This window comes from Puma concolor, chromosome A2 (genome assembly GCF_028749965.1).
Source record: "Puma concolor isolate L17-30 chromosome A2, mPumCon1.1.hap2, whole genome shotgun sequence".
NCBI classification, from domain to species: Eukaryota; Metazoa; Chordata; class Mammalia; order Carnivora; family Felidae; genus Puma; species Puma concolor.
Genome location: NC_141668.1, coordinates 170,299,151 through 170,371,239, shown reverse-complemented (window position 1 = coordinate 170,371,239; position 72,089 = coordinate 170,299,151). Strand labels below are relative to the sequence as shown.

The 72,089-nt window shown below is 43.3% G+C and overlaps 2 pseudogenes across 1 annotated transcript; one reads left to right on the top strand and one right to left on the bottom strand.

The window, feature by feature from the left end:
* Window positions 1-24,905: 24,905 nt before the first annotated feature.
* ZNF57 (zinc finger protein 57) lies at window positions 24,906-68,256 on the bottom strand (annotated as a pseudogene). The gene is made up of 6 exons (XR_015242564.1): window positions 68,248-68,256; window positions 28,591-28,753; window positions 27,298-27,353; window positions 26,158-26,657; window positions 25,602-25,993; window positions 24,906-25,446 (listed from the first exon to the last, which is right to left on the bottom strand). The product of XR_015242564.1 is annotated as a zinc finger protein 57 (transcript).
* A 3,017-nt stretch (window positions 68,257-71,273) lies between these two features.
* LOC112852807 (uS5 assembly chaperone PDCD2 pseudogene) overlaps window positions 71,274-72,089 on the top strand; it is an 844-nt pseudogene continuing 28 nt past the window's right edge.

Here is a 72,089-nt window from a genome sequence, read left to right as displayed (position 1 = left end):
AAATGGTAAAGGGAATGTTCAGGAATGTGGTAGTTTAAATGGAAAATCAAGATATCTGTACAGTGTTTGCAGAGAGGAATGCTTATGTCTAGTCATTCCAACCACTGTCAGAATGGGCCTTCCTCTCTGCTGTCCTCAGTTCACCAATCGATGTGACCACTGGTCACGTGGATACCACACACTAATAAGGCTCAGATATAGCTGCGCTGAACTAGAACAGCATGGAAGCTGTGGATCAGAACCACGCTTCTGTTTCATCACCGGTGGAAAAGAGTTCAAGCTGGACATATTCCATGGAACTCTCTTTTTCTTAGCAGACCCATGACATACATTGTCAAACTGGCTTATAAGTTGTTAGCCCTTCTGCATACCCAGTGGCAGTTTTCCTTCTGAAGCTGGAGTTCTATTCTTTGTAGTGCCTTCAGATTCTGAGAAGTTTTGCTGGGATGCCCATTGATGTCTGTAGGCTGTGACTCTGCACGTGTTCTGTGTGCCTTTAGCGGCTAGCCAGTTCATGTGACCAACCCAGGTGCACAGAAAGGCCCAGGATAATCGTGTATTATGACCACATCCTAGGACAGTCAGTGCATGTAAAGAGGGGGTGACACTGGGGAGCACCACGGGGGCGAGCAAGCAGAGCAAGAGGGTGGGCGGCCATGAGCACGAGGCCATGTGGGCAAGTGTCTGCAGTGCCTGGATCGGCATGGAACATCACTGTGTGCTCTGAGCCGACGGTGTGGGACATGAGGGAGGCTCATTATTTATTACCTGACAGTATAGAATCTGGGAAAGAAGGCTCAGTTTCAGTGACCATCCTGAGTGCTTCCTTTCTTCTGTGTCCTCTGGAAAATCACCTGCATTTGTAGGCCTCAGGCAACCCAGACAAGGAGATAAAAAATATCTATCTTACAGATTTTGCTCAGGGGAAACTGGATTTATATATGTTGGTGGAGTTCCTTTATGGAAGGAACACACTGCCGGATATGAGTAAGCAGCAGGTCAAGTGTTCACACAGTCAGCGACAATGGCAGTCATAGCCTCAGACACGGAAGCCGGCCCGGCACTCAGTACTGGGCTGTGACATTCTCTCACTGAGCAGAAACCATTCACCCACCTGTCCTCGGACGAGGCACTTCCTTGTCTGTGATGTGTCGAGGCACATGAAGACCATGTTATGGTCATGTCTGTAAAAGGCTTGAAAATAGAGTCCAGTCCATAAAACTCACCAAATATTCCCTGCTTTTTGCTGATGTGCTGGCTGCCTCTTTATTCATAGTTTGAGCTGCACTGCATTCTTTTTTCTAGATAAGAACTGTGTGGGCACCTGGGTGGTTCAGTCAGTTCAGCATCTGGGTCTTGATTTTGGCTGAGGACGTGATTTCATGGTTCATGAGATCGAGCCCCACGGTGGGCTCTCTGCTGATAGCGTGGAGCCTGCTTGGGATTCTCTCTCTTCCTCTCTGTCCCTCCCCTGCTCTCTCTTTTTCTCTCTCAAAATATTGTTTTTTAATTTATTAATTATTTTTGAGAGAGGGCAAGCAAGGGAGTGGCAGAGAGAGAGAGGGTGACAGAGAATTGGAAGCAGGCTCCATGCTGACAACAGAGAGCCAGCCCCATGTGGGGCTCAAACTCAAGACCCATGAGATCATAACCTGAGCCAAAGTGGGATGCTTAACCAACTGAGCCACCCAGGTGCACCAATAAATAAACATTTTCAAAAAATAAAAACATAAGAACTGTGACAAATTTTCAATGATAAATTTACATGTACCTCCTGATGGTATCTGGATTAGACAGCACCCAGTCCAGAGTAAAGGAGAATATCCCACACACTGACATCATCCATCACATGTCTGAATGTGACATGTCAGAACACGTCCTCATGCGGCTCATGTCACAGTGCGTCCCTCACACTGACACCTCTACCCTCCTTCATGAGTTGTGGTCATTTGATGCGCTAATCCAGGATGATCCTCTCTGACTACAGGTGTGGTCCTGGTGGTCTTTGGCTCAGGGCATCGACAAAGTCATTATCTTAGTCTTATTAATGTACTACAATCATGTTAATCACAAAAGTCTTAATAGATAAGAATTTTAAAAATTGATTCATAAGGAAAAAATCCATGAGGTCATATGTAGCTGGTACTATGACTAAGCATGTATGAGAATATGGACAAGAATTGTCTTAAATGAAAAACTGCAAGGCTGATTTGACAACCCATAAATGTAAACAGATAAAATATCATTTTTATATATAAGTCTCACCAGTGAAAAGTAAACAGGGTGTCATTTTGTTGCTATACAAGTTCTATTTAATTAAAATATCAGGGATATATATTTAGGAGGTTGGTGGGAATAGGAAAGTGGAAGACTAAAATAACAATTTCAGGTAACACTGGAAGTTGATAAATTCATGACAAGGTATATGCAGTACAAACACACACACACTCTGGGTTCAGTATTGTACACCCTAAATTTCATGTCCACATGGAACCTCAGAATACAACCTTCTCTAGAAATAAGTAGTTCAGGGGCACCTGGGTGGCTCAGTTGGTTCGGCGTCCGACTTTGGCTCACGGTTCATGGGTTCAAGCCCCACATCGGGCTCTGTGCTGACCGCTCAGAGCCTGGGGCCTGCTTCAGATTCTGTGTTCCAACCCCCCTCTCTGCCCCACCCCTGCTTGTGCTCTGTCTTTCAAAAATGAATAAAAACATGAAAAGATTTTTTTTTTTTTTTAAGAAAAATAAGGTGTTTGCACATGTAAGGAAGATGAGGCCACACTGGATCAGGGTAGGTCTTGACCCAATGATGGGTATCCTTATAAAACTGGGAGATTGGGACACAGAGGCCTGCGCTGAAGACAGGGCTTGACCATGTGAGACATCAGCAGGGATTGGCATGATGTGTCTACCCCCTCAAGGAATGCAAAGGGTTGTGGGCAACCCCCAGAAGCTGGGAGGGAGGCCTGGGACAGTTTGTCCTTCAGAGCTTCCAGAAGGAACCAACCTTGCAAGACATCTTGATCTCAGGCTTCCAGCCACCTCAGTTGTGACACCACAAATGTCTGTCTCATGCTGTGTTATGGCAGCCCCAGGAGACGAATGCATTCTGAAGGAGGGAGGGGACCTCGGATATCTGAAGGACACCAGAGGCCACTGTGTCCCCAGCAGAGTGAGGGGGGAGGAGGAACAGCAGATGTGAGAGGAGAGGATGGGGTGGGTTGCATGTGCTGGTCAGTCAAGAAGACGGACTTTGGTGGTGGGTGAGTTGATCAGGCACCCGCAGAGGATCCTTCGGTTACCATGACAACAGACAGTAGGATGGTGATTTCTCTTTTTTTTTTAATATATGAAATTTATTGTCAAATTGATTTCCATACAACACCCAGTGCTCATCCCAAAAGATGCCCTCTTCAATGCCCATCACCTACCCTTCCCTCCCTCCCACCCCCCCTCATCAACCCTCAGTTTGTTCTCAGTTTTGAAGAGTCTCTTATGCTTTGGCTCTCTCCCACTCTAACCTCTTTTTTTTTTTCCTTTCCCTCCCCCATGGGCTTCTGTTAAGTTTCTCAGGATCCACATAAGAGTGAAAACATATGGTATCTGTCTTTCTCTGTATGGCTTATTTCACTTAGCATCACACTCTCCAGTTCCATCCACGTTGCTACAAAGGGCCATATTTCGTTCTTTCTCATTGCCACGTAGTACTCCATTGTGTATATAAACCATAATTTCTTTATCCATTCATCAGTTGGTGGACATTTAGGCTTTTTCCACAATTTGGCTATTGTTGAGAGTGCTGCTATAAACATTGGGGTACAAGTGCCCCTATGCATCAGTACTCCTGTATCCCTTGGGTAAATTCCTAGTAGTGCTACTGCTGGGTCATAGGGTAGGTCTATTTTTAATTTTCTGAGGAACCTCCACAATGTTTTCCAGAGTGGCTGCACCAGTTTGCATTCCCACCAACAGTGCAAGAGGGTTCCCGTTTCTCCACATCCTCTCCAGCATCTATAGTCTCCTGATTTGTTCATTTTGGCCACTCTGACTGGCATGAGGTGATATCTGAGTGTGGTTTTGATTTGTATTTCCCTGATGAGGAGTGACGTTGAGCATCTTTTCATATGCCTGTTGGCCATCTGGATGTCTTTAGAGAAGTGTCTATTCAGGTTTTCTGCCCATTTCTTCACTGGATTATTTGTTCTTTGGGTGTGGAGTTTGGTGAGCTCTTTATAGATTTTGGATACTAGCCCTTTTTCTGATATGTCATTTGCAAATATCTTTTCCCATTCCGTTGGTTGCCTTTTAGTTTTGTTGATTGTTTCCTTTGCTGTGCAGAAGCTTTTTATCTTCACGAGGTCCCAATAGTTCATTTTTGCTTTTAATTCCCTTGCCTTTGGGGATGTGTCAAGTAAGAAATTGCTGCGACTGAGGTCAGAGAGGTCTTTTCCTGCTTTCTCCTCTAGTGTTTTGATGGTTTCCTGTCTCACATTCAGGTCCCTTAGGATGGTGATTTCTCAAGATGAGTTGATCAGGCACCCGCAGAGTATCCTTCTGTTACCATGACAACAGACAGTAGGATGGTGATTTCAGCCAAGGTGGTGGATCACACTGGGTTGGTAGAATGGCTATGATGTGGAGGTTGAAGCCCAGAAAGTATTTGAAGTTAGAGCCATCAGAATTTCCTGGCTTGTAGGTGGGCTGAGAAAGAGGTTCAAGGAAATCTTCCCACGTGTCAATACTTAACAAATAGTTGAATCATTTTAATAGAATTCCATCAGCATTATACCAAGTTTTTCTTGGAACTTCACAAATCCCACTTCAAAATTTTATACATAGGAACAATTGTTCAGAGACCTGAATTTTTATAAAATGAGGTACAGGGACTTACCCCAAATTGAGCAATCATCAAGAACTTGTATGTTGGAAGCATAATGATGAAGGTATGGATGTACAGATGTAGATTTGCATGAGAATCAAAGATCATCACTTAAACCGGAAACTCCTTCATGGCCTATCGCGTTAAACAATGTCTAGGGATGTGTGTTATCACGACCCCCAGCTGGGCACAGCCACAGGTGTGATGTGTTGCAATACTCAGGTGTGCATTGTGTTCTGCAAGGAAAGTCACAGCAGATCCTGTTTGTAATCAGTCCCTGTGAATGTGGAATGTAAAAGGCTCCATTTCCTTCTTCAGATGGTGCACTGAGAACACATCAAATAAAACAACACCTGAATTTTACTCTTAAAAGTGTGAGCACTACGGTATGTGACTTATATCTCAATTTTCAAAACAAATTTAAAGGCCACAATAGCCAGGAAATCATGCTTCCTGGGCACTGTTGAAATAATGTCGCAATGGATTTGCCCACTCTGCCTATTTAATGTAAGCGGACTCACACCATGTGGCCTGGTGTGGCTGGTGTCTTCCACGTGCTATATAACATTTTCACGATTGGTTCACGTGCATGATGTGTCCGTGCCTCATTCCCTTCTGGGGCTGAGTCACCGTCCGTCCTGTGTATATGCTGCACCCTGTTCATCCATCCACGCACTGGGGGACACTCGGGACGTTTCCCTCTTGTGGGTCCTGAATAGTTTGGCACCTGGCATTCGTGTGCACACATCCGAGAATCTGTTTCGGTTTGGGTAGGACTCAATACATGGGTCACATTATAATTCCGTGGTTAACTTCTTGAGAAACAATCAAGATTTTATCCACATCAGGTGCCCTACTTTACATTCCCCTAGCCATGCACACCTGTGACTGTGTCCTGCTGGGATCGCGGGATCCCACGTCTCGAGGGGGCTGAGGACACAGGGCATGTTTGGTTGACCTGAGGCCAGAGAAGTGGGGCAGGGATGGAGAGTGGGGCCTCGCGGTGTCAAAGGGTCAGGTCAAAACCCAGGAAGACCTTCTCTTCTGTTTAGTGACATCACCGGTCATTGAGCTGTTCTTAAATACAGGGGATCCGTGCACCGCCACCCCGTGTCCACCGCGGACTCAAGGGTCACCGGGCCCTTCTGTTCTGTCTCTTCCTGATCTGGCGCCGGACAAGGGAGGCTCCGCGGAGAAAGTGAGTCAGATTCTCGGGACAGAAGGAGGGTGCAGACGGGTCAACGGGCCAAGAGTGTATTCTGCTGGGAGCCCACCTGGGGGCTCACAGATCCCGCACAGGTGTATCGCGAGCGGGAGCCTCAGGGGGCAGGAGGCGGGGCCTGGGGGAGCTGTCCAATCTGAGGCCACAGGGGCCGCGTCAGGATTACCCTCCAATCAGACCGTGAAGGGCCGCAAGCCGTCCTATCACGGCGCGGGGGCCGCAATTATATCCCGGGAACCATCCAATCAGGCTCGGGGGCGGGCGCGATCCCCCCTCGTGGACGTGAACCCGCGTTCCCCGCGGGCTCGGGCTCCTCTGCGCGGGGCTGGCACCCGCCTGGGGCCGCAGTGCGAGTGGAGGACGCGTGGAGAGCCCGGAGCGGAGCCGCCAGAGGGTGAGTCCGGCGGGATTGAGACGGGGTGGGGAGCGCTCGTTCCAACTGGCCGGAACGGTCTGGAAGTGGCCGCGGGCCCACGTCTCCCGGACCGCGGTGACCGGACGCGAGATTCAGCCCTCGTCCGCGGAGTGGGGTTCTGGCGTCCTGTCCCCTCCCCGCGGGTTGGTTCTGGGGTCCCCTCCCGATTTTCTGCGGCGGGCCGCGAGGTGGAGTCCCTGCGTCCTGTCCCCTTCTCACGTGCTGGTTTCCGTGTTACCAGCTGAGTCCCTGGCTGGTGGAAGAAGGCCGGGACCACCACCCGTGGGGCGGTAAATCCTGGGAACTCATGATGGACCTAAGAGAGAAATTCAAATCCCAGCTTGTCTGAGGACACTTTAATTACAAAAAACTCCAACAGGGACAGTGTCCGGTCTCAGAGATCCTCCAGGGTCTCCAGTGAAACAGAACCGGGGCGTGGCTGTTCTTTAAGAGGGGGATGGGCAGGAAAGCCCAGTGTCAGGATCCGGCCACTGCGGTGGAGGAAGGCCTCGTTGGCTCATGTCCCCAGGGCCTTGTTCCTCAGCTGAGTGGATGCTCAGAGTGTGGGCCACCCGCAGTTCAGGGGCCTGTGGGGAGGACAGTGGCCTGGGTAAAGTTTGGGTAGGAAACGGGCGGTGGTGGACAGTTGGCTAAACCAGTGTCAAATGAAGATTGCCAACTGAGTAAGGAGAGTCCTGTATTGAGAATGATTGCAAAGTGGGGGGAGGGGACTGTTGCACTAGAGGCAGGGGCCTTGCAGGGGGACGGGGAGGGGGGGTGGCTTTTGCATTGGGGACAATGGCTGTGCAGGGGGGCAGGGGCCTGCAGGGGATCGGGGGGCAGTTGCATTTGGGGCAGGGGCTACGTCGACAGGGAGGACACTGAGTGTAAGACCTGCGAGTGTCTCAAGAGTCGTGTAAAAGGAGAGGAGGAAAGAAACCAGTCATGAGCAGGTGTGGTGCTGGCGTTGGGGTTCCCTGAGGCCAGCCTGTCCCCCTGTCCCCCAGGAGGGGCTGTGTGTGGCTCAGCCTGAGAGCAAGCCCACATTCAGGGGTCTGGAGGAAGGAGAAAAGCCAAAGCACTTTGCTTCCCAGCACTTTGCTGGGACCAGCCAGCATTTTGTGCCCCTTGGTCACGGGGACAAGCCGCTGAGCTGATCGTGGATGAGGCACAAAGTGTGGGTGTGGGGGGGTCTGCGTGTGGCCCTGTCATGGGTGAACAGGGGGACTTCCTGTCAGTCTTCTCTCTCTCTCTCTCTCTCTTTTTTTTTTTTTATTTTTTTTCAACGTTTATTTATTTTTGGGACAGAGAGAGACAGAGCATGAACGGGGGAGGGGCAGAGAGAGAGGGAGACACAGAATCAGAAACAGGCTCCAGGCTCCGAGTCATCAGCCCAGAGCCCGACGCGGGGCTCGAACTCACGGACCGCGAGATCGTGACCTGGCTGAAGTCGGACGCTTAACCAACTGCGCCACCCAGGCGCCCCTCTCTCTCTCTTTTTATATTTATTTTATTTATTTTATTTATTTTATTTATTTTGAGGCAGAGGGTGTGAGCAGGGGGAGGGGCAGAGAGACAGGGACAGAGAATCCCAAGCAGGCTCTGAACCTTCAGCTCAGAGCCCCATGTGGGGCTCGAACCCACGAACCATGACATCACCACCTTAACCAAAATCAAGACTCACTTGATTTAACACTTAACCAACTGAACCACCCAGGAGCACAGGGCTCAGGTAGGTGTCTCCAGGTCACCTGTCACCTGTGAGCAGGACCTGTCACCCTGTCCAGCTCAGCACGGATGGCTCTGTCCTCCGCCAGCCTCGCGTTGAGCAGGTGTAAAATGCCCGAGTTCTTTCTGCCTCCTTTCTTCCCCTTCAGGGCAGAGGGTGGTAAGTGTGTCAGGTCGTTCCTGTCCCTGCTGACCCGGGTTACTGGGGGCTTTATCCAGAGAGCGTCCCCTGGGGAAAAGTGTCTCAGGACAGAACTGTCCTTCTCCATGAGGGTTAGGGGCTCCACGCCTTCATGCTGCTGTGGCGACTCCAGTGTTCACAAGCACTTAAGACCTTTGGGCCGTATTTGCAGGTGTATGATTTTTCTCTTGTAGTGTGTGAGTGTGCTGTCCCTGGGGACTACTGTTGTTTTCCTTTCTTTGCAGCTCTACCTCTGTTCTCCTCACCAAGCAGTGCACGGCTTGATTTTGCCCCTGTTGAACTTGCAATAAGGGAGTAATCCTAGTATAGTCTTTGATGTCACGGGAGCGTGCGGTTTCACAGCCCTGCTCTGTCTCACTTGGGCAGGTTTCCTGGAGAAGGGAGGTTCCTGGAGAAACTTAGTTACCTGAAGGAAGGAGGATGCCAGTGCATCCCCTGGCCAGGAGCCATCCTGCTGGGAGCTGACCTCTGGGTAGACAGGTCAAACACGTGTGTACCGCCAGCCTATCAAGGAGCAGGAGGTGGGACCTAGCAGATCTGCCCAATTCTGGGACACAGGGGTGGTGCCAGGATCACCTTCCAATCAGAACGTGAAGGGGCTGCAGGCCGTCCTATCACGGGGTGGGAGCGGGTTTCTCAGAGCAGTGTCCAATCAGGTGTCAGGACCTGAAGCAATGCCCAATCAGGTCACAGGGGTGAATAACCCGGTGCAATCATTGTGCTCAGAAACCATCCGATCAGGCTCGGGGGCAGGCGGGATCCTGTGCTTTCCAAGGTGGCTCTTCCAGTGCAGCTGGGTCATAACCACATGCATCCCTCTGCTCTAGGTGTGGTGTCCACATTCTTACCTGCCACAGTCCCAGAACCACCAGGAAGATGCTCTGAGAGCCTGGAGTGGGACTGAGAAAGGCTGAGTCATGGGCCCAGGTCTCCCAGATGCCAGGGGTGTGGCCCCGAGTTATAGGTGTCTTCCCGAGTGGGGTTCCGGTGTCCCATACTGGTTTTGGGGTCACCGTCGGTCCTCACCTGACTCTCCGTCCTTGTCCGCGTGGTGGGGTGCAGAGGTGGTGGTCCCAGGACCCCCAACCCCAGTTGTTGGCAATGTAGGGGGGCAGAGGGCGGAGGGGCCCACCGCTGCTTTGGGGTTCGGGTCTGGGACGACCCCCCATGGATCTGTCTTGTAACGACAGTTGTGTCCTGCACGGGCTGATAGTACTGCCTTCACACAGGCCTGAGGTTTGGGTAAACAGCCTTGTCTGCTGTTCTCTGGCGAAGAGTAAGTTTCTGTCCTTGAGGAAGTACCTCCAAGTGCTGTCCCATGTTGTTCTGGGGCTCATTGTGGGAGTGCCACCAGAGCAGGGTCTCAGGAAGGTCCTGAAAGAGCCGACACACACAGTTCCGCACCCTAAGGGGAAGTGGGTGCGGGAGTGATTAAAAAATCATAAAATCCTTAGGACTCTGAAAATTCAGTGAAGGAAGATGTGGTCAATTCTCATTAATTTAAGACTTGCTAGCATGAGGATACAGTTAAAGGTTAACTGCTTTGTGAAGGTGTGAACAGTTTCCGCTTCCATAAAACCACCTAGGTGCCCTAGAGCTGCCTCTCCCACCGTAGTCGTGACCGCAGAGTGGAAGCCATGAGGCTGCACCTGGTTGTCCACACTCTTAGGCATATATTTGCCCTATAATATGTTGGGTCAGCATGACGTTGAAATAATTAAACGTTTCATAGGTTTAAATGGCAAGAAAGACATCTTGTAGAGACCTCAACTTGAGCTGGAATCAGGTCTCTTCTGCTTGAAAGACAGGCCTGTGGAGCCTGTCTACCTGGACGGATTCCTTCTGCTTTCATCTGTCTGACCCAGTCTCTAGCTTCCTCTTCATTTTGAGGGATGTTTTCGCTGAGTATAGACATTTAGTTTGACAGATAATTTTGCCTTTAGCCTTTAAAATTATTTTTTTTTGTTTATTTTTGAGAGACAGAGACAGAGTGAGAGTGGGGGTGGGGTGGGGTCAGAGAGAGCAAGACACAGAATTTGCAACAGCTCCAGGCTCTGAGCTGGCAGCACAGAGCCAGACATGGGGCTCCAACCCACGGATGGTGAGATCATGACCTGAGCCGAAGTTGGTGGCTCAACCAACTGAGCCACCCAGGTGCACCTGCTCTTAACATTTTAAATATGCCACTGCACTGTATTTGTGCTGCCATTAGTTCAAGTGAGAAATCAGTGTCAACCTTGTTAACCTTCAAAATGAAACTCTTAGTTATTTTACCAGCAAATAAATAAGTAAATAAATTTGGTAAATTGGTTTATTTACAGACAGTAGATAATTACAGTCTGGAACAAGCGATGGCAGAACCACACAAGTCCAGAGAACAAAGGAGACAAACAGTTTTCTAGTGGAATGTGAAGGTTGGGAGGGTTGCTGTGAACCAAGGGTGCATTGTGGGAAACTAGCAGTTGGACGCGTTGTGGCTGCTCACTGGCTGGGCTGGCAGAGGGTGAAAGCCTTTCTTCCTGCTCCTGGGGGAATAAAGTATTAGCTAAGGTCCTACTGACTTGCAAGGCTTTTCTCTTTCTGTGGGATCTGCAATTAAGCACGAGTGGTAGTGGACAAGGGCTGCCTTGCTTTTCTCCTGAGTCCATTCTAAAGCACATTTCCATTTATTAATTTTCACACTTGCCCCTTTCAATCAAGCTCCTTCCTCAAAAGCATTGCTCATCAAGAGTCGGTTTTTCCGTATTTAGTGTTTTTGTCTTTTGCCAAGAAGAACCTTTCCTACTTGTGTCTTATGTTTGGGGGAACGTACAGAGCAGTGGGAACCAGTTAAGGCCACATTTGAGACACAAGGAAGGTTGGGAGGGAGAAACTCTCAGGCACTTGCCAATTAAATATTCTATCTTCTGGAGGTGATAAGCTTTGGAGATTATCGCAAAGCATTGAGCCAACATCACATTATTGGGTATATCATTTATTTTTTTATTTTTTTAATGTTTATTTTTGAGAGAGAGAGTGAGAGTGCATGAGGAGGGGAGGGGCAGAGGGAGAGGGAGACACAGAATATGAAGCAGGCTCCAGACTCTGAGCTGTCAGCACAGAGCCCACTGTGGGTCTCGAACTCGTGAACCACGAGATCATGACCTGAGCTGAAGTTGGACACTTAACCAACTGAATCACCCAGGTGCCCTCAGGTATATCATTTTCTTAAAATGTTTTGAGAGGCGATAAATAAATAAACAAACAAAATTAAAATATTATACAGTAAAGAAGTAACATGACAAATCCAAATTGTAAGATGAATCTAATCCGGGACCCCGAGTCTGAAGGCAGCTCACTGAAATGTTTATTGGCACTTATGCCAACCTCAGGGGGAAAGTTCTCCCTGTGGAGGCAGACCCAGAGTCCTGTATGCCTCCTGGAAGTTCCCACCTGGGAGACCGTGAGGGCAGATAGTGGGCCCTGCAGAAGCACAGGGCGAGAACGAACCCAGGGCATGTGGGAGGAGACAGTGCGGGGGAGAACACAAAGCTTAGTGGTGAAGTTTTTGGAAAAAAAGTAGCAAAACTTGAAAGGTATTTTGAAATAGTATCTTTATCTCAAACTACTTGGAACCAAATGTGTTCTCAATAATACAGCCTGTAAGGTTGCAAATGAAGAGACCATGAACTTGGGTACGAATCCTAAGTCAGTTAATAGGTCAAGTGAAGGAAAGACTTGATTTTCTGAACTTTCTATCCCTTCCGAAAACTCATGGGATGCTCATGAGCCTGTTTCTGAAAGGCCAGAAGACCAAGAAAAGGGTTCCCCCTCCCTCAAGTGTTTTATAAATGCAGACAAGGGCAGGGCATCTCTCGGTGAAGAGAGAAGAAAACAACAGTGAGCTAAAGGACCCCAGACCAGGGCCAAACATCACAGGAAGGCTGTGGCACAGATGTGGTCTGCTGCTGTTCCGGGAAACCTTTACTGTCACATCACCACGTGGTGTGCAAGGCAGTCAGGGTTTGCTGTGTGTCTAGACATGTCACGTCCATCCAAGAGTCTGTGCCCTGGAGTGTGGTGACACAGGGGCTGGCGGGCAGATGCTGAGAGGGGCCTTTCCAGGGAGACTGGAGAGAACCAGGAGGTGTCTTGTCAGTAGATGAAATCTGGGGTTGCAAGGTGGGAGGATCCAGGTCTTCCTCTCTCTCCAGAAGGGTACCATGAAGACTGCTCTTCCAAAGCATGGTTATTTCAAATAGAAGCGACCAATCTTTTCCAATACTGAAGCATACCTCCCTTTCTCATTGAGGGTCAAAGTCAACAGGGACCAGTGCAATGGACGTGCTGCGATATCTCAGGGTGGGAGTCTAGGAGTTCTGGAGGGTGGATATGAGATTTAGAAGGACTAACCACAGTGCTTTCGGACATGGTGTAGGGGGTGGGGGGATGTCTCTCCAGTTTGTCAATTGAGCATCAATAGTGCCATTAGTGTGTTCAACTAAGCCTGAGGATTGTGGATGGTATGTGCAGGGAATGTTTTGTAAAACCAGCTTAACAGACTGGTTCACGGAAGCACCTGACTGGCAAAATGGGTTCACCAATCACTATGAAGTTTGAGAGGTGTTCCCCAGGTAAGGATAATGTTTTCTCACAGCACTGCAGCCACAGGACAAGCACTGGCTTGTCTGCAAGCGAAAGTTTCAGTCCAGTGAGAAAACATGTAAACCATGACTAAACTGTATTCATGTCCAGAAGAGACGGAGCTGTGTGAAATCCATTTATGCAAACGTGTTTCCCTGGGTTGTACTTGGAATGGTGGGACCAGGGAGGTAGGCACTTTCTGTGGTTTTATTAATGTTTCCTTGCCAATATTAGTTCATGAACATTACCACTGTGTCATTAGGCCAGGGTTTAATGCATATACAGTTCTGAGTAGTGGGAATTGTTGAATCTCCAGTAGGGCCAGAGTGTTATTTGGTCCAAACCAATGTTCTCTCTTTTTACTGAATCAATAATTATTAGATTTTCAGTATTGTTTTTCCCTCTCTGAGGCCAATTATTGGGTATCCTTTGTTAATTTTTCCAAATTATCATTTGGGAGAACATCCCTTTGGACCAAGACAGATATTTGGCTTTTGGTTTCCTGGAGAGTAGTGCTTTTCATGGAAATATCAGTGAGGTGATTTCCTTTGGGCCACCATGGGGTTTAGCCTGGAGTGCCCGGGAACCTTAATAGGGCCCAAGCAGCTAGCAAAAGTATAGCCTCTAATACATTTTGGACATAGGAGTCATTTTAATTTTATCCCCGTTGGAGGTAAGGAAGCCACACAATTTGTACAATATTCCAAAAGCATGAACAACCCCAAAGGCATACTGACGATTGGTATAGTCTGTGGTTTTACCCTTAGTTAAAGTGCAAGCTCAAATAAGGGAATATAACTCACCTGTTAGGCTGAAGTAGCCACAAGTAAGGGTGCTCCCTCAGTGATTTCAAAAATAAGTTGCAATAGCACACTCAACCCATTCAACATTATCATCCTTTAGGTAAAACCTGCAGTAAACCATCAAAACTATGCCTTAGTTAGTTTCCCATACACTGCAACGGGGAGTCAAAAGGTGATCTGTCAGCATTGCCAAATTAACTCAGTCTGGAGTGGATATGTCTTCCCTTTCCATCCTGGTCCTGTTAACCAGAAGAGTATGTTCCTGGTTCAGACGATTAGCAAACATGGAGTTAGTTAAAGGCTACTTGGGCGGATTCCCCGTCTTAAAGGAAGAGCAGCATTTTCTTTGAGGACAACTTGGAGTTGAGTGTAATTGTCATCAACAGGTTCATTCATCAGGTGCTGTTTGCAATCCTAAACCCTGTTCCCGTCAGCAGGCTTAGGAAAAGCTACCACATTTGCTCGGTGGAGACTTTCATTATGTGTTCTAGCATCTTGCCAGAAGTGAGAGGTCTGTTTCTCTAAATACCTTTCAAGGATTTCCTGGCAGACTGGCTTCATCCTGTGTGTGGCCTGACCCTCACCAACACGTATAGGGACTTGTTGGTATCAATCTGAGAAATCAGTTTGGGAAGTTTGAGTAAGTATGTTAAATTCGTCATCAAATCTACGGGGGTCTTCAGTCACTTTGGGAAACTCATTCACTCTGGCTCACAGTTCAGCTTTCATCCAGGGAAGAAACTGGGGTTTGTTTGGATCATCAGATTTAGTTTTAAAGGGGCAGGTTTTAACAGGTGCAGGAGAGGAAGGATTGGGGCAAGACTCAGAGGAACAGGGACTTTCAGCGGGAAGAGAGGAAGAGGGTGATGGAGGCAAATTTGCCTATTTTTTCTTTTGTTACTTGTGATTTCGATGTTACAGCTAAGAAGTCACTGCCACATCCAATGTCATGAAGGTTTTTTCCTATATTTCCTTCTAAGAGTTTTGTTGTTTTAGGGCTTACATGTAGGTTCTTGATCCATCATGAGTTAATGTTTGGGTATGGTGTTAGGTAAAGGTTCCACTTTGTTTTTTTGCATGTAGATGTCCAGTTCCTTGGCACCATTTATTGAAATCACTGTCCTTTCCTCATTGAATGGTCTTAGCACACTTGTCAAAATCAGTTGACCATGTATGCAAGGATTTACTTCTGGGTTTTCTATTCTATCTGCTTGGTCTATATGTCTATCTTTATGCCCTTCCCACACTGTTTTGATTATAGTAGCTTTGTAGTTAACTCGTAAGCCAGGAAGAGGGAGACTTACAAACTTTGTTCCTTTTTGTCATAGACTCTAAGTCTAAAGTTCTCTTTTGGCCAGCAAAAGAGTGGGATGCAGGATGAAAAGCGAGACATGGCTAATATCCAGGAAAAGACAAGAGCTCAGAATAAGGGTCCTTGCCCAGTTTTTATTAGGATCAGAAGACTTACAAACATGGCTATGGATATGCACAAAGAGACAATGAATCTGTGAACATTAACTTGTGGACATGAGGGAAAGGGGGTCTTGAGCATATTTGGGGTTAGGGGTTTGGGTTAATACAAAACAAAATATTGGTGCTGGGCAGGTGGGCAGGAGGTTGTTTACAGTGGACCTGAGGCACCACCTGTTTATCTTAGCTAGCCTAGGGGATGAGACAGGTAGGACAAATAACCTCAGGGTTAACAAGGCACCTTTCTTTTGTTAATCATCTCTGCTCTGGGCTGCTTCACCTGAAGTGCAGGTCTATAGCCCAATTTACCTGCTTACCTAATTTGGTCCTTCCTTCCTATGAAAGCAGCTTTCTGCTATACTACTAAATTGGGGGGCACTTTTGCCCTGAATACCTAATCTTGCTTACCTCATATACCTTTGTATTGGGGGTCTTTGCACCCCTCTCTATTCTGAGTGGGGGGGATCTGCACCCCGTCTCTAGGTGCCTTTGCACCCCCTCTTTATTCTGAGGTGCCTTTGCACCTCCCTACTCTTGTTTACCCAAACCCAGGTTGTGAGTATCCTATGGCTTTGTATTTCTTTATGCCTTGTTAACCCATTGGTGTAAACCCAGGGGATTCCTAAGCTTATTCCCCACACCTTTTGAAGACTGTTTTGACTATTTGAGGTTGCTGGAGATTCTTGATGAATATTAGCATGGGTGTTTCTATTTCTCCAAAGAAAAAGCCATTGGGATTTTGATAGGAATTGCATTGAATCTGTAGATTGCATTGAGTAGTACTGACATTTTAAAAATACTGTCTCTTTTTTTGGGGGGGGGGTGCCTGGATGACTCAATTAATTCAGCATCTGACTCTTGGTTTTGGCTCAGGTCATGATCTCAGTTTTGTGAGTTTGAGTCCCATGTTGGGCTCTGTGCTGGTGGCATGGAGCCTGCTTGGGATTCTGTCTCCCTCTCTCTGCCCCTCCAAGTCACGCTATCTCTGTCTCTCTCAAAATATATAAACTTAAAAAAAAAAAAACCTGTCTTTTTTTTTTTTTTTTAAGTTTAATTTTGAGAGATCACACAGATGTGTGAATAGGGAGGGACAGAGAGAGAGGGAGGGAGAGAGAAATTCCAAGCACAGAGCCTGACACAGGACTCCATCTCACAAACCATGAGATCACGACCTGAGCCGAAATCAAGAGTGGGATGCTTAGCCAATTGAGCCATCTAGGTGCCCTTAAAAAACATTGTCTTTCTGGGAATGCAACCTGTTGCAGCCACTCTGGAAAACAGTATGGAGGTTCCTCAAAAAACTAAAAATAGAACTACCCTATGACCCAGCAATTGTACTACTAGGCATTTATCTAAGGGATACAGGTGTGCTGTTTTGAAGGGATACATGCACCCCCCCCCCCATGTTTATAGCAGCACTATCAATAGCCAAAGTATGGAAAGAGCCCAAATGTCCATTGATGGTTGAATGGATAAAGAAGATGTGGTATATATATATACAATGGAGTATTACTCGGCAATCAAAAGAACGAAATCTTGCCATTTGCAACTATGTGAATGGAACTGGAGGGTATTATGCTAAGTGAAATTAGTCAGAGAAAGACAAAAATCACATGACTTCACATATATGAGGACTTTAAGAGACAAAACAGATGAACATAAGGGAAGGGAAACAAATAATATAAAAACAGGGAGGGGGACAAAACAGAAAGACTCTTAAATATGGAGAACAAACAGAGGGTTACTGGAGGGGTTGTGGGAGAGAGCATGGGCTAAATGGGTAAGAGGCATTAAGGAATCTACCCCTGAAATCATTGTTGCACTATATGCTAACTAATTTGGATGTAAATTTTAAAAAATAAAAAAATAAAACAAGTTTAAAAATACAAAAATACTTAAAAAATTGTCTTTGAATCATGAATATATGATGTTTCCATTATTCATATCTTTAATTTCTTTCAGCAATGATTTGTAGTTTTATCTTATATGAGTCTTTTGCCTCATTGGTTAATTCCTAAACACTTAATACTTTTTGATGATGTTTTAAATGGAATTGTTTTTATAATTTCCTTTTCAGATATTTTATTTGATTTAGAAAAGAAACTTTTGTGTCTTTATCCTGATATTTTTCTAAGTTCATTTATTATTTCTAATGGTTTTGTGTGTGTGTGTGTGTGTGTGTGTGTGTGTGTGTGTGTGTGTGATTTTTAGAGTATTTTACACCTAAGCTGTACAGAGATCATTTTTATTCCTTTCCAAGTTGGATGCTTATTTCTTTTCCTTGCCTAATTGCTCTGGGTATAACTTCCAGTACTCCATTAAACAGGAGTGGTGAAATTCATTCTTATTCCTGATCTGAGGGCACAAGTTTTCAGTCTCTCACCACTGAGTGTGATGTTCTCTGGGGGTTTTTCTCATGCGGATTTTATTAAATGGAGGTGGTACCTTTCTACTCCTAGTCGATGGAATGTTAACATAAAAGGGTGTTGAATTTTGTTGCGTGCTGTTTCTGCATCAGTTTAAGATAATCCTTTGGATTTTTTCTTTTCATTCATTTTTCTCATTAATGTGGCATATTGCATGGATCAATTTTTGTACACCCAACCATTCTTACATTCCAGTGATAAGTCTCACTTCATCACAGTGTACAATCCTTTCAGTATGCTGCTGAATTCTATCTGCTAGCATTTTGTTGGGGAGTTTTGCATACAAATTCATAAAGGATATTGGTTTGTAGTTTTGTTTCCTGGGGGGTGATGCTGGTCTCACAGAATAACTTGAGAAGTGTTCCTTCTCTCCTCTTCAATTTTTTGGAAAATTTTGATAAGGATTAGTATTCTTCTTCACGTGTTTGGTACAATACACCAGTGAAGCCTTCAGGTTCAGGACTTTTCTTTGGGAGAATTTTGACTACTGATTCAATCTCATTAGATTTCTATTTGGAATTTGTTTCCTCATGATTGATTCTCGGTACATTTTGTGTTTCTAGGAATTCCCCCATTCCGTCTAGGTTGTCCAAGTTTTTGCTGTACGTTTCTTCATAGTATTCTCTTGTAGTCTTTCTTATTGCTTTTTTTAATGTTTTATTTTTTATTTTTGACACAGAGATAGAGCATGAGCAGGGAAGGGGCAGAGAAAGAGGGAGACACAGAATCCGAAGCAGCCTCCAGGTTTTGAGCTGTCAGCACAGAGCCTGACACAGTGCTTGAACCCACAAACCGCGAGATCATGACCTGAGCCAAAGTCGGACACTCAACTGACTGAGCCACCCAGGCACCATTCAGTAGCAATGTCCTGTCACTTCTGACCTTAGTAATTTGAGTCTTCTCTTTCTCAGTCTACCTAGCTAAAGGTTTGCCAATTTTGTTGATCTTCTCAACCAAGTTTTGGTTTCATTGATTTTCTCTATTTTCTTCTTCATTTATCTCTGCTCTAATGTTTATTATTTCCTTTCTTCCGCTAGGTTTGGATTTCGTCCCTCTTTCTTGATTTCTGAGGTTGTGAAGTCAGGTTGTTGATTTGAGGTCGTCCTTGTGTCTTAATGTAAGCATATGTACATACATTCTCCCTTAGCAATGCTTTTACTACTCTCTCTATGTTTTGGTAAGTTTATCCTTTTCATTTCTCTCAAGAACTTTTTTTTAATGTTTATTTTTGAGAGAGAGGGAGAGACAGAGCGTGAGTAGGGGAGGGGCATAGAGAGAGAGACAGAATCCAAAGCAGGCTTCAGGTTCTAAGCTGTCAGCACAGAGCCTGATGCAGGACTTGAACTCAAGAACCGCGAGATCATGACCTGAGCCAAAGTCCGACGCTCAGCCGACTGAGCCACATAGGCGCCCCTCACTCAAGTACTTGTAAATTTCTCTTGTGATGCCTTCTTTGACCCATTTGAGCTATTTTTTAATGTTTATTTATTTTTTTAAATTTTTTTTCAACGTTTTTTATTTATTTTTGGGACAGAGAGAGAGACAGAGCATGAACGGGGGAGGGGCAGAGAGCGAGGGAGACACAGAATCGGAAACAGGCTCCAGGCTCTGAGCCATCAGCCCAGAGCCTGACGCGGGGCTCGAACTCACGGACCGCGAGATCGTGACCTGGCTGAAGTCGGACGCTTAACCGACTGCGCCACCCAGGCGCCCCTTAATGTTTATTTTTGAGAGAGAAAGAGTGTGAACAGGGGGGACAGAGAGAGAGAGGGAGACACAGAATCGGAAGCGGGCTCCAGGCTCCCCTGTCTGCACAGAGCCTGACGTGGGGCTCGAACTCACAAACCATGAGATTGTAACGTGAGCCAAAGTCAGACGCTTAACCGACTAAGCCACCCTGGTGCCCCAATTTGAGCTATTTTAAAGCATGGTAATTAACATTGCTGTCAGAGAAAAGGTGCCCTTGCTGAAGAGAAACCATATGCTGTTGGGGTTGATGAGGGCAAAGGAAGTCCTCGTGCAGTTACAGTTACTGCACCCACCCATCCGCTTCTCTGTGTTTGAATAAAATGATAGCAACTTGAAATACTTGGAAGTAAAATCTAACTAAAATAATGAGAAAAGATAAATTAACCAAATGCTTCAAAGAGTATGCAAGTTCTCCATGGAGAATAGCTGTCGTTGTCTTTATGCTCTCTTCTGTTTCTTGGTGTTTTACAAATAGGCTGGGGTACATAACAGAATAGTGGGTGATTGAAGGACACATGGCTGCATGTAACTTTGTGATATCCTTGGCAGTCGTGAGACTGTTGGATGTGACTGTGCATGTGTTGAGCTGATTGTGTGGCCGTGGGGATTGCTGTGGCTGAGGAGTGTGTGTCCTTGTGACATGGATTCTGCCACTGTTCCAGCCTGCGCACCTCATGCCACAGAGACCTGCTCCCTAGTGGGTGCAGTTGTGCATCACTAATGATGCTTCTCAGCAGGAGGACACTTCGGTTCCTTATGGGAACACTGGAGCTCGAGGAGACCTTGGGACAGGCCCTGGAGAGAGAGAGACATGCTGCTGAGGCCCAAGGATTACGATTCCCCATAGGAAAGACTGGGCTGGGCTTTTGTTTCATGGCCACAGCATTCCCAAAGGATTGACAGGACTCAGCATCTAGTCACGGTCACTGCCAAGATCTCTCATAGGGAAAGGATACAGGGGCAGATTAGTGAGAGGAATAGGTCCATGGGCCCAAGTTTGGGAAGCAAGGCCCAAGCTTTTGGGTTCTCCCACTGGAGGCACACAGGGTGCACTTCATGAATTTTTTGTGACAGCTCATGTAAATTGTTGCCAGCCAGGGAGGCTCAGTACAGAAACAGTGCCAAGGTTTGTATCAGGGAACTGCTCACACAAGTACTGACTGCCTGTCACATGCCAACATTCCAGACTCCCAGAAGGAGGACAGGAGTTCTGCTTGAACTACATTGCTTATACAAACAGTATAGACGTAGCCAACCTTTCAAAGGACAGCAGTCGGGCCTGCTGTGTTAACTCTTGTCTACAGTCCAGGCCTTTGGCCCTTGGTTTACAGCAAAATAGTTATCAGTGGGAACCATATGGCAGGATGAGACCATCTTCCAGTGCTGATCTCTGTTATGATGTTTAAGGATAGTGGACTTTGGAAAAAAGAAAGGCTTTTCTTAGAAAGCCAGCTGGATTCCTCCTTAAACTTCTGTATCCACCTTTTTGGCTGGCCTATCAATTCAGACACAACACAACTCTGCCCAGTAACTGGAAGTTGACCTGAATGTCTCCCACAGCTCAGGCAGTGTCAGCACATGTGACACACACAGGAAGTACAGTCCCAAAGGAGGCAGAGAGGGCACAGCTGTCAGGGTGTCCTGAGCACACATTGGTGCATCAGGCAGTTCAGGCTCAGAGGTCCCTGTGTGGCTTCTAACGTGGCCCCTTCTGCCTCTAGAGTTCTCTGTCCTGCCCAGATAATTTAGTTCAGTCCTTGACTTTAGAAGGACTGCCTCACTCCCAGATGGCTTGCCTGCCCTGACCCCCTGCTTCATTCGCCTGGACAGTGTCTCCAGGTGCTCCATATGGGAATAACAGAGCCAGGCAGTGCCAGCCAGACTCACATGGGTCAGCCCAGCCATCTGCGCTCAGACACTCACAGCACTTTAGAAAGGTGGCGTGAGGTTTCCTTCAGGAAGGATTCTGAGAAACAAGGTTGACATTGGCCTCTGCCTTCCCCATCACCTCACCAGACACCAGACTTGTGTCCCACTTAGCCATTATAACATGACATTTCAAAACCAGCCCCTCCTCTCATCCAGACCTTTCCCGTGGAAGAGGAGTGCAGAAGAGGAATAACATTTCCATGGAAAACATTTTGATACAACTTACTCAGACACATCCCATTTAAAAGTTGTTCAGGACGAGATGCTAAGTTTTCAAAAATGAATTTGCACAACCTCCCACTCATTTTGTCCTGATGATTTATCCAGCAAGCAGCCCAGAAGAGAGGAGTATGTTTCTGGAGACCACCACCTTAGTACAGTGTGCATACCAGGAGGAAGGGCAAGGGAGGTGGGTCAGGCTTCCAGAAAGCAGATGAGAGTTGTGATGAGAGTTGTGACATCAGAGCCTGATGTCAGGGGTGGACAGAGAGGCCACTGTCCCTGTGTTGTGCCCTCCCCAAATGAACAGCTTTTGGTAGGAATCACAAGTTAGCAGTACAGTCGGTCTGTGTATCAGATGATCGCTGCAAACATTTATGTCTGTTTTTACCATCCACGCGTCGATCCAGAAGCAAGAGCACAAAACAGAAAGCCTGCGACCTCCCCCTCCTTTTTTTAATCATTACAAATTTACTCAGACCCCGAGCAGTAAATTCAGCATTTATAGTGTTGGCATTAGGGCTGCCAAGCAAGATCATGGGCTAGAATGCAGGAGAGGCTAGGGGAGTGGTACGCCAAGGCAAGAGCTTTTACAAACGCAGCTTGCAACTCTGAGTTCACACCCACACTGGAAAGACCCTGATCTGTAATACCCATTTCCAAAGTCTGAGTGTACATCAGGTGGCCTAAAACTTTTAACCGTCAAGATTTTAAGCTTGAAGCATGCCCCTACCTTTATTTTCATGCAACGTCATTCATGTAAACTCCACAAACTCACAGCTGTAAGTATTTCTTCCCAATATTTACAAGTACTTCCAACAGTTCCTGAAACACTTCATTCACAATTTATTCAGTGTGTTTGTATGAATTAATGACGAGCTCCTCACTGCAACTGTTACTGTCCATAGAGAAAATATACATCGCACCCCATGCATTTCCTGTTATCTGATTTGCCACAGTTTGCTTTCCTGAAAGGTCCCTATTTCCTTATAAACCACACCTTTGCCATGTTGACAATCTCTCTTTTCTCACAAAAATACAAGACCAGGAGTGTTAACACTTGTTTGTGTCATGCCTCTACATCCAGGGCCTAGGATGTCCTGGTCAGCTTTAAACCCAACTGTATACATTTTGAGACTAAAATGCTGGGTATATGAGGGCTGCTCAGAAAATAGCATCAAGGTGCGACTGGGTGGCTCAGTCGGTTAAGCATCCAATTCTTGGTTTCGACTTGGGTCATGATCTCAAGATTTGTGGGTTTGAGCCCTGCATCAGGCTCCACACTGACAGCACAGGGCCTGCTTGGGAGTCTCCCTCCCTCCCTCCCTCCCTCTCTCTCTCTCTCTCTCTCTCTCTCTCTGTGTCTCTCCCCGACTTGCATGCACACACTTGCTCTCAAAATAAAAACAAAAAAAATAAAATCATACCAGAAAGAAAAGTCCTTGAATTTGTACAAACCTAGTAACCCTGACAGAATAAGTGTTGCCTAAGTTGGTAATTAGTTGATTTCACAGTCCATAATCGCAATGGGATGTTTTAATATATCCCCAGAGTGAAAAGTAAAAAAGAACATTTCTTAGTATCCATGTTGGGGATGACATGGAAATGCTGACAGCCTGAGAATGAAAGTCAAGTGCTCGCTGTTTTGAGGGTACTCTTGATTAAAAGGGGCAGGAATCACTACAATAGTCTAGAAGTCAGTGTCCAGTCTGCTTTTTGTATGTCTCATGCATATTTGACAGTTAATGAATTTGAACCGAGAAGTCTGTGGGGCAGACATTTAGGGAAATATTCCCAGACTTACCCACAAATTGTGTAATGAAATCCGGTATAACCATCTCCAACTCCATCTATACATTTCATTATGTCACAGGTCTCTATTCTTAATTCAAAACTTACTGTCCAGGTCATGCGGAGAAGTAAGGAAAAGAGAAAACTGCAGGAGATAAAGATTGCTCTTTGTAGAGTTTTGCATACTTACCAAATTTTGCATCAAACAAGACTATTTTAGTAAGAAAAATACAGAAGTGATATCCACTATGTGCCATACTAGGACAGTAAGAAAATTGCTAAAGTTCTGTTGTTCTAATGATACAGAAAAACTACAGTTTTGTTCATCTCAGCCTGTCAGTAGCCATGCTATTGGCTAGGAATGCCTGGGGGCACTCCCCTGAGCCATACTACTTGCGGTGAGCCCCCACAGACATATCCCATCCAGAGCTAGGGTTGTGACTGGACTGTTCCTTGTGGTTCTTCATATGACTGTAAGATGCACCTCACCAATGGCCATCATGGAACTTACAAGAACTAGGTTTAATACAAGTCCTGGAGAGTACATAGCACACTTGGGCCACATAGCAAGGTTGTGAGTACAGAGAGCATGCACACCGGGTGTTCTACATATGTTGGGGTCAAGGGTGGAGGGTGGTTCCCTACCTATTGGTTCTATTGGCAGCTGTATTATACAACCAGCAAGGTTTATTCCAGATGGAGCTTTGAAGTGGATGTACTGTCAGGCACTTACCTACAATACAGAAGAGTTAAGTTTTCTGTAACATTTAAAAAAAAACACCTTTCTGTAACATTAAAAGTGCACTTGAAATTACTATGGTTCAAATAAACTACAAAGAAAGAAAAACGGGAAAATCGGGGGAACACTATTCAAACATATGCACTCTAGCTGAAAGACTTGGAGAGTTATTTCTGACATGAACATTTTTTTGTGAAAGAACTGGAAATTCACTATTTAGGGGTCCATTTTTTTAAGTTTATTTATTTTGAGAGAGAGAGCAGGGGAGGGGCAGAGACAGAGAGAGGGAAACAGAGAATCCCAAGCAGGCTCCATGCACAGAGCCCAACACAGGGCTTGAACCTACAAACTGTGAGATCATGACCTGAGCTGAAGTTAAGAGTTAGACACTCAATTGACTGAACCACCCAGGCACTCGTAGGGGTCCATTTTTTATTTTAATTTTTTTTTAATGTGTATTTATTATTTTTGAGAGAGAGAGAGAGAGAGAGAGAGAGAGAGAGCATGAATAGGGGAGGGGCAGAGAGAGAGGGAAACACAGAATCGGAAGCAGGCTCCAGGCTCTGAGCCATCAGCCCAGAGCCCGATGCAGGGCTCGAAGTCACGGACCGCGAGATCATGACCGGAGCTGAAGTTGGACGCTTAATCAACTGAGCCACCCAGGCGCCCCAGGGGTCCATTTTTTAAATGAGGTAATGACAAACACAATACCATATTTATATCTTCTATATTTCTTTCCTGGCATGAATTTTCTGGAGTATTATATATAAATCAGTGCAAGGTTTTCCAACATTACTTACAATTATGGAACTCCCCTCTAAAAAGTATGACTTAACAAATTTTTCAAATATTCCATGCCTTTCTGGAGCTACTACCCAGTGTGCATCCTCACATAGTTTCGAAAGGATGAGGGCCACTTGAAGGCTTTCCCACACTGTTTACACGTGGGGTGTCTCTCCCGTGTGCATCCTCAAGTGCTTCTGTAAGGACGAGGACCAGCTGAAGGCTTTCCCACATTGTGTACATTCATAAGGCTTCTCTCTGGTGTAGGTCCGCACGTGGCCTTGGAAGGATTTGGAAGAAGTGAAGGCTCGCCCACAATTTTTACGTTTATACAGTTTCTCTTCAGTGTGAATTCTCACATGTTCTCAAAAGGTTGAGGGCCAACTGAAGGCTTTCCCGCACTGTTTGCACTCGTAAGGTTTCTCTCCAGTGTGGGTTCTCACATGCCCCTGGAAGGACTTGGGGGAACTGAACAATTTCTCACAGTGCCCACAGTTAAACAGCTTCTCCCCAGTTTGCACTCCCACATGTATATGGATGGTCTAGGGCCGAAAGCTTTCCCACACTCCTTACACTCATAGGGCTTCTCTCTAGTGTGAGTCTTTTAGTGTCTTTGAAAAGACTGGGAATAACTGAAGGGTTTTCCACATTGTTTACACTTACAGGGCTTCTTCCCAGTGTGTGTTATCACATGTCTTCAGAAGGTTGAAGGATAACTGAAGGCTTTCCCACATTCCTTACACTTATATGGCTTCTCCCCAGTATGAGTTTTCATGTGTCTGGTAAGACTGGTGATCTCTGGGACGGCTGTACCGCAATGCTTGCATTTATAGGTTTTCTCCCCTGTGTGACTCTTTATATGTTGAGAGAGGGAGTAGGGATGCCAGAAACTTTTCCCACATGACTTACATTCACAAGGCTTCTCTCCAGTGTGTGTTATCATGTGTCTTGGAAAGACTGAAGGATAAAGACTTTTCCACATTCCTTACATTTATATGGCTTTTCTCCTGTGTGCATTTGCACATGCCCAGTAAAACTTGAGAACTGACTGAAGGCTTGCCTGCACCACTTGCATTCATAGGTTTTCCCCTGAAGTGTGTATCTTCCTATGTTGAGTGAGGGAGTAAGAATGGTAAAAGTCTCTTCCACATAATTTGCATTCATACGGCTTCAGTGTGTGTTATCATGTGTCTTTGAAAGATTGAGGGATAAATGAAGGCTTTCCCACATTCCTTGCACTTATATGGCTTCTCCCCAGTGTGAGTTCTCATGTGTCTAGTGAGACTGGAGAATTCATGGAAGGTTTTCCCACATTGCTTGCATTCATTGTTTTCCTCTGTAGTGTGAATCCTGATATGTTGAGTGAGGGAGCAGAAATAAAGAAAGGTTTTACCACATAATTTATACCCATAGGGTTTCTCTCCAGTGTGAGTTCTCAGGCTTGTGGGACAAATGAAGGCCTGCTTGCATTCCTGACATGGATATGGTTTTTGCCCACAGTGAGATCTGACATGCCTCTTAAGGGAAGAAAGATGTATGAAGCCATTTCCACACTTGGTGCATTCATAGAGTTTTACTCCAGTAGAAATATTCTTGTGGGAATTAAGATGGGGACAGTGGCTGCACGTGTCTCTGTGTTGATTTCCTTCATTGCTTTCACAGAATCTGTCACAGGATTTCTGTTAAAAGTCAGAAGTACATTATCAATGTTATGTTTATTTGTGATTTGTTATTAGCAACTAGTAAGTATTATAACTAGATGACTAACTTCATTTTAGTATACAGGAAGTTTTTCTACCCTCTGTGGATTGTCTTAGAGTTCATTAAATGCCCTGGAAGTGACCTCAGCATGTTCACTGTTCATTACTATTTGTTATGTATGGGGTCTTCCTAGAATCATTCCTAACTGAATTATGCTTCAAACATTCAATGTCTCAGTCAAGTTTTTGAAAACTTTCTTAAAATTCTAAATAAATAGATTTGGAGCTGGATTTTTTTTTTTTTTTTTTTAAAGTTCATGACCTATTGGGGCGCCTGGGTGGCGCAGTCGGTTAAGCGTCCGACTTCAGCCAGGTCACGATCTCGCGGTCTGTGAGTTCGAGCCCCACGTCAGGCTCTGGGCTGATGGCTCAGAGCCTGGAGCCTGTTTCCGATTCTGTGTCTCCCTCTCTCTCTGCCCCTCCCCCGTTCATGCTCTGTCTCTCTCTGTCCCAAAAATAAATAAACGTTGAAAAAAATAAAATAAAATAAAGTTCATGACCTACTAAAATTCTGTCCTGGGATTGCGACTTTTTTATCTTGTGAACGCAACTCACCTCAGATGTCTTGCATGGTTTCCATGCTGATCTTCAATGCTATGGTCTTCCCAATTTTTTCTAAAACGTAGGCACAAGAATTATTTCTTGTGAATTTCACTATTTTCTGTTCATTAGATATTTTTTTCTCAAATGCATCCTGTGGAACCAACCCACTGGCTTTAAACAGTGTCTTGTAATCAGAAACAAAAAGGTGAATGAACACATTAGAGGAAGAAGGCACTTCTGAGCAAAGAAAGACCTTGATGACTTTAGTGCTTTCAAAACTTCATCAATGTAGGCAAAAGGGGTCAACATAGTACACTAGTAATGACTGTCACAAGGTTTCCAAGAAGAAACCTCTCTGTGAACCAAAACAACACATGAAGCCAATACCCAGACTATTGAAACCAAAAGAGCTTCAGGGCTTCTAAACCAAAACAAAAATAAAACCTCAGTTGTTTCTTTTTGTTTGTTTTGTTTTTGTTTTTTGGAAAAGACTCAAGTTTTTATTCCAAACTCATTGCTCTTTTTTTTTCTAAATATGTGTATTTATTTATTTTTCAATATATGAAGTTTATTGTCAAATTGGTTTCCATACAACACCCAGTGCTCATCCCAAAAGGTGCCCTCCTCAATACCCATCACCCACCCCCCCCCTCCCTCCCACCCCCATCAACCCTCAGTTCTCAGTTTTGAAGAGTCTCTTATGTTTTGGCTCTCTCCCACTCTAACCTCATTTTTTTTTTCCTTCCCCTCCCCCATGGGTTTCTGTTAAGTTTCTCAGGATCCACATAAGAGTGAAACCATATGGTATCTGTCTTTCTCTGTATGGCTTCTTTCACTTAGCATAACACTCTCCAGTTCCAACCATGTTGCTACAAAGGGCCCTATTTCATTCTTTCTCATTGCCACGTGGTACTCCATTGTGTATATAAACCACAATTTCTTTATCCATTCATCAGTTGATGGACATTTAGGCTCTTTCCACAATTTGGCTATTGTTGAGAGTGCTGCTATAAACATTGGGGTACAAGTGCCCCTATGCATCAGTACTCCTGTATCCCTTGGGTAAATTCCTAGCAGTGCTATTGCTGGGTCATAGGGTAGGTCTATTCTTAATTTTCTGAGGAACCTCCACACTGATAAAACCTCAGTTTAATGAATACATTTCCACTACCATGGAGACATTATTAGATTCTAGGTCTGTGATGGCTGTGACCACATCTGTCTTATTTACCAGTGTATTCCTTTTCCACATTTCAAACCTAGGAAAAGCACAGATGAAAGATATTTGTTGGCCTGAAGCCATCCTTACCCACTGAGACCAGCATCACATCTCTGTAGAGGTTCTTCTGCACAGAATCCAGCAAAGACCACTCCTCCAAGGTGAAGTCCACAGCCACATCCTCAAAGACCACTGAGTCCTGACATATACAAGTGTGTGGAGGAAGAAGGGTAAGTCTGAAAGCACTGGGGAACTAAATCGATTCATAGAAGGTTCAAAACGGAACTTCTGGTCTCACAATACGTGACCTGACTGCTAATAGGCTTTCTTGAACCACTAAGGAATCAACCTTAACTTTACATTTATTATGACCACTCTTGTCTTACTCCTTTCTATCATTAGGCCCCAGACAGATATGCCATGCATATGAAATAAACACTTCTGTTGGAAAGTATGCAGTAAAAGGGTAACAGAGTTCAATTATCCAAACCTATTTCAATAATCCTTTAGGACTCATTAAACTGAGTTCTAAAGCACATTCTTTAGGACTAGCCCTTGACCAGCTCCTGGGAGGAAACATGCAAGCCCTTGAAATACAATGGGTAACTCTGTGCATATAGGTGGGGCCTTGGGCTGTGGCAGAGCTCATGCTAACTATGATTTTTTATTTTTTTAAATTTACATCCAAGTTAGTTAGCATATAGTGCAACAGTAATTTCAGGAGTAGATTCCTTACTGCCCTTTACCCATTTAGCCCATCCCCCACCCTCAACCCCTCCATTAATGCTCTGTTCTCCATATTTAAGAGTCTCTTATGTTTTGTCCCCCTCCCTGTTTTTATATTATTTTTGCTTCCCTTCCCTTATGTTCACCTGCTTTGTATCTTAAATTGCACATATGAGTGAAGTCCTATGATTATTTGTCTTTCTCTGACTAATTACGGTTAGCATAATACCCACTAATTCCATTCACATAGTTGCAAATGGCAAGATTTCATTTTTTTTTTTTAATTGTCGAGTAATACTCCATTGTATATATATATACCACATCTTCTTTATCCATTCATCTGTCGATGGACATTTGGGCTCATACTTTGGCTGTTGTTGATAATGCTGCTATAAACATTGGGGTGCATGTGCCCCTTCGAAACAGCACACCTGTATCCCTTGGATAAATACCTAGCAGTGCAATTGCTAGCTCATAGGGTAGTTCTATTTTTAATTTTTTGAGGAACCCCCATACTGTTTTCCAGAGTGGCTGTTTCCCACCAGCAGTGCAAAAGAGATCCTCTTTCTCTGCATCCTTGCCAACATCTGTGTTGCCTGAGTTGTTAATGTTAGCCATTCTGACAGGTGTGAGTTAGGTTCTCATTGTGGTTTATATTTCCCTGTTGATGAGTGATGTTGAGCATTTTTTCATGTGTCGGCCATCTGGATGTCTTCTTTGGAAAAGTGTCTACTCATATCTTTTGCCAATTTCTTCCCTGGATTTTTTTTGGGGTGTTGAGTTTGATAAGTTCTTTATAGATTTTTGATACCCTTTATCTGATATGTCATTTGCAAATATCTTCTCCCATTCTGTCAGTTGCCTTTTAGTTTTGCTGTTTCCTTTGCTGTGCAGAAGCTTTTTATTTTGATGAGGTCCCAGTAGTTCATTTTTGCTTTTGTTTCCCTTGCCTCCAGAGACATGTTGAATAAGAAGGTGCTGCAGCCAAGGTCAAAGAGGTTTTTCCCTGCTTTCTCCTCGAGGATTTTGATGGCTTCCTGTCTTCCATTTAGGTCTTTCATCCATTTTGAGTTTCTTTTTGTGTAGGGTGTAAGAAAGTGGTCCAGGTTCATTTTTCTGCCTGTCGCTGCCCAGTTTTCCCAGCACCACTTGAAGAGACTTTCCATTGGATATTCTTTCCTGCTTTGTCTTCTCTATTCTTGATCTACGTGTCTGTTCTTGTGCCCATACCATACTGTCTTGATGATTACAGCTTTGTAATACAGCTTGAAGTCCGGGATTGTAATGCCTTCTGCTTTTTTTTTTTTTTTTTTTTTTTTTCCCAAGATTGCTTTGGCTATTTGAGAACTTTTCTGGTTCCATACAAATTTTAGGATTGTTTGTTCTAGCTCTGTGAAGAATGCTGGTGTTATTTTGATAGGGATTGCATTGAATATTTTTCCATTTTTTGGTGTCTTCAATTTCTTTCATAAGCTTTCTATACTTTTCAGTGTATAGATTTTTTACCTCTTTGGTTGGATTTATTCTTAGGTATTTTATGGGTTTTGGTGCAGTTGTAAATGGGATCGATTCCTTGATTTCTCTTGGTGTATAGGAATGCAACAGATTTCTGTGCATTGATTTTATATCCTGCAACGTTGCTGAATTCATGGATCAGTTCTAGCAGTTTTTTGGTGGAATCTTTTCGGTTTTCCATATAGAGTATCATGTCATCTGCAAAGAGGAAAAGTCTGACCTCCTCCTGGCCAATTTCGATGCCTTTTATTTCTTTGTGTTGTCTGATTGCAGAGGCTAAGACTTCCAATACTATGTTGAATAACAGTGGCAAGAGTGGACATTCCTGTCGTGTTCCTGACCTTAGGGGGAAAGCTCTCAGTTTTTCCCCATTGAGGATGATATTAACATTGGGTTTTTCATATATGGCTTTTATGATATCGAGGTATGATCCTTCTATCCCTACTTTTTGAGGGTTTTTATCAAGAAAGCATGCTGTATTTTGTTAAATGCTTTCTCTGCATCTACTGAGAGGATCGTGTGGTTCTTGTCCTTTCTTTTATTGATGTGATTAATCACACTGATTGTTTTGTGGATATTGAACCAGCCCTGCATTCCAGGTCTAAATCCCAGCTGGTCATGTGTGGGAGATGTAGGAGAAAAACATCAAAGGAAAAGACTTCAAACGGGAAAGGCTGGAGCAGGTGCAGGTGCAAGGCCTTAGGACATGTTTTCACAGCTGAACGTGGCTGCTGCTCTTAAGAAATGCCTTGAGGCATTAGCATTGTCCAGGGCCGGATCCTCCTTCACTCCCGACCCTTCCTGGCTTCATAAAGAACAATTATCTAGAAATTCAACCTTGAAAAACAAAACCATTAAGTTGATTAATACACTTGCTGAGCTGACTTTATGCACATAGCCTTTAGCAGTTTCCCTAGTAAAAAGGGGCTTCATTCTGGAGTCGGGGCCTCATTCCAACTGAGTATGAGGACCTTCACTTAACTGCATTTTGCTTGCAGACTCTTCTTTTGCAACTCCAGCCATACTCTCTGCAACATCTGGTGTAGTCGGCAGGATACAGTGCGGCAAACAGTTTTCGAGACTACTTTTGGTTTACAGTCGCGAAGGACCAAAGTGGAGCGGTAGGACAGGTAAATCTCAGCTTTGGGATAGTGAAGTTATGGGAAACTCCCAATCTCATGATTAAGAGGCTTACTCTAAATTATTCTGTACTTTATTAGAGTTCAGGAGTCAAAGTAAAAAGGGGAACTTTTGATGAGCTCTGGTAGTTGGTTAGAAAACACTGCTATTGATTTACCCCTTCTGGAAAAAATCTTTTAAACCTTAAACAATGGAGATTGATTATGAAAATGCTTAGATACACTCATCAAAATGGAGATACCATTTCCTTAAAAGTCTGGTCTTTATGCTCCTTAATTGAGATGGCTTTACAGCCTTTACATCTGACACAGAACAAAATATAGGTTCACCTAAATGAAAACTCATCCGGAAGAAGGAGACGAGTCGGATTTTACATCCAATAGTTTTGAGGATGAGTCTCCTTCTGAGGGAATCAAGGCTGTAGCACCTGAGGAAAATACTTTACTAGGATGGCCTCCGCCACCACCCACAAATGATAATTTGGAGGCTACTGCCCCCCCTTATAATAAAGGACACCCCCCCTCCTTTACCTGAGGATACAAAAATTCCTACTCATATTAAACAAAAAACTGCCAGTCCAGTTACTTTCAATCCTTTCTCTTTTTTTTAATTAAATTTTTTTTCAACGTTTTATTTTATTTTTGGGACAGAGAGAGAGACAGAGCATGAAAGGGGGAGGGGCAGAGAGAGAGGGAGACACAGAATCGGAAACAGGCTCCAGGCTCCGAGCCATCAGCCCAGAGCCCGACGCGGGGCTCGAACTGACGGACCGCGAGATCGTGACCTGGCTGAAGTCGGACGCTTAACCGACTGCGCCACCCAGGCGCCCCTCAATCCTTTTTCTAATAACCAGCCCCACATATTAGTTCCTCCCAGGGAGCATGAGGGCCCTATCATTACACCTCTGATGCGAGGGTTGATAAAGGATAAAGAGGAAGGAGATTTAGAATTGATACAACCGGTATCAGAACTATTTCCGGTTACTCTGAATGCTTTCCCGCCAAATGCACAATAGCTTAATGGAGGCTATAATGCTGAATATTCTCAGATCCCTGTAAAAATCCTGAAGGATCTTCAAATGGCTTGTGCCCAATACAGCATTAACTCTCCTTACGCAGGGCTTACTTTCAGCATTTGCTGACACCGAACGCTTGATCCCTAAAGATTGGGAAATGTTGGCTAGAACTGTTTTATCCCATGCTGAATATTTATAATTTATGACTTGGTGGGAAGATCAGGCTAAGATTCAAGGGGAAAGAAACCTCCATGATATTCCTATTGACAAAGAACAACTTTTTGGACAAGGAGAATATTCTCAACTAAGAGATCAATGTGGTATGAGTGATCAAGCGACACAACAAGTACAAAATTGTTGCAAGATGGCTTGGCCACATATAGCTACTCCAGGCGAGGTTACCCCCTCATTTACTGAACCTTATGTTGGCTTTTTAGCAAGATTAAGAGATGTTTTGGAAAACAATTCCTCAAGAGGGCCTAAGGGATTTGTTGCTTCCCATTGTGCCTACAATAATGCTAATTTGGAATGCCAACAAGTTCTTCGTCTGTCCGGTAAGAGCAGCTGCTGGGTCCACAGCTGACTATGTGAAAGCATGTGCTGATTTTGGCACCCCACTTTACAATATGAACCTACTTTAAAAGGGATGGGCCCTTTTATTTTTTTTATTTTTTTAAATTTTTTTTTTAACGTTTATTTATTTTTGAGACCGAGAGAGACAGAGCATGAACGGGGGAGGGGCAGAGAGAGAGGGAGGCACAGAATCGGAAGCAGGCTCCAGGCTCTGAGCCATCAGCCCAGAGCCCGACGCGGGGCTCGAACTCATGGACCGCGAGATCGTGACCTGAGTTGAAGTCGGACGCTTAACCAACTGAGCCACCCAGGCGCCCCGGGATGGGCCCTTTTAAATCTAATACGGAATGCTCTGGTTGTGGGAAAATCAGCCATAGGAAGAAAGACTGAATTTATGATAATAGTACCAGTACTAATAATCTACCCATATCAATACCTCCAACTGCTTTATGCCCTCATTGTGAAAAAGGACATCATCGGGCCAATCGGCGCCATTCCAAATATCACACAGATGGGGCATTCTCTTTAATCTTCTAATATTGACAAAATCAGGGAAACTTCTCACGGGGCCTAGCTCAGGGCCTAACAAACAAAATGAGCCTTTATCCAGTCAGCAATGGGTCTCAACACCGCAACACCGACGGGTCACAGACCTCTGTCATGAACAACTGGGAGTGCTGCCTTCGATCTCCCTGCTATTCACCCAGTTGTTTCATAGCCATCTTTAGGTGTTGTTAAAGTTAGAACAGGGGTTTATGGGCCTTTGGAAAAAGACACAGTAGGCCTTATTTTTACACGGAGTAGTCTTCCACTCAAAGGTATTCATGTATATCTGGTGTTATTGACTGTGATTATGAAAATGAAATTCAAGTTATGATATTGACCGATAACCCTTATACTATTCAACCAGGGGATAAAATTGCTCAGTTACTTATTCTTCCTTATATAGGGGGCCAAAGCAATCCTGTTCTTCAAAATGGAGGTTTTGGTAGTACTGGCAAACAACTATATTGGCAAACTTTTTTGAAAGATTCTCACCCCGAAACACATCTTGTTTTTTTTTTTTTTTTTCAACGTTTATTTATTTTTGGGACAGAGAGAGACAGAGCATGAACGGGGGAGGGGCAGAGAGAGAGGGAGACACAGAATCGGAAACAGGCTCCAGGCTCGGAGCCATCAGCCCAGAGCCTGACGCGGGGCTCGAACCCACGGACCGCGAGATCGTGACCTGGCTAAAGTCGGATGCTTAACCGACTGCGCCACCCAGGCGCCCCTCACATCTTAAAATTAATAATACATCTTTTATAGGATTAGTGGACACTGGAGCTGACATAACCATCATATCTGAAAAGTTATGGCCTTCATCTTGGCCTGTCGACAACGTACCTATAATTTTTACAGGACTTGGCTCCTTAGGGCGAATAAAAAGAAGCCAACAAATTATGAGATGTGAAGGACCCAAGGATCAATTCTTAAACCCTATGTGGCTAACATTGCCATTAATCTGTGGGGCAGAGACTTACTTCAACAATGGGGTGCATATATTAATATCCCATCTATATCTACTCAAAGTAAAAATACAATGTGCGTCATGGGATATGATCCATTGAACAGATTAGGTAAAAATCAACGGACATTAAAACACCCCTTGATATTTTCCCCAAACATAAAACCGTAGGGCTAGGATATCCAAATTTACCCTAACAGCCACTGCCAGGCAACAAAAATATGCGCTGCCTTTAAAATGGCTTATTGATGAGCCCATATGGATAGAGCAGTGGCCGCTTTCTCAAGAAAAAACTGGCAGCTTTAAAATCTTTATTTTCCGAACAATTAGAAGCGGGACATATTGAACCCTCAACTAGTCCCTGGAATTCTCCAGGTTTTGTTATTTAAAAAAATATCTGGGAAACGGAGAATGCGGAGTGATCTCTGAGCCATAAATAAAATCATACAGCAAATGGGGCTCTACAGTCTGGCCTTCCGACGCCTGTTGTTATCCCTTGAGATTGGAAAATTATAGTTATTGATCTTAAGGATTGTTTCTTCTCCATTCCCTTAAGCCCTAAAGAAGCTGAGCGATTTGCATTCTCCGTTCCTGTGGTTAATCATGAAGAGCCCATAAGCGGATTTCAATGGAAGGTTTTACCCCAAGGAATGTTAAATAGTCCCACTCTTTGTCAGCTCTTTGTTGCAGAACCTCTCCGATATTTACAATCTCAGTTTCCTCATGCTAAGACCATCCATTACATGGATGGCATCCTATTAGCTTTACCCGAATGATATGATTTATATGCACTCTTTTTAGCAGCTCAGACAACTCTCTCAGAATATGGCCTTATTATTGCAGAAGACAAAATTCAGCTTGAAGATCCCTTATTCCATTTAGGTCAAAAATTAGTACAAAATTCAATAATGCTTCAAAATGTTCAAATTCGTAGAGATACTGTGCATACTTTAAATGACTTCCCGAAGTTATCAGGAGACATTAATTGGCTAGGGCCTACTCTGGGCATACCTACTTATCAACTGACTAATCTTTTTGATCTACTTAAAGGGGATTCCAGTTTAAATAGCCCTGGAAAATTCCGGAAGCATCCCAAGAATTACAGTGGATTGAGCAGAAAATTGCTTCCAGTCAGCTTCCTCGAATTAACCCCTCACTACCCATCTCTTTGTTAATTTTACCGTCACCCCATTCCCCTACAGGAGTGCTTTGGCAGGCTAATGGAATCATGGAATGGATATTTCTAGCCAACAAAGCCCTTAAAAAATTATCTACATATTTAGACAAAATAGGAATGTTAATTTTTAAGGGTTGAGAGAGACTTCGGGAAATAACAACCCAAGACCCTGAGACAATCATAGTACCTCTATCCCATGCACACAAATATCCATGGCATATCGACAGTGCATTTCATGGCAACTTGGAGTTGCAGATTATATAGGTCCCATCGACAACCATTATCTAAATCCAAATTAATTGGATTTATCAAAACCACCTCCTTCATCATGCCTCGAGTTGTACAATCAGTACCTGTAAATGGACCTAATTATTTCATGGATGCCAACAAGTCTGGCTATTCTGCATATTATGATCCTACTTCTAAATGTGTAAAATCCCTGTATGCCTCAGTACAAAAGGCTAAACACTTTGCCATATTCTATTGCTTAAAGACGCTCCCTCCTCCATCAATATCTTAATGGATTCAGCCTATTCTAAGCAAGTGATTGAAAATTTGGAAATCATTAATATTTACTCAGATGGCTCAGAATTGTCTTATTCCTTCAGGTCCAATACTATCTTCAGCACCAATGCCATCCTATATACATTACTCACATATGATCTCATTCTGGCCTCCCCAGCCCCTTGGCAGAAGGAAATGCTACAGCGGATTCCTTATTGACAGCCCCTGTTCCTACAGCACAAGATTTTCACAATCTTACTCATTTTAATGCTAAAGGCCTAAGTAAACACTTTTCTATTCCCCTTAAACAAGCTAGAGAAATCATCACACACTGCCCTAGTTGTGGGCCTATTGTCATTCCTCCATACTCCCAGGGGGTTAATCCCGGAGGTCAGTAACCTAATGACTTATGGCAAATGGGTGTTACTCATGTTCTGCAATTCGGCCGCTTTGCATATGTACATGTATCAGTAGATACATATTCCGGTTTTATACAGGCTACACCTTTGACAGGGAAAAAACCAGCCCACGTTATACAGCATCTTTCAGAAGCGCTTGCCACGACGGGGCTCCCCCGGAATCTTAAAACTGACAATGGCCCGGCTTATACTTCTCACACTTTCCTTGTGTTTTGCCAAAAATGGGGCATTCCTTATAATCCACAGGGTCAAGCCATTATTGAACACACTGATCATACATTAAAAACCATGTTACAAAAACAAAAACGGGGATATGGCCTTGAATCCAAAGAATCAGTTAATGAAAACATTACTTACACTTAATTTTTTGGATTTAAGAGGTGAACAAGAGTTCACCGCAGCCGGAAAACCTCACACAATCTTTAATGCCAGACCCCTTTCATAACCGATATTTTGGAAAAATGATAATAACCAATGGTGCCTGGATATGTTAAATTGTGGGGTCAAGGATTTGCTCTTGTATCCACAGATAGAGATATCTGGCTTCCAGCCTGGCGATCAAAACCACGATATGAACAGTTGGATGAAGAGAAAAAGATTCGACAATTTTCGACCACTGGAGGAAGATATGGAAGAATTAAGCCTGGAACCCAAGATTATAAGGAAGGTAGAAATAAGAACCAAAAATACAATGAAAGCCAAACCTCCAACATGGGGACAAGTGAAGATGACTCAAGAAGCCGAACAGATCCTCCAAAAAATGGGAACACTTAAGACTTCTACTGTGTTTATTGCCATGATGTCGGTTGTTACTTCAACTGGGAGTGCTAAAGAGAACCACACATACTGGGCTTATATTCCAAATCCACCTCTTAATAGATTAATTACATAGGATGATCCCTCTTTCCAGGCTTACGTAAATGATTCAGTCTGGTTGCCTGACCTTGATAATAGAGGTCCATTTAAACCAGAAGAAGAAGGAAAAGTAATCCCTGAATATTCTGTAGGTGCAGAGGGGCCACCTATATGCTTTGGAACAGGTGACCACTGTGTTTCATTCATAGGCATGGATAGCAGAAATACCCAATGGGACTAATGTCCCCATACTGTATTTACTACAAGGGTCTCCATGAGAAGTCAAAAAACTACATACAATTACCCTCCTAAATTGCCTCGATGTCAAGAAAAACCATAAATCCTGAGGAACGGATTAATTGGGAGCTCTGTAGAGGAGAAGTTGGTAGAGTTCTTCTTAATACTTCCAAAGGAAGCATCATTGATTGGGCCCCTATAGGCTCTGCTCAGACCAAATACTCCAAAACAGAGCTCTGATGGTGTCGATATCATGACGACATCCTTTCAGATATAACATCTGAACCCACTGTATGGCATGAAGGAGGGATGACGCCCCCCCAGCCCACGTTTACCTGATGGGCCAGTTCATTCCGAGGTTTGGAAAATTGGTACTGGATCATTAGGCATGTCCTCTTGGAAAGGCTGCTTAATGTCTCAAGTAAATTCTCCCTCTCTTTTAGATTAAATGAGACTCATAAAATTCAAGCGTGTGTCAGACTTCCTTTTCTGTTTATGTTAGGTATGCCTCATTGGGACCCTGAAAACTATCTTCTTACTTGCCATGATTGCTCTTTTTATACTTAATTTTATCCCTTTAAACAGGAGAAACAAAGCTTATATATCCTTAAGGCATGAAATCGGGTTTGGATGCCTGTAATTATGGATTGGTCTTGGCAACACTCCCCTGAAATGTTTCTCATAGATGAAATATTGAAACGTGTATTACATCGCACCTGACGATTTGTAGCTTTACTGGTAACCGCTGTACTTGGGATTATAGCTATTGCAGCTACAGCTGGTTTTGCGCTGTACCAGACTGTACAAACTACCCACTTTGTACAACACTGGCATCAAAATTCAGAAAGACTATGGAACAGCCAACGGTTGATTGATAGCCAACTAGAGAGCCAATTATCTGACTTGCAACAAGCCATTCTTTTTCTAGGAGATCAACTGATTAGTTTACAACAACAGGTAAAGCTTCAATGTGATTGGAACGTAACCACCTTTTGTGTCACTCTCCATGTATATAAGCAGTCCAAGATATCATGGGACCTTGTGCATCGACACCTTCTTAAGGTAATACCTCCACGGATATAGCCCAATTGCAAAAGGACATTTATGATACATTCAAAAATAAACTTGAGATGTTTTCTGGTACTCCCTCTCTAGCTGAGATAACTAATTGAATCTCAGAATTGAATCCAAAGAATTATACAAAACCCTTAAGCTTTTCTGCGATTGGTATTCTTATATTAATCTTTGTCTTATTTGGATATACCTAGTCTGGAGAAGAGGCCAATGACAAAGCCAAGAATATGCCTCACAAGCCTCTGTCTTTGTAATTCAGCTTTGCCAAATGAAAGAAAAAGGGGAAGATGTAGGAGAAAAACATCAAAGGAAAAGACTTCAAAAGGGAAAGGCTGGAGCAGGTGCAAGGCCTTAGGACATGTTTTCACAGCTGAACGTGGCTGCTGCTCTTAAGGAATGCCCTGAGGCATTAGCATTGTCCAGGGCCGGATCCTCCTTCACTCCCGACCCTTCCTGGCTTCATAAAGAACAATCATCTAGAAATTCAACCTTGAAAAACAAAACTATTAAGTTGATTAATACACTTGCTGAGCTGACTTTATGCACGTAGCCTTTAGCAATTTCCCTAGTAAAAGGGGGTTCATTCTGGAGTCGGGCCTCATTCCGACTCGAGTATGAGGACCTTCACTTAACCATTTTGCTTGCAGACTCTTCTTTTGCGACTCCAGCCATACTCCCTGCAACAGTCATGGTGAATAGTTTTCTTAATGTATTGTTGGATCCGGTTGGCTAATTTTGAGGATTTTTGCATCCATGTTCATCAGGGAAATTGGTCTATAGTTCTCCTTTTTAGTGGGGTCTTTGTCTGCTTTTGGAATCAAGGTAATGCTGGCTTCATAGAAAGAGTTTGGAAGTTTTCCTTCCATTTCTACTTTTTGGAACAGCTTCAAGAGAATAGGTGTTAACTCTTCCTTAAATGTTTGGTGAAAGCCATCTGGCCCTGGACTCTTGTTTTTTGGCAGATTTTTGATTACTAATTCAATTTCTTTACTGGTTATGGGTCTATTCAAATTTTCTATTTCTTCCTGTTTCAGTTTTAGTAGTGTATATGTTTCTAGGAATTTGTCCATTTCTTCCAGATTACCCATTTTATTGGCGTATAATTGCTCATAATATTGTATTATTTTTATTTCTGCTGTGTTGGTTGTGATCTCTCCTCTTTCATTCTTGATTTTATTTATTTGGGTCCTTTCCTTTTTCTTTTTGATCAAACTGGCTAGTGGTTTATCAATTTTGTTAATTCTTTCAAAGAACCAGCTTCTGGTTTCATTAATCCGTTTTTTTGTTTTTGTTTTTTTGGTTTCGATTGCACTGATTTCTGCTGTAATCATTTCCGGCCTTCTGCTGATTTGGGGTTTTATTTGCTGTTCTTTTTCCAGCTCTTTAAGGTGTAAGGTTAGGTTGTGCATCTGAGACCTTTCTTCCTTCTTTAGGAAGGCCTGGATTGCTATATACTTCCCTCTTATGACTGCCTTTGCTGTGTCCCAGAGGTTTTGGTTTATGGTGTTATCATTTTCATTGGTTTCCATGTACTTTTTAATTTCCTCTTTAACTTTTTGGTCAGCCCATACATTCTTTAGTAGGATGTTCTTTAGTCTCCAAGTATTTAACAGTGTGATTTCTGATGCATGCCTCCTTTTGTACACCTGGGGCCTTGGGGCACATTGTATCAGACTTCTAGAGGAACTGGATGCTAAGACCAGCAACATGGGCATGCCCATGACCAATCCTCAAATAAAATCCAAGGCCTCCAAGGTTCACCGACTACAAATATTTCACAAATGTTGTCACACATTAAGCTCTATCTGTACAATTTCATTGAGAGGGGATGAGTTGGACCTTGAGCCTGATATCTCCTGGATTCTGCCCCATGTTCCTTTTCCATTCACTAATTTCAATACAGACCCTTTCCCAGTAATAAACTGCAGCACTGTGCATAACAGCTCTTCTGAAATAAGTCTTTCTGTGGAATATTTCCCTGAGTCCTCATAGTGAGTCCTCATATCTGAGGTTGGTGTTGGAGACCTGACACAGAGAACCATCAACTCCCTGGGTTATAAAGTAATTCACTACAAGGGCTAATGGTAGTTTAAAACGATCAGGATAATTAGTGAACTTGCAGACAGACTGATTGGTTATACAATCCAAAGAACAGAGAGAATAAAAATGTGGAAGTAATGTGGGGCACTGCCTAGTGTACCAACATACATTTGATGGCCATACAAGGACAGGAGAGAATAAATACTCAAGAAATAATGGCTAAAATGGGGCACCTGGGTGGCTCAGTCAGTTGAGCATCTGACTTTGGCTCAGGTCATGATCTCGCCATTCATGAGTTTGAGCCCCATGTCGGGCTCTGTGCTGACAGCCTGGAGCCTGTTTTGGATTCTGTGTCTCCCTCTCTCTCTGCCCTCCCCTGCTCATACTCTCTCTCTCTCAAAAATAAATATTAAAAAAAATTTTAATAATGGCTAAAAATGATCCAAAGTTATTGAAAATCAAATACACATCTAGACGCTCAATGGACTGATTCCAAAGAGTAAAACTGCAAATAGATCCATGAGCAGATATATCGTAGTAAAAATTGTGGAAGTTAGGCCTGAGGAGGAATCATGAAAGCAGCAAGAGAAAAACCTGTCACCTAAAAGGGAACCACAATAAGACAAGTGCTGATCCTCAGCAGAGACAGCAGAGGTCAAAGGGAATGGAATAACATTTGTGGAGTGCTGAGAGAATGAGCAGCTTCCAATAAAGAATCTGCATCCAGAAAGCTAACTTCCAACAGTGAAGGCAAAATGAACGCATTTCCAAATAACAAAAATCTAAGAATTTTTTTTCCTAAGAGAAGCACCTTATAAGAAAATACTAAGAAAATTCCTTAAACTGGTAGCAATCGAAGGATGGAGCTAATATAGCAACATAGGAGGAGGACTCCAGGCTTGCCTCATCCCTCTAATGCAGGTAGATAGCATCAAATCACTCTGAATGCCTAAGAGATCAATCTGGGGACTGACAGAACAAACCGCACATAACTAGAGGGAGAGGCGAGGCCACACTGAGGAAGTTAGGAAGGGTGGAGATGTGGTTTGGGGGAGAAACAGATGGCGGGTGCCATGGAGGAAAGGGAGCCTCGGTTGCAGAGAAAGGTGAGAGAAGATTGATCACACAGGGATATGGACAAGGAGAACACGTCTCCAAAACCATTGTCTGGGAAAATGAGAGGAGCGGACCAGCAGGGCTCAAAGACTGGAGTTTCAGAGGTTGGCATGCTTGTCTGGGATAGAGACCTGAGACCACTGCCCTACTCCTAGAGAGAAGGCAGGCAAACAATCCTGGGGCTAACTGTATGATCTCAGGATCACCAAAGGGGCAGAGGGAGAGACTTTCCTCTTTATGGAGTGCATCTGTGAGAGGTGACATTCGCAGAGTCACCTCTCAAGGGACAGAAGAGCCCACAGGTGCCATTTCCCTCACCCCTCAGCATAGGCACAGAGACACCGGTTGAGGGGTGGTTAAATGGACACTGGCTGTTTAGCCTGCTTGCTCCAAATGCCATGCCCCTGTGATCTGGTATGGCTGCCTTTCTGAGTCAAACCTGCATCAATCCCAGCATGGTAAGACCCTTCCCATAGGACCAGTGCAGGTCCCTGCCACACCAGGTCCCTGAAACTTGTAATTTTAAAAGTCAGCAAGCTTGTGGGGCACATGGGTGGCTTAGTCGGTTAAGCATCCAACTCTTGGTTTTGGCTCAGGTCATGATCTCCTGGTTTGTGAGTTCAAGCCCCACACTGGGCTCTGTGCTGACACTGCAGAGTCTACTTGAAGTTCTCTGTCTTCTCCTCTCTCTCTGCCCCTCCCCCACTCTCTCTCAAAAATAAACATTTAAAAAAATTTTTAAAGAAAATAAACATCAGCCAGCTTTGGACAGAGCCCAAAGTACACTGCACTACTCCAGGGAGACAAGCAACCCAGACATAGACAGTGTAAGAATAGCGATCTGAAAAAAACCTAGGGCGCCTTTGTTCACTCTTCTGGGAGGGCATCCCTGAGAGCAGCAAATTCAGGGGCAAAAGAACTGGTTGGTGCCATTTCCCTACCCCACCCCTCAGCATAAACCAACTTCAGTAAACAGCACAGCATCAACACTGGCTACCTAACCTGCTTACACCAAGTCCCACCTCCTTGTGCTCTGCAGGTACTGCTGGCCCAGGAGGAGGACACAGGCTTTCCTAACACAGAGAAGAAGACAGAGACCTAGACAAAATTCTAAGATAGAGGAATTCATCCTAAAAGAAAGAATAAAAAGAGGTCATGGCCAGGGATCTAACTGAAGAAGACATAAATAATATGCCTGATGCTGAATTTAAAGCAACAAAGAACTTGAGATCCTAGTCAGGATTTCAGCTGTAACTGAGATTTGAAACCATGTAGGTGTAATGAACACAAGGATGGAAGAAGCACAAGAATGAATAAGTGATATAAAAGATAAAATTATGGAGAAAAAATGAAGCTGAACAAAATAAAGAAAGAAGAAGTATAGATCTTGAGAGTAGACTCTGGGAACTCAGTAACTCGATCCAACGTAATAATATTCATATCATAGGAGTCCCAGGAGAAGAAGAAAAGGGGCAGAAAGTTTATTTGAGGCAATAATAGCTGAAAACTTCCCTAAGCTGGGGAGGAAAACGGACATCCAAATCCAGAAGGCACAAAGAACTCACATCAAAATCAAGACATGGTGTAGTTAAATTTGCAAAATATAGAGATAAGGAAAAATTCTAAATTCAGCAAGACAAAGGAAGTCACTAACTTACAAGGGAAGACAAATAAGGTTAGCAGCAGGTCTCTCCACAAAACTTGGCAGACTAGAAGAGAGTAGCATGATATATTCAATGTGCTGATTGGGAAAAATCTGCAGCCAAGAATATTCTGTCTAGCAAGGCTATTATTCAGAATAGAAGGAGAAATAAAGAATTTCCCAGACAAAAACTAAAGGATTACTGACCACTAAACCAGCCCTGCAAAAAATATTAAAAGTGAATTCTTTGGGAAAGACCAAAAGTGACAAAGACTAGAAAGAAACAGAAATATCCCCAGAAACAATGACAAATTTCTCTGAATGTAAATAGACTAAATGCTCTAACCAAAAGACACAGGATATCGGAATGGGTAAGAAAACAAGACCCATCTAGGGGGACCTGGGTGGCTCAGTCAGTTAAGCGTCTGACTTCAGGTCATGATCTCATGATCAATGAGTCTGAGCCCTGCATCCGGCTCTATGCAACAGCTCAGAGCCTAGAGCCTGCTTCAAATTCTGTGCCTCCTTCTCTCTCTGCCCCTCCTCCACTTGCACTCTCTCTGTGTCAAAACAAACAAACAAAACAAGCATCTATATGCTACCTACAAGATACTCATTTGAGATCTAAAGACACCTGCAGATTGAAAGTAAGGGAATGGAGAACCATCTATCATGCAGACATCAAAAGAAAGCCAGAGTAGCCACACTTACATCAGACAAACTAGATTTTATTTTTTTATGTTTGTTTATTTATTTTTGAGACAGAACACAAGCTAGAGAGGGGTAGAGATAGAAACACACACACAGAATCTGAAGCAGACTCCAGGCTCCGAGCTGTCAGCACAGAGCCCAATGCAAGGCTCGAATCCATGAACCATGAGATCATGACCTGAGCCAAAGTCAGACACCTAACTAACTGAGCCACCCAGGTGCCCCAGACAAATTAGATTTTAAACCAAAGACTGTAACAAGAGATGAAGAAAGGCATTACATCACAATTAAGGGATCTGTCCTTCAAAAGATTTAACAATTGTAAATATGTATCCCCCAACTTGTGAACACCCAAATATATAAATCAATAACAACCATAAAGGAACTCATTGATAATAATACAATAATAGTGGAGATTTTAACGCCCCACTTACATCAGTGGGCAGACCACCTAATCAGAAAATCAACAAGGAAACAAAGGCTTTGAAAGGCACAATGGATGGGAGAGACTTAACAGATACATTCAGAATATTTTATCCTAAAGCAGTGCAAATGGGACATTCCCCAGAATAGATAATATACTAGGTCACAAACCAGGCCTCAGCAAGTACAGAAGATTGAGAGTATATCTGCATAATTTCAGACCACAACACTTGAAACCTGAAATCAACCATAAGAAAAAATTTAGACCACAAATTCATGGAGGGTATAGAACATCCTACTAAAGAATGAAAGGATTAACCAGGAAATTAAAGAAGAAAATTTAAAAAGTACATGGAAACAAATTGGAATGAAAACACTATGGTCAAAAACCTTTGGGATGCAGCAAAAGTGGTCCTAAGAGGAAAGTATATTGCAATACAGGCCTACCTCAAGAAGCAATAAAAATCTCAAATACATAACCTAACCTTACACCTAAAGGAGCTAGAAAAAGAACAAAAAACAAAGTCAAAAGCCATCAGAAGGGAAATAATAATTACAGCAGAAATAAATGATACAGAAACTTCAAACAAAAAACTGTAGAACGGATCAATGAAACAAGGAACACTAGTGCTTTGAAAACACTAATAAAATTGATAAACCCGTAGCCAGACTTATCAAAAAGAGAAAGGATCCAAATGAATAGAATCACGAATGAGAGAGGAGAAATAACAACAAACACCACGGAAATAAAAACAATTATAAGATAATATCATGACAAATTATATGCCACGAAGTCAGACAATCTGGAAACAATGGATAAAAACATGTAAAAGCATGTAAGAAGCATGTAAACTGCCAAAACCAAAATGGGGAAATAGAAAACTTAGACTGATAACCAGCAAAGAAACTGAATCAGTAGTCAAAAATCTTCCAACAAACAAAAGTCCAAGACCAAATGGCTTCACAGGGGATTTCTACCAAACATTGAAAGAGTGAACTCCTGTTCTTGTCAAACTGTTCCAAAAAAATAGAAATGGAAGGAAAACTTCCAAACTAATTCTATGAGGCCAGCATTAGCCTGATTCCAAAACTAAAGATTCCACTAAAAAGGAGAACTACAGGACAGTATCCTGATGCACATAGATGCAAAAATTCTCAACAAAATACTGCCAAATTGAATCCAACAGTACATTAAAAGAATCATTCACGATCAAGTGGGAATTATTCCTAGGCTGCAAGGGTGGTTAAATATTCACAAATCAACCAACATGATACACCACATTAATAAAAGAAAGAATAAGAATGATATGATCCTTTCAATAGATGCAGAAAAAGCATCTGACAAAGTAGAACATACATTCATGATAAAAACCCTCAACAAAGTAGGGATAGAGGGAACATAACTCAACATCATAAAGGTCACATGTGAGAAACCCACTGCTAACATCCTCCTCAATGGGGAAAAACTGAGAGCTTTTCTTCTATGGTCAGGAAGAAGATAGGGATGTCCACTCTCACCACTGTTAGTTAATATAGTACTAGAAGTCCTAGCCACAGCAAACAGACAACAAAATAAAAGGTATCCAAATTGGCAAGTAAGTTGTCAAACTTATGACACTCTATATAGAAAATTCAAAAGTCTCCACAAAAAATTGCTAGAACTGATACATTAATTAGATAAAGTCTCAGAACACAAAATCAACATACATAAATGTATTGAATTTTTATGCGAATAACGAAGCAGCAGAAAGAGAAACTAAGGAATAATTCTCGTTCATAATTAGACCAAACGCACTAAGATACCTAGGAATAAACCTAACAAAGAGGGTAAAGACCTGTACTCTGAAAACTATAAAACACTGACGAAAGAAAATGGGGTGCCTGAGTGGCTCAGTAGGTTGAGCGTCCAACTTCAGCTCAGGTCATGATCTTGCAGTCTGTAAGTTAGAGCCCTGCATCGGGCTCTGTGTTGACAGCTCAGAGCCTGGAGCCTGCTTTGGATTCTGTGTCTCCCTCTCTCCCTGCCCCTCACCTGCTCACACTCTGTCTCTCAAACATAAATAAACATTTTTAAAAAATGTCTGTACTAACCAAAGTAATCTACACATTTAATGCAATCCCTATCAAAACACCACCAGCATTTTTCACAGAGTTAGAACAAACAAACCTAAAATTTGTATGGATCCACAAAAGATCCCAAATAGCCAAAGCAATTGTGAAAGTCATATTACAAAGCTGTAGTCATCAAGACAGAATGGTACTGGCACAAAAACAGACACATAGATGAGTGGAACAGAATAGAAAACCCAGAAAGAGGCCCACAACTATATGGTCAACTAAGCTTTGACAAAAGCAGGAAAGAATATCCAAAGAAAAAAAAGTCTCTTCAACAAATGGTGTTGGGAAAACTGGACAGCAACGTGCAGAATAATGGAACTGGACCACTTTCTTACACTATACACAGAATTAAATTCAAAATGGATGAAAGATCTAAATGTGAGACAGGAAACCATCAAAATCCTAGAGAAGAACACAGGCAGTAACTTCTTTGACATCAGCTGTAGCAACTTCTTACTAGATAGGTCACCTGAGGCAAACGAAACAAAAGCAAAAATAAACTGTTGGGACTTCCTCAAGATAAAAAGCTTCTGTTCAGCAAAGGAAACAATCAACAAAACTAAAAGGCAACCTTTGGAATGAAAGAAGATATTTGCAAATGACATATCTGATAAAGGGTTAATATCCAAGCATATAAAGAATTTATAAAACTTGGAACCCAGAAAACCAATAATCCACTTTAAAAAAATGGGCAGAAGACATGAATACATATTTTTCCAAAGAAGACATACAAATTGCCAACACACATGAAAAGATGCTTGATGGCACTCAGCATCAGGGAAATAAAAATAAAATTCAATGAGGTATCACCTCACACCTCATTAACAACACAGGAAACAACAGGTGTTGGCAAGGATGTGGAGAAAGGGAGGCCCTCTTGCACTATTGGTGGGATTGCAAACTGCACAGCCACTCTGGAAAACAGTATGGAGTTTCCTCAAAAAGTTAAAAATAGAATTACCTTATGATCCAGCAACTGCACTACTATTTACCTAAAAGATACAAAAATATTGATTCAAAGGGATTCATGCACCCCAATGTTTATAGCAACATCATTTGTAATAGCCAAGATATAGAAACAGCCCAAGTGTCCATCGACTGATGACTGGGTAAAGATGTGGGGTGTGTGTGTATGGAATATTATTCAGCCATAAAAAGAGTAAAATCTTACCATTTGCAACAACATGGATGGAGCTAGGAAGTATTATGCTAAGTGACATAAGTCAGAGAAAGACAAATGCCATATGATTTCACTCATATGTGGAACTGAAGAAACAAAACAGATAAACAGAAAAAACAAAAAAGAGATGCAAACCAGAAAACAGACTCTTAATTATAGAGACAAACTGAGGGTTGCTGGAGGGGAGGTGGACAGGGGAATGGGTTAAAGGGGTGATGGGTATTAAGGAGGGCACTTTTTAAGGAGGCCACTTGTCATGATGAACACCTGATGTTGTATGTAAGTGCTGAGTCACTGAATTCTACTCCTGAAACTAATATTGCACTGTATGTTAACTAGTGGGAATTTAAATAAAAACTTGAAAAAGAAAAAAATAAAACAAAACAAAAAAATGATAGCAATTGTTCCAAGATGGAAAGTTGAATCCACATGAAAAAATAAAGAACAGGGGCACTTGAGTGACTCAGTTGGTTAAGTGTCCAATTTCGGCTCACGTCATGATCTCGCTGTTCATGGGTTCAATCCCTGCATCGGGCTCTGTGCTAACAGCTCACAACCTGCAGCCTGCTTTGAATTCTGTGTCTCCCTCTCCCTCATCCCTCCCCACCCCCTTTGCTCATGCTGTCTCTCTCTCTCTCTCTCAAAAATAAATAAACATTAAATTTTTTAAAATAATAAAGAAAAATGATAAATGTAGTGACATAAATGCATATTTTTCTCCTTAAGTTTCCTGACTTCAAAGGCAATGGTGTAGAATGTTTATAATGTATTGTTGGGTGTATAACACATAGGATGTATTAAATATTTGTAATCTACTTCCCAATAACAGCACAAAGGAGGTGGTAGGAGCAAAACTGTAATGGAAAAGAGGTGAAAATGATTCAAGATGATAAAGTATACATTAAAACATGCATTGTTGGCTTTGTAACATATAAAGAAGTAATGTCTCATAAAGGGGGGAAGAGAACTACCTAGGAGTAACATTTCTGTACCTCACTGGAATTGAGCAATCCTAAATCTGAAGCTGATCTGATTAGGTGTATACGGCAATCATAAAACAACCAAGTTTTAAAAAGGAAAAAATACTGAAAAATGTAATTAAACCAATTGAAATGCTTTACTGGAAAATATTAATGCAAAACAAAGTAGTAGAGGACTGTAGGAACAAAGGCACGAGACACACGAGGAGTGAATGGGGACACAGGACAACCACATCGATGATGACATTAAGTGTGAAAGGACCATACAACACAACAAAAGGCAGAGGTGGTCAGAATGCATCATGAAACATGACCTGACTGTATTCTCTCTACAGGAGACACTCTGCTGGCACTTGCAGTGACCTCCCAGCTGACCCCTCAAGTGTGCCATGCACTTCTTCTAGAGCTGTATGTGATCAATTCTACTTCAGTTCCCCCTTGGATTTTTGCGGAACCAGGACTGTTCGTTAGAAACCCTAGGGCTCTGGGCTCCACCTAACAAATGCTAACTTAAAAAATCAGAGCTGGCACCACAGACAGGATGCTAATCATCCATAGGGAATGCCAACTGGCATTAGCAACTGCCTCTGCCATTGCAAACAGTAAATGCAGCACAGTGTAAGACATGTGCTGACAGCTCAGAGCCTGGAGCCTGCTTCAGAATCTGTGTCTCCCTCTCTCTCTCCCTCTCTCTATCTGATCCTCCCCCCCACCCTCTCTCTCAAAAATAAACAAACATAAGAAAAAGAAACACACTTAATCCTGAGGTCATTACCCCCCCCCCACCCCGCAGTAGCCTTATGTGCCAGGTTAAAACTGGGTGGCAATGAATGGACTCTAACAATGGAAGTTTAGATGCATATGTTCCTGCCATTAATTCTCCCATCCTCAATGTAATAGTGATGATGATAAATGACATCCTAGAAGCTCAGGGCCTCTATTTGGCCGGCCTAGATTTACTCAATATATTTCACTCCTGAAGGGATTCAGATCAAATCTAAAACATGCCACTTTTGCACAAGGACTATTTTGAGCTGCAGGCAATAGAGACCCTGTGAGTCTAATGCCCGAAGAGAAACTTTGGTCCCTCCCTTAACTACCTAGAAAAATCCAAGTTGGGGGCCTTTCCCAGATAAGAGTCAATTAAAAAGATGAATCTTATCTGAGTGACCTATCTGTATGACAAGGCAAACATCTGATTACCAAACATCTGCTTTTTTAAGTTTGTTTACTTATTTTGAGAGAGACAGACAGCAGGAGAGGGGCAGAGAGAGGGAGAGACAGAATCCCAAGGAGACTCTATGCTGTCAGTGCAAAGCCCAACATGGGGCTGAAACTCACAAACCATGAGATCATGACCCAAGCCGAGATCAAGAGTCGGACACTTAACTGATGGAGCCACCCAGGTGCCCCCAAACATCTCTTCTTATTGGCCTGTGAATTTGCCCTCCTCCCCTTTGAAGCCCCAGGCCCCTATCCCATTCCTATGCTCAGGATGGCATACATACCTCATTTTACCTGTCTTTGAATTTCTCTTGTATGTTAGGTTCCCATATGTTACAAATTTAAGTTTGATTTCTTCCTATTAATGTGTCCCATGTCAATGTAATTCTTACACCAGCCAGAAGAACCTTTGAAGGGTATAGGAAAATTTTTCCTCCCCAACACTTTTGGCAAGCCAGCCAGGAGACCTCACTATCTGGGTACTGCTCACCCCACACCTGTTGCAGTAGAAAGATCCTGGGACCTCTGAGAAGAGCTGGCAAAAACTAAGAATTCTTACATTGGAGTCTTGGGTGTCTACCTGCACAGTCCAGTGGAAGCAGTGGTGAGTCTCCTTCCCTTTTTTTTTTTTTTTTTTTTTTTCCTTTTCTAAACTTAGATTAGCAGGAGAACTTATTTGTGGAACTGGTTCCCTGGGATTAGCAACTCTAGTGGTCCTTTTTTTCTCAGAGATGGTCCTAGTTTTTCTCTGTTGTGTTGTTTGTTATAAGGGAAACCACAGAGCAGAACTCTGCACGTGAGGCTGCTGTCCAAGACTGTGTCCCAGACTGGTGACTGCTCTGTTCTCACCAGACCACATCTTTCTGGACAAACTCTGCCATGGGTTAACGTGCACATGAGGGAAAGTCTGCTGCTAAGGGACATCTGAAAGCCAAAGCCACACAATTGATAGGCACAGGGAGAGAGGTAGTAGTTTGGCTCTGAGAGACCCAAGATTCAGCTAAAGCTGTTAATGTGCATGTAAAAAAAACTTTTGTCTTGTTCTATATTCTGAGAATATGGTTTTGTGACCAATGAGAATATTCTTTCTGGGCTCCACCATCTGGATGGTACACTTAATGGGGTGCAACATCGCATCTCGTTGAATAGGCTGGGGTTCCAAGCAGCACAATTTAGCCATGCCAAGTCTCAGGGGAATTGCCATCAAGGGTCCCAGTCCATGAGGGGTCTTGGTCATTTCAATCGTCATTACTTTGTTAGTGAGCACCTGCCCAGTGAAGGGTGTTTGTGGCTGGAGGCATTTCATGTTCTCCTGGGAACTGGACTACACCATCCTTGCTGCCTATGAATGAAGGCCTTTGCTTTCTTACACTCTCTGGGAATGAACTTTCTGGATCTTGTAAACACTGCATATTTCATAGTCTCTTGTGTGAGGCCTCTTTGGGCCACAAAAAGCCTTCATGGTTTGAATCGCTATTGACAGATACCACTCATCAATGACCAGATGATGGATCCTTTGAATTGGCTATATTTGAGAGAAAAATTAAAAAAAAAAAAAAAACTTAGAAGAGTTGTCATCCTAAACAATCAATTTATTGGCACCTGTGGAGAGACCTAGCACAAAAAAAATAAAATAAAATAAAATAAAAATGTAACGACTAGCCTTAGGGAGTCCCTTAAGATGAAGAACAGAAATTAGAACAAAAATTAAATTCAGTGCAAATTCCCCTTATCACAATGCGGCCCCATCTGCCTGTTTTAGCTTCCCTTCATTCTCTAGACCTGGGGGTATGCAGGTTTCTCAGGTAAATGCTGGAAGTCAGAAGCACCCGGGACAGGCAGGGCTTGCCAGCTTCTGGTCTTCCTATGTAACGTTCTTTATGGATCTGTCCTGGGCCCCTACCCAAAGAATTCTTGTCCTCTGAACAGCAGCAGATCTTTTCAGCAGATTATACGAAATTCAGAGAAGAGTTAGAAAAATCAGTGGCTACTCACCCTCACCCCCACCATCACCATCACAGAGGGAACAGAGGACTAGAATTTCTCCTGGGCTCTCCCACAAATGACCAGCTGAAGGCTGATGTTCAGGGGCTGGTAGGATAAGACGATAAAATTCCATGATGCCTCCTCCTTTCCAAATCCAGACCCACTGGTTATTGGTCCTTTCTCTCCCAGGTATAGCTGTTGCTTTCTTGCTTGGCTCATTTTGTCTGCCTGCCTGGGACACGCAGGTTGTCACTTCTTCCTTATGGCTAAATTTGGGAGTGACTCTGTATCTTGGGAAGGCAGTATCCTTTGCATCCTCCTTTGGAGGGGGTGGGGATAAGTTACTCAATACTGCCATCAGTTATTTACTGTTTGGCTGAAAACTGACACGATCTTCAAAAGAATTTTTTTAAAGTAGCTCTGTGGTCAAAAGTTGGCAACATTGGAAGCTGATATTTTCAGCCTGATAGGAATTTAGGCTTTCTCTCCTAAGGTAAAATAAAACCAGGCACCCAGAGAGAAAGAAGTAAACTGAGGATAATGTAGTTGGATGGGTAGATCAACCCAAGATGTCATTTAATTGCAATGCAATGCAATTCTTTGAGGAATTGAGAGCAAATGTCCTTATCTTTTTAAAAAATGTTTTATTTTTGAGAGAGTACAAGGGAGGGAAAGGCAGAGAGAGAGAGAATGAATCTGAAGCAGGCTCCAGGCTCTGAGCTGACAGCACAGAGCCCGACGCAGGGTTGTAACTCATGAACCATGAGATCATGATCTGAGTTGAAGTTGACGCTTAACTGAGTCACCCGGGTGCCCTGCGAATGTCCTTATCTTTAATTACGGCCCAAGAATTATCCAAAAACAAGGCAAACTCCTTCAGCCTGTCATTTTGGCCAATTCCCAAACCTCCCCTCTTTATCTCCAAAGGTTCGTGTTGTCCTGAGAAACCAAAGTCCTTGGAGAAACTTGGACACTTTCTTTGTGCCTCTGTCATGTAGACTTTCTACCCATCTTTTCTAATATCTAAGAGCCATTCTTTGAAGTGCAAACTTTAGGGAGAGGTTTCTCATCACAAACAAAGAGGGAGAGGAAGTAATTGGAAATTGAACAAATGAAACATCTCCACAAATCTTAGGGACTATAAGGTCTCTGCATCTGTTCATATATGCTTATGTATGCATTGTATGGTATTTTTCTGCTTCTGGATGGCTTTGCCAAAATTAATTTGTGGAATAGTTCTGTTTATCTGGTTTGAAGGCAAGAACTGATAAGGGGTGGCTATTCTAAAACTTTCAGAAATATAAAAACTAATCCAAATGTTTCCCAGTTTCATATGATCTAGGATGAATCTTTAATAAATAAAAGCTAATTGAAGTTTGCTAAGTGAAATAAGCATGTCTTTAGTTAATAACATTAAATAGAAAACTTTTATCCTACCTACGTTTACTCATCAAATAAGTTCATGTTCACTCTGTTGCAAAATTTGCCAACAAAAATAACTTAGAATGATGGCTGATTTTTTTTTCATCGTTTCGTGAAGTGTCCCTGGATAATCTAAACATAATTGCCAGAAGAAAATTATTTAGATAGATGTAAGAAGTTTTAGGTGAACTTTTTAGTAATAATTATGTTTTACAGTATGTCTGCTTAAATGGCTTTCCAAATCTCTTTGGTAACTCCCATTCTTAGAATTTTGCTATGATAGATAGATAGATAGATAGATAGATAGATAGATAGATAAAATAAAGCTAAGAATTTTGCTATGTTAAATTAAGTGATGGGAGTTCACTGAATAATAAATGTTTGCAAATAAAATGCTAAAACATTTAATTGCTAAACAAGTCCAAGTTTACCTAACTTTTGTCTTATTACAAGAAGATAATTTTGAGTCTGTTGATAAACACATCTTATGCTTTACTGAAAGATCATACTAATAAGAAGCATATGTTTCTAGAAATTATGAAACATATTCATAAGTTTGCCAATCTAAAGAATGCTGATGTAATAAACAGCTCACAATTGCTCGCTGATTAGTTTTCACTAGTAATTGGAGGTTCTAAAAGTTAAGAAATATAATTGGGGTGCCTGGGTGGCTCAGTCGGTTAAGCGGCCGACTTCGGCTCAGGTCATGATCTCGCGGTCCATGAGTTCAAGCCCCGCGTCGGGCTCTGTGCTGACAGCTCAGAGCCTGGAGCCTGTTTCAGATTCTGTGTCTCCCTCTCTCTAACCCTCCCCCGTTCATGCTCTGTCTTTCTCTGTCTCAAAAATAAACGTTAAAAAAATTTTTTTTAAAGAAATATAATTAATATATATTTAATTCTAGAAATAATAACAGCATCAACTCTCTATGTAAGAAACTAGAATGTTTTTGGTAAGAAAAGGTGTGAGGAATGGAAATGCTTATTTTTTTTTTTTTTTTTTGAGGGAAACAAAAGTAATTTTGTTCTAAAGTAAAGCTGATTATTTCTGAATGGGAGAGAACAAGGGACCGGCTAAAATAGACACAGGAAGTTGTAGGCTTATGAAAAAGGAATCTTGGGAAACAAATTTTATGTGTGATCAAAACAGATAAGATCGAATGGATTTCTTATAAGGATTTTCAAAATAAGCTTTAATATCAATAATGCACTTAGGTAAAACTGGAACTTTATCTTTTTAACAGATAAAAGAAAATTAAGTTTTTTTGAACTATTGTAGTGTTCTTGATAAAAGATTATGAAAGGTTTTTTTAATCTTCTAATGGTCATGCCTAGAAAACAAGGATTCTGTTTCACCAACGTAATTTCCTGTGTTTATCAGGTCTTTGATTACTTAAGAATATTAAAAGTTAAGTTTTGCCAACAACCACATAATCTGCTGTATTTGTCTTTATTTTATTGTCATTTTGGTTGATAACCAACATGTTGTTTCACAGTGACCTATGGTTCTACTTGACCAAGTGCTTTAAAACTCCTTTTGATGTTTCTGATAAACTTCCCCAAATCAAATTCTAAATCTTCTTGACATGGAAAAAAAGTTGGGATTTCCCCAGAAGGGTTCCTGGAACATTCTAGAGGATTTATGTTGAAGTAGACTTACTGGATACATTAAACTACATGGGAAGCTCTGTCAAATAAGAAGTAATATTAAGCCTTCTTTAGGCTGTATTTGTGTGGGTATAGAAGTGTTCTAGAAATTAGATGAAACTCCTAGAAATCTGATATGCCCTGGTATGGAAGCACCTGCAATTCTAATTACTGAAGTTGTGAGTGTCACAGAAATAACCAAATGTCCATGTCTGCCACATTCAAAGCTTCTCTTCAGATCTTTAACCATGGCCATATTGTATGTAGTCTTTTGTAATTTACAGCTATTGTTTTTGCTTTGATGCTTCTGCAAAAGTGCTTCATTTTCAAGGGGATTTGTGGAAAGGACTTTTGACAAGACAGGATTCTGATAACCATAGAATCAGGGAATTGAACTGTGTAAGCATTACTGGAGCTAGTGGGAAAACCGGATTCCAACACAGCAAGAATAACACAGGATGGGATGAACTAAGGAGGAGGATTCTAGTTTTTATGCCTCTTGTTTAAAACATTACTGTTTTTTTAAATTTATTTCTCTTTTTTGAGAAGGAGAGAGAGCAGGGAGGGTCAGTAAGAGAGGGAGAGCGAGAATCCCAAACAGGCTCTACACTGTCAGCACAGAGACCAATGCAGGGCTCAAACTCATGAACCATAAGACCTGAGCAGAAATCAAGAGTCGGACACTTAACCAACTGAGCCCCCCAGGTGCCAGGGAACATTCATGTTTACCTAATGTTTGTGCTTCCAGATAGGAAAAGACTCTCTGTTAAGCTAAACTTTACCTTTGCAAACAAATACTGTCACCAGCTACACCCCAAGACCTGACCTCTACTGTGCACCCACTTGTACTCACTCCCCTTTGTCCCACATTTTTCCTTAAGTTCTTCTTTCTGGTTTATCTCAGGCAAATGAAACCTAAAACCACCCTTCAGGTGACACTGACTGCCTGGACAGTCTTGTCCCAGACTCATGCCTGTGCAAATGGACCTGGAGTGACCTCTGGAGTGACTGGCAATTACCTTTACCTCATTATCACACTAAAGTCTCCCCTGGGGGAGGAGCACAACCTCGTTTACATGACCTACAATGTGGGGACAGGCCTGCTGCCCTAAGGCTCACCCGTAGCACCCCTCCTGCCCGCCCCACACAGGATGACGAGGCTTTCCCATGGAAATATCCATCCCAGCCCTAAACCAGAGGAGCCCATCCACCCTTCCTCCAGGGAGTCAGGGCTTTGGAAGTTATTCTCCATGATCTCCTGATCTCCGCATCGGCTGCCAATAAAGTTTCCTTTGTGTGGCCACTCACCTGATGTATTTTCTATGTATGAGTCACCAAGGAGAAAAACCCTGTTGGTTCAATTACGAATTTGGTGACCCAGATGGGGGACTATCTATAGTCCTTCTGACGTTCTGCCCTCTGGTATCCTGATTTCTGCTGGGACCAGGGGCAGATTCCTTGGAAGGGACTCTCCCATCTGGGTGCTTGTGACTCCTGGCCTGGGATTTGTCCTCATCTGAAATCCAGTGGCCACTCTGATTACTTTCACTCAGAAGGGTTTCTACTGGGATAAGTCACGCCAGGTCTATGGCACAGTTCTTAGGGGTAAAACTACAGTTGTCTCACAAAGTCTGGGCAAGCAGGCATAACAGACACAACACTCTGGGGAATTAACAGGACCTCTCCAGTATATTTGGTATGTTAATACCAAAGCAACAAAGATTAGAAAGGATCAGAGACCACCACCAGAAACTCCAACTCTACAAGCATCATAATGGCAATAAATTCATATCTTTCAGTACTCACTCTAAACTCAATGGACTCAATGCTCCAATCAAAAGACATAGGGTAACAGAGTGGATAAGAAAACAAGACTCATCTATATGCTGTTTACAAGAGACCCACTTTAGACCTAAAGACACCTACAGATTGAAAATAAGGGGATGGAGAACCATCTATCATGCTAATGGTCAACAAAAGAAAGCCAGAGCAGCCATACTTATATCAGACAATCTAGACTTTAAAATAAAGACTGTATCAAGAGATGCAGAAGGGCATTATATCATAATCAAGGGGTCTGTCCACCAAGAAGACCTAACAATTGTAAACATTTATGCGCCAAATGTGAGAGCACCCAAATATATAAATCAATTAATCACAAGCATAAAGAAACTCATCAATAGTAATACCATAATAGTAGGAGACTTCAACACCCAACTTACAGCAATGGACAGATCATCTAATCAAAAAATCAACAAAGAAACAATGGCTTTGAATGACATATTGGACCAGACGGACTTAACAGATATATTCAGAACATTTCATCCTAAAGCAGCAGAATATATATTCTTCTCCAGTACACATGGAATGTTCTTCAGAATAGACCATATACTGGGACACAAATCAGCCCTAAGTAAGTACAAAAAGATCGAGATCATACCGTGCATATTTTCAGACCACAATGCTATGAAACTCAAATCAACCACAAGAAAAAATTTGGAAAGGTAACAAATATTTGGAGACTGAAGAACATCCTACTAAAGAATGAATGAGTTAACTGAGCAGTTAAAGAGGAAATTAAGGGGCGCCTGGGTGGCTCAGTCGGTTAAGCGTCCGACTTCAGCCAGGTCACAATCTCGCGGTCCGTGAGTTCGAGCCCCGCGTCGGGCTCTGGGCTGATGGCTCAGAGCCTGGAGCCTGTTTCCGATTCTGTGTCTCCCTCTCTCTCTGACCCTCCCCCGTTCATGCTCTGTCTCTCCCTGTCTCAAAAATAAATAAAAACGTTAAAAAAAAAAAAATTTAAAAAAAAAAAAAAAAGAGGAAATTAAAAAGTATTGGGGCGCCTGGGTGGCACAGTCAGTTAAGCGTCCGACTTCAGCCAGGTCACGATCTCGCGGTCCGTGGGTTCGAGCCCCGCGTCAGGCTCTGGGCTGATGGCTCAGAGCCTGGAGCCTGTTTCCGATTCTGTGTCTCCCTCTCTCTCTGCCCCTCCCCCGTTCATGCTCTGTCTCTCTCTGTCCCAAAAATAAATAAACGTTGAAAAAAAAATTAAAAAAAAAAAAAAAACCAAGTATATGGAAGTCCATGAAAATGATAGCACCACAACCCAAAACCTCTGGGACGCAGCAAAGGCAGTCATAAGAGGAAATTTTATAGCAATCCAGGCCTTCCTAAAGAAGGAAGAAAGATCTCAGATACACAACCTAACCTTACACCTTAAGGAGCTGTAAAAAGAACAAATAAAACCCAAAACCAGTAGAAGGCAGGAAATAATAAAGATCAGAGCAGAAATTAATGCTATCGAAACCAAAAAAACAAACAAACAAACAAACAAACAAAAAAACAAACCAGAATAGACCAAAGAAACCAGAAGCTGGTTCTTTGAAAGAATTAACAAAATTGATAAACCACTAGCCAGTTTGATCAAGAAGAAAAAGGAAAGGACCCAAATAAATAAAATCAAGAATGAAAGAGGAGAGATCACAACCAACACAACAGAAATAAAAACACTAATAAGAGAATATTATGAGCAATTATGTGCCAATAAAATGGGTAATCTGGAAGAAATGGACAAATTCCTAGAAACATATACACTACCAAAACTGAAACAGGAAGAAATAGAAAATTTGAACAGACCCATAATCAGTAAGGAAACTGAATTAATCAAAAATCTGCCAAAAAACAAGAGTCCAGGGCCAGATGGCTTTCCAGGGGAATTCTACCAAACATTTAAGGAAGAGTTAACACCTATTCTCTTGAAACTGTTCCAAAAAATAGAAATGGAAGGAAAACTTCCAAACTCTTTCTATGAAGCTAGCATTACCTTGATTCCAAAACCAGACAAAGACTCCACTAAAAAGGAGAACTATAGACCAATTTCCCTGATGAACATGGATGCAAAAATCCTCAACAAGATATTAGCCAACTGCATCTAACAATACATTTAAAAACAATTATTCATCACGACCAAGTGGGATTTATACCTGGGACACAGGGCTGTTTCAATATTCACAAAACAATCAATGTGACGCATCAATAAAAGAAAGGACAAGAACCATGTGATCCTCTCAATAGATGCAGAGAAAACATTTGACAAAATACAGCGCCCTTTCTTGATAAAAACCCTCAAGAAAGTAGGGATAGAAGGATCATACCTCGATATCATAAAAGCCATATATGAAAAACCCAATGCTAATATCATCCTCAATGGGGAAAAACTGAGAGCTTTCCCCCTAAGGTCAGGAACACGACAGGAATGTCCACTCTTGCCACTGTTATTCAACATAGTATTGGAAGTCTTAGCCTCAGCAATCAGACAACACAAAGAAATAAAAGGCATCCAAATCGGCCAGGAGGAAGTCAAACGTTCACACTTCCCAGATGACATGATACTCTACATGGAAAACCCAAAAGATTCCACCAGAAACTGCTAGAACTAATCCATGAATTCAGCAACGTTGCAGGATATAAAACCAATGCACAGAAATAGGTTGCATTCCTATCCACCAACAATGAAGCCACAGAAAGAGAAATCAAGGAATCGATCCCATTTACAATTGCACCAAAAACCATTAAATACCAAGAATAAATCCAACCAAAGAGGTGAAAAATCTATACACTGAAAACTATAGAAAGGTTATGAAAGAAACTGAAGACACCAAAAAAAAAAAAAAGGAAAAATATTCCATTTTCCATGCTCCTGGATAGGAAGAACAAACAATATTAAACTGTCAATACTACCCAAAGCAATCTACATATTCAATGCAATCCCTATCAAAATAACACCAGCATTCTACATAGAGCTAGAACAAATAATCCTAAAATTTGTGTGGAACCAGAAAAGACCCCGAATAGCCAAAGCGATCTTGAAAAAGAAAACCAAAGCAGAGACATCACAATCCTGGACTTCAAGCTGTATTACAAAGCTGTAATCATCAAGATAGTATGGTACTGGCATAAAAACAGACACTCATATCAATGGAACAGAATAGAGAACCCAGAAATGGACCCACAAACGTATGGCCAGCTAATCTTTGACAAAGCAGGAAAGAATATCCAATGGCATAAAGACAGTATTTTCAGCAAGTGGTGCAATTTTCTGAGATATGCAGAAAAATAAATCTGGACCACTTTCTTACACCTTACACAAAAAGAAACTCAAAGTGGATGAAAGACCTAAATGGAAGACAGGAAGCCATCAAAATCCTCAAGGAGAAAGCAGGCAAAAACCTCTTTGACCTCGGCTGCAGCACCTTCTTACTCAACACGTCTCCAGAGGCAAGGGAAACAAAAGCAAAAATGAACTACTGGGACCTCATCAAAATAAAAAGCTTCTGCACAGCAAAGGAAACAATCAGTAAAACTAAAGGCAACTGACAGAATGGGAGAAGATATTTGCAAATGACATATCAGATAAAGGTTAGTATCCAAAATCTATAAAGAACTTATCAAACTCAACACCCAAAAAACAAATAATCCAGTGAAGAAATGGGCAAAAGACATAAATAGACGTTTCTCCAAAGACATCCAGATGGCCAACCGACACATGAAAAAATGCTCAATCACTCATCATCATGGAAATGCAAATCAAAACCACAAAGAGATACCACCTCACACCTGTCAGAATGGCTAACATTAACAACTCAGGCAACAACAGATGTTGGCGAGGATGTGGAAAGAGAGAGGATCTCTTTTGCATTGCTGGTGGGAATGCAAACTGGTGCAGCCACTCTGGAAAATAGTATGGAGGTTCCTCAAAAGATTAAAAATAAAACTACCCTATGACCGAGCAATTGCACTATTAGGTACTTATCCAAGGGATACAGGTGTGTTGTTTCGAAGGGGCACATGCACCCCAATGTTCATAGCAGTGCTATCGACAATAGCCAAAGTATGGAAGGAGCCCAAATGTCCATCGACGGATGAATGGATAAAGAAGATGTGGTATATATATATATAATGGAGTATTACTCGGCAATCAAAAAGAATGAAATCTTGCCATTTGCAACTATGTGGATGGAACTGGAGGGTATTATGCTAAGCGAAATTAGTCAGAGAAAGACAAGTATCATATGACTTCACTCATATAAGGACTTTAAGAGACAACAGGTGAACACAAGGGAAGGGAAGCAAAAATAATATAAAAACAGGGAGGGGGACAAAAACATAAGAGACTCTTAAATATGGAGAACAAACAGATGGTTACTGGACGGGTTGTGGAAGGGGGGATGGGCTAAATGGGTAAGGGGCATTAAGGAATCTACTCCGAAAACCATTGTTGTACTATATGCTAACTTGGATATAAATTAAAAATAATAATAATTAAAAAATAAATTAAATAAAATTTACTTAAAAAAAAAAAAGATCAAGCCATGAATGCAAGCCTGGAATTCTCACCCCTACACCCCATCCTCCAGTCTCAGGAGAGGGTCTAGAATCATAGTTAATCATTGAATATGCCGAGGTGAGGAAGCCTTTAGAATCCCAACAGTATGGGGTTCACAAAGCATCCACCAGGGTGATCTGAACTACACCCGGAAGATGATGGGCTCAGGACCTTCCCAGTCCTCCCCTATGCACCTCTCTCTCTGGCTGTTCATCTGTATCCTTTATCATATTCTTTCATAAACTGGAAAGTGTTAAGTGTTTGGTCCCTGAGTTCTGTGAGATGCTCTGGCAAATAAATCCAAGGAGGGGGATCATGGGAACCTCTGGTCCGCAGCCAAGGGGCAGCTGTGGGTAACCTAGAGCTCTACTAACCACAGTAGGCATGTGGAGTGGGGAGTCTTATGGGACTGAGCCCCTCTCTGGTGGGGTCTGACACTGTCTCAAGGTAGGAAGTGTTGGAATTGAGTTAGATTGTAGGACACCCAGCTGGTGCCCAGCATTGCCTGAGGTGGGGCAAATCCCTACCAGTGCAGTGACCAGAAGGGTCAGAGCTGGCGTTCTGAGTAAAGTTGAAAGACATAGGAAAACCAGAGGCTTTGCAGATGCAGGGTCTAATAAAAACACAAAATGACCATAAAGGAAAAATCATAAAATGCTACTGAATGACACCAAAGTGGAAAGGCAGAAATGGAAGGATGGCACATGATCTCGGAAAGAGAACCATCCACCACAACAGCAACTCTAGACTTTTAATGAAATTCCATTAAATCCAAACCAGGTTGGACTTTTTAGTTTTGAGTTTATGGAAAACTAGTTTAAGGAGCGTCTCCGTGATTCAGTTGGTTAAGCATCTGACGTTGGCTCAGGTCACGATATCACGGTTCTGAATTCAAGCCCTGTGTAGGGCTCTGTGTGGACAGTTCAGAGCTTCGAGCCTACTTTGAATTCTGTGTCTCCCTCTCTCTCTGCCCCTCCCCCACTCATGCTCTGTCTCTATCAAAAATAAACATTAAAAAAGATAAACTACTTTGAAAGCCTGAAATTGAAGGCAAATGTCCATGAATAGCTGAGTTTTCTACAGAAAAAGGGGGAAGAGACTCTCCCTAAAACACGTTAAGGCATTTAAATAACCAAAGAATTGGGACAGTGCAGTAGGCTAGAAGAATGTCAACACAAGTGTTCTAGGACTTCCTATTACAAGGTTACCTTATATAAAGGGAAGAAAAGTAAGTTCTAAAGGAAGGCACTGATAATCATGATTGTCTTAAAATTAAGAGGAGCTCAGGGGGTGCCTGGGTGGCTCAGTCAGTTGACTGTCACACTTCAGCTCAGACTGTGATCTCACGTGTTCGTGAGTTCAAGCCCCACTTCTGGCTTCGTGCTGATGGTAGGGAGCCTGCTTGGGATTCTCTCTCTCTCTCTCTCTCTCTCTCTGCCCCCTCTCCCTGGTGCTCGCTTTCAAAATAAATATGTAAAAAAAAAACAAAAAGAGCCCATTCAGTAGCACTGAATAAAGAGAGTGAAAGTATAAACCACCCTCCAGGAGAAAATGCCTCCACTACCTTAATTATAAGTCAGGACTGTATGTCAAAACAGGGAGATCCTGGCTCACATGTTAGATGGAAAGAAACACGCTGGGCATTTCTACGTGCTGGCAATCACGTGGAAGGCACAAAGTGGGGGAACAGAGGGCACAACTCCTACGACCCACCAGCATTTCCTGGTAAACTGAAGTTAGCCACAACGTACCATCCCACAATTTTTCCCTAAAGTATAGAAATGTTAGTGGCATTGTGAGCTTGGATACAAAAATAAGAACGAAGGCAGTAGCACTGACCACCCGTGAAGTGCCCCAAGGCACAGAAGCACTAGAAAGGAGTACGCTGGCCGAACCACCTGAGCCTCAGACACCTGCCCAGGTGAGACGGAGCAGGGCTCTGAAACCACACGCTCCCGTGACATCAAAGACTATTCTAGGATTACTCCCTTATTGCAAGTTCAACAGGGGCAAAATCAAGCCGTGCACTGCTTGGTGATGAGAACAGAGGTAGAGCTGCAAAGAAAGGAAAACAACAGTAGTCCCCAGGGACAGCACACTCACACACTACAAGAGAAAAATCATACACCTGCAAATACGGCCCAAAGGTCTTAAGTGCTTGTGAACACCGGAGTCACCACAGCAGCATGAAGGCGTGGAGCCCCTAACCCTCATGGAGAAGGACAGTTCTGTCTGAGACACTTTTCCCCAGGGGACGCTCTCTGGATAAAGCCCCCAATAACCCGGGTCAGCAGGGACAGGAACGACCTGACACACTTACCACCCTCTGCCCTGAAGGGGAAGAAAGGAGGCAGAAAGAACTCGGGCATTTTACACCTGCTCAACGCGAGGCTGGCGGAGGACAGAGCCATCCGTGCTGAGCTGGATAGGGTGACAGGTCCTGCTCACAGGTGACAGGTGACCTGCAGACACCTACCTGAGCCCTGTGCTCCTGGGTGGTTCAGTTGGTTAAGTGTTAAATCATGTGAGTCTTGATTTTGGTTAGGGTGGTGACGTCATGGTTCGTGGGTTCGAGCCCCACATCGGGCTCTGAGCTGAGGGTTCAGAGCCTGCTTGGGATTCTCTGTCCCTGTCTCTCTGCCCCTCCCCCTGCTCACACTCTCTGCCTCAAAATAAAATAAATTTAAAAAGAGAGAGAGAGAGAGAGAAGACTCACAGGAAGTCCCCCTGGCTCACCCACGACAGGGCCACGCGCAGACCCCCCACATCCACACTTTGTGCCTCATCCACGATCAGCTCAACTGCTTGTCCCCATGACCAAGGGGCACAAAATGCTGGCTGGTCCCGCTTTGCTTTGGCTTCTCTCCTTCCTCCAGACCCCTGAACGTGGGCTTGCTCTCAGCCTGAGCCACACACAGCCCCTCCTGGGGACAGGGGGACAGGCTGGCCTCAGGGAACCTCCACGTCAGCATCACACCTGCTCATGCCTGGTTTCTTTCCTCCTCTCCTCCCTTCTACACGACTCTTGAGACACTCGCAGGTCTTACACTCACAGTGTCCTCTCTGTGGATGTATCTCTTGCTCCTAATACAACAGCCCCCCGCCCCCCTGCACAGCCCTTGTGTCCAATGCAACAGCCCCCCCCCACACACACACACACCATCCCCCTGCAAAGCCCCTGCCCCTAGTGCAACAGTCCCCTCGCCCCTCTTTGTAATCATTCTCCTCAATGCAGGACTATCCTTACTCAATTGGGAATCTTCATTTGACACTGGTTTGACCAACTGTCCACCACCGCCCCTTTCCCACCCAAACTATACCCAGGCCACTGTCCTCCCTTGAATTGTGGGAGGCCCACACGCCGAGCATCCACTGAGCTGAGGAACAAGGCCCTGGGGACCTGAGCCACCGAGGCCTTCCTGCACCGCAGGGGCGGGATCCTGACACTGGGCCTTCCTGCCCACCCCCCTCTCGCAGAACAGCCAAGCCTCGTTCTGTTTCACTGGCGGGTCCCTGAGATGGGAGCTGGTCCTGTTGGAATTGATTGTAATAAATCGTCCTCAGCCAGGCGCAGATTTGAATGTATCTCTCCGGTCCATCGTGAGTTCCCCGACCCCGAGTCCCAGGTTTTAATGCCCCCGCACGTGGTGGTCCCCTCCTCCTTCCACCAGCAAGAGACTCGGGTGGTCACAGGAAAACCCGCACGCGAGCAGGTGACGGGACACCTGGAGCCCAACCCGAGACCCACGGCAGAAAATCGGGAGGGGACCCCAGAACCAACACGCGGGGAGGGGACAGAACGCCGGAACCCCACCCCGCCGACAAGGGCTGAAAGTTGGGTCCAGACCCCCGGGGTCTGGGAGACCCGGGCCCGCGGCCCCTCCCAGGGGTTCCAGCCGGTGGGAACGAGCCCCTCCGGGTCTCACTTGGGCCGGACTCACCCTCTGGCGGCTCTGCTCCGGGCTCTCCACGCGTCCTCCACTCGGCACTGCGGGTGCCAGCTCCGCGCAGAGGAGCCCGAGCCCGCGAGGAACGCGGGTTCACGTCCACGAGGTGGGATCGCGCCCGCCCCCGAGCCTGATTGGACGGTTCCCGGGATATAATTGCGGCCCCCGCGCTGTGATAGGACGGCTTGCGGCCCTTCACGGTCTGATTGGAGGGTAATTCTGACGCGGCCCCAGATTGGACAGCTCCCCCAGGCCCCGCCTCCTGACCCCTGAGTGACAGGCTGGCGGTACACACGTGTCCCAACCCCCTGCGCCCAGGTCCGCGCCCAGCTCCACTCCTGGCGGAATTCGCTCCCGGCTAGCTGAACCCCCGCCCCACCCTCCCCCGCCGCATCCTTCTTCCGTCCCGGGAATCTGACTCCGTTTCTCTGCGAAGGCTCCCTTGTCCGGCGCTGGATTAGGATGCGACAGAACAGAAGGGCCCGGTGACCCTGTGTCCGTGGTCCACCCTGGACCACTGTGTTTAAGAACAGCTCAATGACCGGTGACGTCACCAAGCGGAAGGCAAGGTCGCCCGGGCACAGCCACAGGTGTGACACGTTACAACACTCAGGTGTGCGTTATATTCTGCAAGGAAAGTCACGCAGATCCACTTTGTAATCAGTCCCTGTGGATGTGGAATGTAAAAGCTCCACATCCTTCTTCAGGTGGTGGGTTGATGTGGGACAGCTCTGGGAACACGCGAGGGGAGGGGAGGGGAGGGGAGGGGAGGGGAGGGGAGGGGAGGGGACGGAAGAACACTGAGTTTTACTCTTAAAAGTGTGAGCACAGGAGCACCTGGGCAACTCAGTCGCTTGAGCCAAGGACTTCAGCTCAGCTCATGAGCTCCTGGTTAGTGAGTTGGAGCCCAATATTGGGCTTACTGCTGTCAGTATATTGTCCGTTTCAGATCTGTCCCCATCTCTCCCTGCCCCTACCCCTGCTCCCTCTCTCAAAATAAATAAACATTTAAAAACATGTGTGAGTCCCATGGTATGCGACTTATGTCTCCATTTTCCTAAGCAAATTTAAAGGCCACAATAGCCAGGAAATCATGCCTCCTGGGCACTGTTGAAATACTTCGTGTCTCTGCGGATTTGCCCACTCTGCCTATTTAATGTAAGTGACTCACAGCATGTGGCCTGTGTGGCTGGTGTCTTCCACGTGGTATAACATTGTCACCATACGTTTACGTGCATGATGTGTCTGTCCTTCATTCCTCTCTGGGGCTGAATCACCGTCCGTCCTGTGTCTATGCCGCATCCCGTTCATCCATCCACGCACTGGGGGACACTTGGGACGTTTCCCTCTTTTGCGGGGAACGCACAGTTTTGCACCTGGCATTCGTGTGCACACATCTGAGTGTCCGTTTCCGTTTCCGTAGGCCTGGAACACTTGGGTCACACTGCCGTTCTGTGTTTCACTTCTTGAGGAACCACCAAACTTTTTTCCACGTCAGCTGCCCTGACACTCCCACCAGCCAAGCGCAGGGTTCCGCTTTCTCCACATCCTGGCCGCCGCTTCTTTTCTGGATTCTGGCTCCTAGCCGTCCTCGTGAGTGGGAAGTGGCATCTCATCGTGGTTCTGACTCGCATCGTCCTGATGGGAGGATCGTTTCATGTGTCTATTAGACATTTGTGCATCATCTTAAGAGAAATGTCTCTTCAAGGTTTTGCTCACTGACTGGGCCACGTTGTTGTTATTCACTTAAGACCTCTTTGTGTATTCTGAATGATAAAATCTTATCATGGATGTGATTTACAAGGTTGTTCTCCCATTTTATGGGTGTCCTTTCAATCTCTCGATAATGACCTTTGATGCACAAGACTTTCATCCTGCTGAAGCCTCATTTACCTACTTTTCTTGTGTTCCTTGTGATTATCCTGTAAGTTAAGAAACCTTACCAAATTCAAGTTCATGAAGATTTCTCCCTGAGTTTCTTTCACTGTTGGATTATCCAGGACAGGCCCTTCAGGGCTGGGGATTCTCAGCAGAGATGTTTCCAAGGCCTGGAACTGAGATGCTCCACATAACACACATGTCCCTGGACAGTTGTTTAATGTGAAAAAACATGAAATTTATGGTAACGGAACTTCTGTCTTAAGTGATGACTTTGACTCCTATTGAATATACTTCTATATGTCCATACCTTCATCATGATGCTTCCCTCATAGCAAGCTTTTTAAAAAAAATTTTTAATGTTTATTTATTCTCGAGCAAGAGACAGAGACAGAGTGTGAGTGGGGGAGGGGCAGAGAGGGAGACAGACAACAGAATATGAAGCAGGCTCCAGGCTCTGAGCTGTCAGCACAGAGCATGACGTGGGGCTCGAACTGACAAACTGTGAGGTCATGACCTGAGCTGAAGTCGGACGCTTAACCGACTGAGCCACCCAGGTGCCCCAATCATAGCAAGCTTTTAAAAAATTTATTTGTATTTAAAAAAATTTTTTCGTGTGTATTTATTTTGAGACAGAGCATGAGCAGGGAAGGGGCAAAGAGAATGCAAGAGAGAGAATCCCAAGTAGACTCTGCACTGTTAGCACAGAGACCTATGCAAGACTCAAATCCAGTAACCATAACATCATGACCTGAGCCCAAACCAAGAGTCAGATGCTCAACCGACTGAGCCACCCAGGCACCCCAATTTGGTAAGTTTACCTACCCAGAAGTGGAATTATGGACATACGGTAATCGTGTTTACTTTTTTGTGGAAACTCCATACTGTTTTCCAAGGTGGCTGCACCAATTTAAATCCCAACAACAAGGAGATTTTTTTCTCCACACCTTCACCATCACTTGTTATTTCTTATCTTTCTGATACTAGCCATTCTGGCTTCTGTGAAGAGATAGTTCATTGTGGTTTTGATGTGCATTTCCTTGATGATTAGTGATAGTGAGCAGCTTTTCATGCATTAAGTGGCATGTTATATTTTCTGTGGGAAAATGTCTGTTATGCTGTTTCAATTTTTTAGTTTTCCTTTTGTTTCCCTTAACTGAAGGGATAATTCCACAAAACTATTGGTAAGGCTGACATCCATGAGTTCAGCACCTCTGTTTTGTCTTAAGAGGTGTACATGTTCAAGTCTTACATGTAGGTACTTAATCCATACGGAGTTTCCTTTCAGGTAAGGGGTACGAAGCTGGCCGTTTCATCTCGCAGGTAGCTGTCTCATTTTCCCAACACCACTTACTGAAGAGACAGTCTTTTCCCCACTGTATATTCTCAGCTCCTTCTTTGTAGATAATCTGGCCATATAAACATGGGTTGACTTCTGGACTCTCTATTCTGTTGCCTTGAGCTTGGTGTCTGTTTTTGTACCAGTACTATACTGTTTTGTTGAGTATAGTTTGAAATCTGGGGCTGTTATATCTTCAACTTTGATATGCTTTCTCAAAACTGCTTTGGTTATTTGGAATCTTTTCTGTTTCCATACAAAATTTAGAATTTCTTGCTCTAGATCTTTGAAAAATACTGTTAGTATGTTGATAGGGATTGCATTGAATATGTAGAGTGCTTTTCATACTATGGGCATTTTTAACAATATTAATCCTTGCAATCCATGACAATAGTATATCTTTGAATTTATTTTATCATCTTCAATTTTGTACATTGAATGTCTTATAGCTTTCAGAGTACAGGTCTTTCAACTTCATTGGATACATTTACTCACTGTCTTTTATTGTTTTTGAAGACATTGAACATGAGTTTGTTATCTTAATTTCTCATCTGCTGTTTTTTTTATTAGGAATAGAAATGCAACAGATTTGGGTGTATTAATTTTGTATTCTGTAATGAATCTAAACTCATTTATTATTTCTAATAATTTTGTAAAGTCTTAAGGACTTTCTATGTATAGTTTCTTATCATCTGCATATACTGATAATTTTCTCTTCCTTAACAGTCTGCATATTTCTTATTTCTTTATCTTCTCTGACTAGTATGGCTAGGACTTCCAGGACTATGTTGAGTGAAAGTGGTGAGAGTGGACATCCTTGCTTTGTTCCTGACCTTAGAGGAAAAGCTTCTGGCTCTTCACCATTGAGTATGTTAGCTGTGAGTCTGTTATATATGGCCTTTGAGGTACATTCCTTGTGTACACCCCGTTTTGAGAGTTTTTATTGGGAATGGAGACTGGGACGCTCTGGTGGCTCAGTCGGTTGAATCTCTGACTCTTGGTCTCAGCCGAGATCATGATGTCGCTGTTGGTGGGTTCTACACGCTGATAGCAGGGAGCCTTCCTGGGGTCTCTCTCTCCCTCTGTCTCTGCCCTCCCCTACCTCGCACTCACTCTGTCTCTCAAAATAGATTAATAAACTTAAAAAAAAAAAAACAATGGAATGGAGGTTGAATTTTGTCTAATGATTTTCTACATCTATGTAGATGATCACATGATTTTTGTAAATTATTTCATTAATGTGATATCTCATGTTGATTGATATATGTATATTAAAAAAATCTTTGCATCCCTGAAGCCCCACTATATTGTGGAGAATGCTCTTTTGAATGTATTTTGAATTCAGTTTGCTGATATTTTGCTTGGTATTTTTCTATCCATCTTCATCAGGGAAATTCATCCATAATTTTTTTGTATGGATGTCTAATATGTAGACATATTATATTATATAATATAGACATATAGTATACATCTAATATGTAGTAGTCTAATATGTAGACATATTATATTATATATTATAATTTTTTTGTATGGTGTCTAATATGAGGGGAATTCTGGCCTCTTGAAAGAATTTAGAAGTATTCCTCCCTCTTCTACAGTCTGGGATAGTTTGTGTAGTGTGGCTCCTACATCTTCTATATATGTTGGTAGAATGCCCCTGAGAGGTTGTCTGGGTGGTCCTGAACTTTTCCAGGAAGTGGTTTGGTTAGTAATTCAATTTTGTTTCTAGTAATAGATCTGTTTACATTTTCTGTTTCATCCTGATCTACTCTTGAGGATTATAGCCTCTAAATGTGTGTATATTTCTTCTACATTGTGCAATTTGTTGGTATAAAATTTCTCAAAGTAATCTCTTTTAATCCATTTATTTCTGTGGTGTCGACTGTAATTTTCTTTCATTTCTGATCTTGAGTCTTCTCTCTCGTTTTGTTGATTAGTTTTGTTAGATTTTATCAATTGTATCTTTTCAAAGAACCAGCTCTTAAGAGTGCGAGCACATGAGCAGTCTGCCACTCTTTCTCCGTGGCCGTCACCTCAGCCAGACCAGCTGAGCAGAGCTTCACGGAAGAAGTGCCAGCATGGATGCTGCAGTGAGCAGTTCCCAAGCAAGTTCTTAGAAATCAGCTACCCAGGAAAAATGACTTTTACTCATATCAGCCACTTTCTGAGGACCCTCCTCCAGAGACAGGAGAGTCTGTGTGCCTCCAGCTCAAGTCTGGGGTTCAATCTCTGCAGGGTTGGTGGCAGTTTAAGCCCCCAAACATGCTCCAGATGTCATGAGGCACATTACCGAAGTAAGGAGCATCATACTCCAGACTGGAGATGAGGACATAAGCAGTCTTGTAGACAATCAGAATCTGAAATTGTAATAAGAACAGAAGATGAGGTTACACTTGAAGATGTTGAAAAGGGAAGGGAAGCAGAAATTACAGGAAGCATGGGTGAAGCACCTGATGAAGAATTGGATTCCATGGCAAAACATGAACCCAAGGAAGATAAAAATTCCAGAAGTTTAAAACTAAAATAGCCCTAGAGCCAGAACAGATTCTTAGATATGCCAGAGGGATTGCACCCATCTGGATCTCTGGATCTCAAGAAAAGGATATTCCAGTTTGCCCCTGTGGCGCCAAGAGAATATTTGAATTCCAGGTCATGCCTCAGTGGCTCAACCACCTAAAGGCCAACAGACTCAGCAGGAGTGTTGATTGGGGTGTTCTGGCTGTCTCCACCTGTGTTAAAAGCTGTAGACAGGGGATTGGCTACACAGAGGAACTGGTTTGGAAGCAAGATATAACAGATACACCTGAAGACAA